The sequence below is a fragment of the Nicotiana tomentosiformis genome, chromosome 6 (assembly GCF_000390325.3).
Source record: "Nicotiana tomentosiformis chromosome 6, ASM39032v3, whole genome shotgun sequence".
NCBI classification, from domain to species: domain Eukaryota; kingdom Viridiplantae; phylum Streptophyta; class Magnoliopsida; order Solanales; family Solanaceae; genus Nicotiana; species Nicotiana tomentosiformis.
This window is the reverse complement of record NC_090817.1, coordinates 115405488-115477576: the sequence shown is the minus strand read 5'-3', so window position 1 is coordinate 115477576 and position 72089 is coordinate 115405488. Positions and strand designations below refer to the sequence as shown.

The 72089-nt window shown below is 39.1% G+C and overlaps 5 protein-coding genes and 1 non-coding gene across 18 annotated transcripts; 4 read left to right on the top strand and 2 right to left on the bottom strand.

The window, feature by feature from the left end:
- Positions 1 to 12073: 12073 nt before the first annotated feature.
- LOC138894624 (uncharacterized mitochondrial protein AtMg00810-like) lies at positions 12074 to 12485 on the top strand. The gene is made up of 2 exons (XM_070179334.1): positions 12074 to 12194; positions 12286 to 12485. The coding sequence occupies exons 1-2, from the start codon at positions 12074 to 12076 to the stop codon at positions 12483 to 12485; spliced, it is 321 nt and encodes a 106-aa protein (XP_070035435.1).
- Positions 12486 to 26209: 13724 nt separating this feature from the next.
- On the top strand, positions 26210 to 26635 carry LOC138894623 (uncharacterized). Its single transcript, XM_070179333.1, has one exon. The coding sequence runs from the start codon at positions 26210 to 26212 to the stop codon at positions 26633 to 26635; it is 426 nt and encodes a 141-aa protein (XP_070035434.1).
- A 5304-nt stretch (positions 26636 to 31939) lies between these two features.
- LOC138894622 (uncharacterized) lies at positions 31940 to 32774 on the top strand. Its single transcript, XM_070179332.1, has 3 exons — positions 31940 to 32134; positions 32243 to 32418; positions 32495 to 32774. Exons 1-3 carry the CDS (start codon positions 31940 to 31942, stop codon positions 32772 to 32774), a joined length of 651 nt encoding a protein of 216 aa, XP_070035433.1.
- Positions 32775 to 36239: 3465 nt separating this feature from the next.
- On the bottom strand, positions 36240 to 36311 carry TRNAW-CCA (transfer RNA tryptophan (anticodon CCA)). The gene has a single exon. It is a non-coding gene; the product is annotated as a tRNA-Trp (tRNA).
- Positions 36312 to 37697: 1386 nt separating this feature from the next.
- On the bottom strand, positions 37698 to 49626 carry LOC104092426 (pentatricopeptide repeat-containing protein At1g63330-like). 13 transcript variants are annotated; one of them, XM_033655160.2, is made up of 5 exons: positions 49488 to 49626; positions 46630 to 49168; positions 45877 to 46050; positions 38628 to 38780; positions 37698 to 38505 (listed from the first exon to the last, which is right to left on the bottom strand). In XM_033655160.2, exons 1-2 carry the CDS (start codon positions 49553 to 49555, stop codon positions 46741 to 46743), a joined length of 2496 nt encoding a protein of 831 aa, XP_033511051.1. In that variant the 5' UTR covers positions 49556 to 49626; the 3' UTR covers positions 37698 to 38505; positions 38628 to 38780; positions 45877 to 46050; positions 46630 to 46740. The 13 variants fall into 13 exon arrangements, with proteins under 13 accessions (XP_033511051.1, XP_070033810.1, XP_009596322.1 ...); XM_070177709.1 differs by having other exon boundaries at positions 37698 to 37874; positions 37915 to 38505; positions 46630 to 49616; XM_009598027.4 differs by having other exon boundaries at positions 37698 to 38356; positions 38454 to 38505; positions 46630 to 49616.
- A 4946-nt stretch (positions 49627 to 54572) lies between these two features.
- LOC138894621 (uncharacterized) lies at positions 54573 to 58293 on the top strand. The gene is made up of 4 exons (XM_070179331.1): positions 54573 to 54920; positions 55050 to 55205; positions 57676 to 57751; positions 57854 to 58293. The coding sequence occupies exons 1-4, from the start codon at positions 54573 to 54575 to the stop codon at positions 58291 to 58293; spliced, it is 1020 nt and encodes a 339-aa protein (XP_070035432.1).
- Positions 58294 to 72089: the final 13796 nt, after the last annotated feature.

The following is a 72089-nucleotide window of genomic DNA, read 5'->3' as shown; positions in this document are numbered from 1 at the left end:
CCCCAATGTAATTCAATAATTCCAACACAAATGCCACCATGTGTACAGCATGGCGTCCGATCTCGGCCCGATCAGCTAAGCCATCTCACTTGAGACATAACCTCTTTCAACTGTCCACTCAATTCACATTTCTTTCCCATCTCTATTACATGGCACAAACAACCTCATTTATTAAGTAGTTCTTGGTACTTAGGCACATTTTACAATTCAAATCTTTCCCTTTTTTTATTTGTTAGAATAACATCATCATTCATGTCGATAAGTACCATCACATAAGGCATTTCACACATAAGGGAAGGAGCTTGGAAAATCATAATTACATTATTAAATAGCATGATGACATGGTAACCATCTAAAACAATTAGGGAACATGAATCTTTCAATCAAACACACTAAGGCAAACGATTCTAGTATAATCAAGTTGGAACTTACACCAATTATTCGGACACCAGGAGTTTGATTCCAAGAAGAAGAGAGTTAGCCATACATACCTCAATTTCACTTCTTTGGACTCTACAATAATCCGGAACCCTTAGAAACCTCAATCTATTTTAGCAATATACAAATTGAACCCAGAATTAGGAAAACGTTCATAGCTCTAACTCACTTTCTTTCCCCACACTCTTTATCCCACATGCATGCAAGATAAACCACCCTCATACTCATGAAGTATCACCCTAGTACCCCATTATAGCTATGTTTGAAATTTAGAGCTGGGGTGATGAAGCCTTACCTTTTAGGATGAAGAATTTTGGTGCTCTACTTAAATATTTCCAAGGCTTTGAGTGATGATTGAAGATCAATTTGATGAAAACTTAGGCCCTCCCTCTTGAACCCTCTCTCTCTCACTCTAGAAGTATCAGAAAATGAGCTCAAAATAGACATAAGGGGGTGTTTTAACGGAATAGGGGTCGGGTTTTAAATTAAGAAAAATGGTGCCCCGACACAGGTCTACGGTCGCATATGCGACCGCATAATGGTTATGCGGTCCGCAAAGTAATCGTAGAAATAGCCCTCAGGGTCCTAAACTTTCGGCTCAGGTATGCGACTAGTATGCGGTCCGCATACTTATTCTATGGTCGCATAATGCACCGCAGAACTCTCTCTGCAGAAACCCAAGAGGAATTATGTGACCGATATGCGGTCCGCATATCGATTATGCGGTCGGATAATCGACCGCAAAACTGACCTCAATTTGGCCAAACTTACTGCTTCACTCTGTGGCCATTATGCGGTCCGCAGAGTGATTATGAGGCCGCATAATGGGCCGCAGAAATGCGTTCTTCTACGAAATATTTTCCTCTCAGTCCGTAGGGTACTGTTCAATCCAAAAAAAGTCCGAACCAATAGTAACGCAGGAATCTATCTTGGCACCACGAAACAGTTTCAGTTATGCCACATACCATCAGCCCCAAATTTGCCTAACTTCCTAACTTCCTGAAAATTTTGCCATTAGTTTCCTTTGTATTTAGGCCTATCCACCTGCCAGAGAACCCCCGAAGCACACCTTAGCAACATATATAAAATTAAATGACACAACAAAATGCAAAATAACAACATATATAGCTAGAAAGGAGTGTCTTTATATTAGCCGAACAAGCGATACAAACTTTAGGGGAAACAAATTCATAGAACTATTACATGTCTATTCAAACAAATGAGGGTACTTTTCTTTCATTTCATTCTCGGCTTCCCAAGTAGCCTCTTCGACTTGTTGGTTTTGCCATAACACCTTCACGGATGCAATTTCTTTGTTTCTCAACTTTCGGACCTGCCTATCAAGAATAGCAACCGTAATTTCTCCATATGACAATTCTTCACTAACCTCGATGGTCTCAATCGGCACAATAGCGTACGAATCTCCAACTACCTTCTTCAACATGGACACATAGAATACCGGGTGTACTAATGACATCTCAGGAAGTAGTTCAAGCTTGTACGCCACCTGACCTATCATTTGAATGATTCTATATGGCCCGACATACCTCGAACTTAATTTTCCTTTCTTCCCAAACCGCATGATCCCCTTCATGGGAGATACCTTCAAGAACACCCAATCATCTTCTTTGAACTCTAAGTCTTTGTGACGAACATCCGAGTAGGATTTTTGACGACTCTGAGCAGTTTTCAGCCGCTCTTTTATGATCTTAACCTTTTTTTGTAGCCTGATGCACAAGGTCTGGTCCTATTAATTCAGCTTCTCCAACCTCGAACCACCCAATCGGCAATCTACATCTTCTATCATACAAGGCCTCAAACGGCGCCATCTGAATACTGGCATGGAAACCGTTGTTATAAGCAAATTCTATGAGCGGCAAATGATCATCCCAGCTACCCTTGAAGTCAAGCACACACGCACGCAACATGTCCTCAAGCGTCTGAATAGTCTGCTTTGCTTTCCCGTCAGTCTGTGGATGGAAAGTCGTGCTAAGATTTACCTGCGTACCCAAACCTTGCTGAAACTTCTTCCAGAAATTAGCTGTGAATTGGGCCCCTCGATCGGAAATGATGGAAACCGGAGTGCCATGAAGCCTGACTATTTCCTTGATATACAACTGAGCATATTGTTCCGCAGTGTCGGTGGATTTAACTGGCAAAATGTGAGCTGATTTTATGAGTCGATCCACGATCACCCAAATTGAGTCAAACCTACGCGGCGTGCGTGGTAACCCTACCACAAAATCCATGTTGATCATTTCCCATTTCCACATTGGAATTTTTATACTCTAAGCTAACCCACCGAGCCTTTGATGCTCGGCCTTCACTTGTTGACAGTTTGAACATTTTGCCACAAAGTCCTCCACACCTCTCTACATGTCATTCCACCAGTAAACTTCTTTGAGATCATGATATATTTTTGTAGAGCCTGGGTGCATGGAATATCTAGAAGTATGCGCTTCTGCCATGATTCTTTCCCGAAGACCATCTACGTTTGGAACACGTAGTCGTCCTGCGTACCGTAATGTACCGTCATCCATGCCAAGAGAAAAAACTGTAGTCTTATGTTTATGAATCCCTTCCTTCAGTTGCACCAACACTGGATCACTGTATTGCTTCTCCTTGACCTCCGTCACAAGCGATGATTTCGCCCTATTCCGCACAATCACTCCCCCATTACTAGAGTCCGTAAGACGAACTCCCAAACTGGCCAACTGGTGAATCTCCCGGGCCAAGGGCCTTTGACATGCCTCCAAGTGAGCCAAACTACCCATAGATTTCCGACTAAGAGCATCCGCCACCACATTAGCTTTCCCCAGATGATATAAAATGTCGATGTCATAATCTTTGAGTAACTCAAGCCACCTTCTCTGCCTTAAGTTCAATTCCTTCTATTTGAAGATGTATTGAATACTCTTGCGGTCCGTGAATACATCTATATGGACTCCATACAAATAATGACACCAAATTTTTAATGCAAAAACTACCGCCGCAAGCTCTAAGTCATGAGTTGGATAGTTCTTTTCATGATTCTTAAGTTGCCTTGAATCATATGCTATAACCTTACCATATTGCATTAATACACACCCAAGACCGATCCTTGAAGCATCACAATACACCACAAACCCCTCGGTACTCTCTAGCAGGGTCAATACCGGCGCCGAAGTCAATCGGGATTTCAATTCCTGGAAGCTCCTTTCACAAGCATCGGACCACTGGAACTTAACTACCTTCTGCGTCAATTTAGTCAATGGAGAGGCTAGAGTGGATAACCCCTCCACAAACCTCCTATAATACCCTGCCAAACCCAAGAAACTGCGAATCTCTGTTGGAGTAGTAGGTCTAGGCCAATCTTTCACCGCTGCAATCTTTTGAGGATCAACCTTAATTCCTTCTCCGGAGACGACATGACCCATGAATGTAATAGATTCAAGCCAAAATTCACATTTCGGGAACTTTGCATATAATTGGTGTTGATGAAGAGTTTGCATAACTGCCCTGAGGTGATCGGCGTGATCCTCTCGACTTCGTGAATATACAAGGATGTCGTCAATGAATACTGTCACAAAGGAGTCGAGGAACGACTTGAAGACTCGATTCATAAGATCCATGAAAGCTGCAGGGGCATTTGTTAGCCCGAAAGACATTACCAAAAATTTAAAGTGCCCATACCGAGTTCTAAAAGCTGTTTTTGGAATATCCTGCTCCCTTACCTTTAATTGATGGTACCCGGACCGCAAATCAATTTTGGAGAAGAACTTAGCACCTTGTAATTGATCAAACAAATCATCTATTCTAGGCAATGGGTATTTGTTTTTGATTGTGACTTTGTTGAGTTGCTGGTAATCAATACACATCCGCAGCGATCCATCTTTCTTCCTGACAAAGAGAACCGGTGCGCCCCAAAGCGACACACTCGATCGGATGAAACCTTTCTTTAGCAAATCCCTTAGTTGTTCCTTTAGCTCTTTTAATTCTGTCGGCGCTATTCTATAAGGTGGAATGGATATAGGTTGTGTGCCCGGCATCACATCAATCCCAAAATCAATCTCCCTGTCTGGGGGAATTCCAGGGAGCTCATCCGAAAATACATCGGGGAATTCATTCACAATTGGTACAGATTCAAGGGTAGGCACCTCAGCAGTGGTGTCCGTAACTCAGACCAAATGGTAAATATACCCCTTCCTGATCATCTTTGTGGCCTTAAGGTAAGAAATAAACCTACCTTTTGGCATAACAATATTCCTCACCCACTCAACAACTAGCTCGTTAGGAAACTCAAGCCTCATGATTCTGGCTCGGCAATTGAGTTTGGCAAAACATGAATAAAGCCAATCCATTCCCATTATTACATCAAAATCGATCATACCTAGTTCAATAAGATTGGCCATGGTATCCCGACCATGCACTGTGACAACACAATCTCTATAAACCCATGCGGCCGTAATAAACTCGCCAATTGGGGTAGATACAGAGAATGGCTCATGAAGCTGTTTCGGTTCTACCCCGAAGCTCATAGAAACATAAGGAGTAACATAGGACAAAGAAGATCCGGGATCAATAAGGGCATACACATCATGATATTGAACGGTCAATATACTTGTGACGACATCTGGGGAAGCCTCCGCACTCTGTCGACCACTCATAGCATAGAATCGGCTGGGTCCTCCCGAACTCTGTGCACCACCCCTAGTTATACCACGCCTTGCGGGTGCTGAAGAGCCTCGAGTTGGAGGGTGTGCTGAAGATGTGGCAGCTGTAGGACTGGATGACTGAGTTGTGCCCCTGCCTGCACCCTGACGGGATGCACGACACTCCCTCTAAATATGGCCTCTCATTCTGCATCTGTAACATACTGGCATGTCCAGGTAGCAGACTCCCGAATGTATCCTCCCACACTTAGGGCATGGGGCCCTCTGCTGCTACTGGAATCTCCCCCCTGATCGGCCCTGATGGTGGGACCCCCTGCTGCCCTGACCGGGCCTAAAGTGAATCCCCTGCTGTTGACCGTGCCCTGATGGCAGGGCACTAGCTGAAGACTGAGCATAAGACTGGGATGGCCCTGATAATCCTCCCCGAAAAGCTGATCTCCAACCTCCGAATGAATCCCCAAGGTTGCCCGCTGATCGGGCCCTACTACTACTTTCCCGTTCCATCCTGAGCTTTAACTTTCGAGCCTTCGTAGCTTGGGCAAATGCCACCATCCTTCCATAGTTCATGTTAGAATTTAGAGCAGCTGTGGCAGCCTCATTAATAACCAAAGGGCTTAGGCCCTACATAAATTAGCGCACTCTTGTCTCCATAGTCAGCATCATATAAACAGCATACTTCGACAGGCGCACGAACTCCATGTGATACTCCCACACATTCCTACTACCCTGTTTAAGGGTCTCAAACTCCATAGCACAGTCTGCCTTAGTCTCGGCAGGCAAGAAATGGTCTATGAAGGCATCCGCGAACTCACTCCATCTCGCCGGAGGGCTCCCCTCCCCACGGGAATCTTCCCACATTTCAAACCAGGAATATGCCACCCCTTTCAGATGATAAGAGGCCAACTCTACCCCCTCTACTTCAATAGCACGCATAACTCGGAGAGTCTTATGCATCTCATCAATGAAATCCTGAGGGCTTGCCCCGGGATCAGTACTTGTGAACACTGGAGGGTCTAACTGAGGGAACCTATTTACCCTGGAACTAGAAGAATCCTCTTGCAAGCTAAATAGGGTGGGTGCAACATTTGACCTTTGGGCCTGAGAAGCTACTAACTGAGTCATCATCTGAATAGCTCCCCTAAGATCCCCATCAGAAATACCGGGACCTGGAGCTGGGGCTAGAGGTGGAACAGGTATATCGGTGGGCGGGATTATGGCACCCTCTGCGGGTGTAGGAACTGCAGCAGTATGTTCTGGAATAGACGAACCAGGCAGTGTGATAGAAGGGAGATTATCCTCCCTGCATTATCAAGTAAGGGATCAACAACCACTCTTGGGGTGATATTGGCTTCTTGGCCAGTTCTCGCTCTCTTCTTAGGTGCCATTTACTGAAAGTTAGAACAATGCATGAGTTAGGGGAAAACAATCTCGCGTTTCGCTCTATTACACGATATAGAACAACAATGAAGGGTATCATTCTTAAATGTCCAAGTAGCCCCCTAATTATAGATGTGGTCGACAATACACTGATAAGAAGGGCCCTACTAGACACGGCTCCAAGACATCCTAGGACACTTTAAAACCTTAGGCTTTGATACCAAGTTTGTCATACCCCAACCTCGGGGAGCACGACCGGTGCTCAACCGAGTGAACCCGGTCGAGCAAGCCTATTAAACATTTCCTACTCGACTCATTCATAACCCAAAAAGGGATCGCATCACCATTTGTAAAACCGTGGAGAGATCAGTTATATAAATATATAAACGTTGCTATTTCATTTTCCTTATATACATTATGTCATAGTTGAGTTTCCAAAATACAACTCGGTCCAATGACCGCCCCAACATACATACATGACCCACAAAAACGTCTACAGAGCCTCTAAGGATATAAAAGAGCAACATGATAATGCCAGCAATAAGGCCCTGGCTATACCTCAAAATGTGAAAACTTATACAAAAGAAGGACTACATGACCCCTGGGAGAAAGGGGGCTCACCAAGACTGCTGTGAGGAGAGAAAGAGAGCACCACTATCTGCGATCGGCACTGTCTGCGATGGAACCACCTACATCCATCCAAAGATGTAGCGCCATCGGCAAAAGGGACGTTAGTACTGTCGAATAGTACTAGTATGTAAGGCAAACACCAATCTTAGTAGAATGAACAGTGAAACAAAGAGAAGGCAGTCATAATAATCAATAAGTACTTCATAGAAATACAAAAAAAACACCGAGTAAGGATTACATAGTTTCCAATTCAATCTTTCCATCTTCTTAGATTAATAATCTTTAGTGCCAAAGCCACAACTCATAATGCCATCGTGTTTTTACACGGAGTCCAGTCTCGGCCCGACCGGCTAAGCCATCTCAAGTGACACATATCCATATCTCCAATGTAATTCAATAATTCCAATACAAATGCCACTATGTGTACAGCATGGCGTCCGATATCGGCCCGATCGGCTAAGCCATCTCACTTGAGACATAACCTCTTTCAACTGTCCATTCAATTCACATATCTTTCCCATTTCTATTACATGGCACAAACAACCTCATTTATTAAGTAGTTCTTGGTACTTGGGCATATTTTACAATTCAAATCTTTCCTTTTTTTTTTGTTCGAATAACATCATCATTCATGTCGATAAGTACCATCACATAAGGCATTTCACACATAAGGGAAGGAGCTTGGAAAATCATAATTACATTATTAAATAGCATGATGGCATGGTAACCATCTAAAACAATTAGGGAACATGAATCTTTCAATCAAACACACTAAGGCAAATGATTCTAGTATAATCAAGTTGGAACTTACACCAATTATTCGGACACCAGGAGTTTGATTCCAAGAAGAAGAGAGTTAGCCATACATACCTCAATTTCGCTTCTTTGGACTCTACAATAATCTGGAACCCTTAGCAACCTCAATCTATTTTAGCAATATACAAATTGAACCCAGAATTAGGAAAACGTTCATGGCTCTAACTCACTTTCTTTCCCCCACACTCTTTATCCCACATGCATGCAAGATAAACCACCCTCATACTCATGAAGTATCACCCTAGTACCCCCATTATAGCTATGTTTGAAATTTAGAGCTGGGGTGATGAAGCCTTACCTTTTCGGGTGAAGAATTTTGGTGCTCTACTTGAATATTTCCAAGGCTTTGAGTGATGATTGAAGATAAATTTGATGAAAACTTAGGCCCTCCCTCTTGAACCCTCTCTCTCTCTCTCACTCTAGAAGTATCAGAAAATGAGCTCAAAATAGACCTAAGGGGGTGTTTTAATAGAATAGGGGTCGGGTTTTAAATTTAAAAAAATGGTGGCCCGACACAGGTCTGCGGTCGCATATGCGACCGCATAATGGTTATGCGGTCCGCAAAGTGACCGCAGAAATGGCCCTCAGGGGCCTAAACGTTCGGCTCAGGTATGCGGCCAGTATGCGGTCCGCATACTTGTTCTGCGGTCGCATAATGCACCGCAGAACTCCCTCCGCAGAAACCCAAGAGGAATTATACGACCAATATGCGGTCCGCATATCGATTATGCAGTCGCATAATCGATCGCAAAACTGACCTCAATTTGTCCAAACTTACTGCTTCACTCTGCGGCCATTATGCGGTCCGCAGAGTGATTATGCGGCCGCATAATGGGCCGCAGAAACGCATTCTTCTGCGAAACATTTTCCTCTCAGTCCGTAAGGTACTGTTCAATCCAAAAACAAGTCTGAACCGAGTAACGCAGGAATCTATCTTGGCACCACAAAACCCCGAGTATTTTGGTTAAAATTTTTATGGGTCCGTACATAAGTATAATCCATCTAAAAGAAAAGATTATTTTTTTGTCTAAAGAAAGGCTATCTAAGTTACTTCTAGATTTCATTGATGAATCTGAGGATATAAACAATGAAAAGAAATAGTTGTCTAAGGAATGTGTGATTTTAAAAGCGCAGTGTAAGAACCTGGAACTTAGCGTTAGTGAGACTGTAAGTGAAAATACTGCATTAAAGAACCAGGTTCATGCATTTGAATCAAATGTCCTAGAACTTAGATCTGAAAACCTAAAACTAAAATTAGGAACAAGTAAGAAGATAGTTGATTGCACACAACTCACTCTAGAAGAAAATGTAGGTAAACTAAAAGATGAGTTGTATAAGAAGGATGAGCAGGTAAGAATTTTGACAGAGGATCTAGGCAAGGTCAAGCATGAACTAGACAGAACTTGTAAATGGAACAGGTCCTCCGATGCACTGTCATGGCTACAGGAACATCACAATAGCAATAGAAAAGGAATTGGCTTTGGGAATCTATCACCTAAATGGGATCCCAAAAGAAAGTATCTCACACTTCCTGAGAACAAAATTTGCACACACTGTGGTAAGACTGGTCACTATAAAAGTGAATGCACTACAAAAGAAAAGGCTAGTCAAACGAATAAAAAGTTTGTTCAAGGGAAAAATAGGCTGCCAGGTTGGGCTAAAAAGAATTTGATTCATCCTTTTGCCTATAGAAAGGGACCCAAACTAGTTTGGGTTCCTAAGACTAACCCTTGATTTCCTTTTGCAGGTCCAAGTGAAGGGGAGCAGCCAAATATGGTATATGGATAGTGGCTGCTCAAAGCACATGACAGGATTGAGAATGTCTATTTGATAGACGGCCTAAAATATAGTCTAATTAGTGTATTACAATTGTGTGATAGAGGTAACTTGGTAGCATTCACCTCTACTAAATGCTTTGTGATTAATCCTACCACTGACAAGATTGTTTTACAGGGAAAAAGAGTGAACAATATATATATATATATATATATATATATATATATATATATATTATAGATCTGTCCACACTGTCAAAAAATGAACTCGCTTGCTTAAGTGTATTGGACAATGATCCCCTCCTTTGGCACAAGAGACTTAGACATGCAAGTCTGAGTCAACTCAACAAATTAGTCTCCAAGAAATTGGTGATAGGACTGCCTAATATCAAGTTCAAGGAAGACAAAGTTTGTGAGGCTTGTGCAAGGGGGAAGCAGGTAAGATCTTCCTTTAAATGCAAGAAAGTGGTAAGTACCACCAGAACGATGGAACTGGTCCATATGGATCTCTGTGGTCCAATGAGAATATTAAGCAGATGTGGTAAAAGATACGTGATGGTGCTTATTGATGATCACTCTAGGTTTACTTGGACATTGTTTTTAACATCTAAAGATGAAGCATTTGACATGTTCACTTCTTTTGTTAGAAAAACTCAGAAACAATTAGTTAATCAACTTGCATCAATAAGGTCTGATCATGGCACTGAATTTGAAAATGCTAAATTTACTGAATTTTGTGATGAGCATGGCATAGATCATAATTTTTCTGCTCCTAGGACTCCACAATAAAATGTAGTAGTTGAAAGAAAGAATAGGATACTTGAAGATATGGCTAGGACTATGCTTATTTCTAGTAACCTGCCCCATAGCTTCTGGGCAGAAGCTGTAAATACTGCATGCTACATCATAAATAGATGCATGACTAAACCTTTTGTTGAGAAAACTCCCTATGAGTTACTTAAAGGGAGAAACCCAAATATATCCCATCTTAGGGCATTCGGATGCAAGTGCTTTGTGCACAACAATGGTAAAGACTCCCTAGGCAAGTTTGATCCCAGAAGTGATGAGGGAGTATTCTGGGATATTCTTCACATAGTAAAGCCTATAAAGTCTATAACAAAAGAACTATGTGTGTTGAAGAAAGTGTTCATGTGATTTTTTATGAAAATAACATTCTTTCTGAGAGACGGAAACATGATGATGAAGCAATTGGGCCGGTAAGAAACTTAAATAAAACCACAACCCAGACTGAAGCTGCACTGGAAGAAGGAACAGGTGATGGAACACGTTCTTCCACCCAGAGCAACATGACAGGGGGAACAGAACAAAGAGGAAATGATCCTCAAACCTCAATGGAACATGTCCATAAACTTGTTCCACAGTAGCAAAACACTGAAGGAATATCAAGGGGAAACCAGTTAGTTGTGAAACCTTACAAGTATCAAAGTTCTCATCCCATTGAGAACATAATTACTGATCCAACCTCTGGAATCAAAACCAGATCTTCATTAAAGAATCTTTGTGGTTTTGATGCTTTCTTATCTCTTATTGAACCTAAAAATATTGTTGAGGATGTGCAGGATGCACACTGGGTAAATGCAATACAGGATGAACTCAACCAATTTGAAAGGAGTCAAGTTTGGCATCTGGTACCAAGACCCTTTGACAGATCAATAATTGGCACAAAATGGGTCTTAAGAAACAAACTTGATGAAGATGGAACTGTTACAAGGAACAATGCAAGATTGGTGGTTAAAGGATATAGCCAGTAGAAGGGCATAGACTATGATGAAACCTTTGCTCGAGTTGCAAGGTTGGAAGCAATAAGACTCCTTATAACCTTTGCTGCTTACATGGAATTCACCCTCCACCATATGGATGTCAAGAGTGCCTTCCTCAATGGCTATCTAAAGGAAGAAGTGTTTGTCAAGCAACCTCCAGGGTTTGAAAGCAAGGAGAGTCCTGATCATATGTACAAACTTGACAAAGCACTTTATGGGCTCAAGCAGGCGCTAAGAGCATGGTATGAAAGATTATCAAAATTTTTTCTTGAGCATGACTACAAGAGAGGTAAAATTGACAATACTTTATTCTTGAAAGAAAAAGGTAAAGATCTCTTGGTAGTTCAGATATATGTTGATGATATAATCTTTGGAGCAACTACTGATAAGTTAAGTAAAGAATTTGCTAAACTAATGGGGAGTGAATTTGAAATGAGCATGATGGGTGAGCTTAATTTCTTTTTAGGCTTACAAATTAAATAAAATCCAAATGGAACTATGATCCATCAGCAGAAGTATGTAAAAGAGTTGCTTAAAAGGTTTTAAATGGAAGATTCCAAAGAAATTGACACTCCTATTGCAACAGCTACAAAGTTGGATATAGATGAACCTGGTTCATCTGTCGATCAGAAGTTGTATATGGGGAATGATTAGCTCATTGTTGTATCTCACTGCTAGTAGACCTGACATTGTTTTTCAGTGTAGGCCTTTGTACAAGATTTCAGGCAAATCCAAAGGAGTCTCACTTGACTGCTGTCAAGAGAATTTTGAGATATCTAAAAGGTACCACTGATCTTTGTCTTTGGTATCCAAAAGGTAGTAATTTCAATCTTGTGAGATATGTTGATGTTGATTATGCAGGGTTTTTTGTGGATAGAAAGAGCACCACAGGTATGGCACACTTTCTTGGCTCATGTCTTGTGTCTTGGGCCACCAAAAAGCAAAATCCAGTGGCCTTATCTACTGCTGAAGCTGAGTATATTGCCTCTGCTTCATGTTGTGCTCAATTGTTGTAGATCAAACAGCAATTAATGTGACTTTGGAATTTATGCTGGTTGTATCCCTATTTTTGTGATAAAACTAGTGCTATTAGTATGACTAAGAACTCGGTTCACCACAAGAGAACTAAGCACATAGATGTTAGGCATCACTTTTTGAGGGATAACTATGAAAAGGGGTTGATCACTGTGGAATTTTGTGCTACTGACAAGCAAATAGCTGACATCTTCACAAAAGCCCTAAGTAGAGATCACTTTGAAAGGAACAGATTCGAATTAGGGATGATTAAGATCACCTAAAAATACCAGTTCAGAATTCACAACGAGAAAAAAAATTGAAAAAAAAATATTTTTGGTTAGAAAATCTGAAAATGTGTATATAATTAGGTTAATTTTTGCTCAGACTCATACTTTTAATAGTATACTCTTGTGCCACGTGTTAAAATGACTCATTAATCTCTAATAATATTTTCTCTATTTTGGCAAATTTAGACTTACACAAGAGAATTATCAGTAAAGAACCTGGTTCATCAAGATAACACGGTATATTTTCTACACTCTGCATAATTTAAAATAATAATATTTGGATCATGAACAGAGTCCTACTTAATTCCAAACTCCTTTTGGACTTATCCGTTACAAGTGGACCAGTTCTGTTCAAAAGAGTCCCAACCGAATTGAAGTACCTAGATTCTAAGGATACACTCCAAAGTCTTTTCAAAACTGAAATTTAGTTTGATTAGACTTCCACACCCAGTATCATCCCTTCCACCACCCCAACTTCTAAGAAAAGAGTAAAGATACTTGCTCACAAGGTTGTTGTGGGGAGAGAACAAATTTGGAGAATAGGTTTGTACTAGTATGGTCTAAAGCAGGTGTTGAAACTACAGAGTCTGGAGGAATTGGTGGTAAAAATAAAAAAGAAAAAGAGAGCAAGGGTGTTCGAAGTGCTGTGAGGGGAAAGGGTAAAAGAGTGGTTGATTCTTCACCCACTCCTGTGAGTTTAACCAAAGACACAGGTGTAATGGTTGTTTGGGGAGAAATATCTACTGGAGTAGAGGAGAGTGTAAAGACAACAAGGGGAAGTGGGTCTGGCGAAGCTGCTGAAGGGCTGGTTCAACTTGGGAAAAAATATAGATGAACCCGTTTCATCTTAATAGAAAACCCTCGCAGACCTACTGAAGAGAATGACTGAAAGTTATAATCTAAAGAAGAAAGGGAGGTTGGTACAAGCAAGGATCATTTTGGGGCAAATACGATGCCTGCTTGTGACTATGAAGTTCATGTCACTCCTAAAGAACCTGGTTCATCTAATAAGGTACCAGTGAATAGCAAGGTGCGAGCCTTGGTGCAAGAAAGTAGGGCTAATGATGCTGAGATTGAGAGGCTGAAGAAAAGGTTGGCTGAGGTAGAGTCTGAGAGATATGCTCTCAGAACTGAACTACCAAGGGAAAAGGAGAAGAATGATGGAATTTTTCAAGACATTCTGAAACTTGTCCAAGCCAAAAACCAAGCCCCCAGTTCTTCCAAGCCTCAAACTTCTAGCCCAGTGTAGACCTTTCAGTGACCCAGTTTGGGATGTTTTTTGTTTGCTCATGTTTTCAGTATTTTTATTTCTTTTTATGCTTTGTGAAAGAATCGCATCAATCATCAATGAAATTCATTGTTTTTGCTCTAACGATTTGTTTATATTTCTTTGATGGTTAAAATTCTTAGCTTGATCTATGATGATTAATCCATGATTGCATTTGAAGTTGCCCCAGTGGCCATGAGTAAGTTTTAAAATCTGGTTATCTCACTTTTTTTATGCAACTTTTCGATGATGCCAAAAGGGGGGAAAAGGTTGTGCTTTACACTTTGAACAGTGATGTTTATAACCTAATGAACCTTGTCCTTGATGCTAAGTAATAAAAAGGAAAATTGTTTCTAACATTATGTTGATGTTGAGCTAAGTTGAAACAAGGCCTAAGCTTATGAAAGCACAAAGTTTGTCGTCATCAAAAAGGGGGAATTTATTGGCCCAAGTAAAGAATAGTTTTGCAGATTGACAAAGGAACTCAGGGATGAACCAGGTCCATCACTGGTAGGCATAGACACTAGCAGATTCAAAGCATGTGAGATGCACATGCAGGAGATAAACGAAATATGGCATAATAACTGATATCTTCTGATCGAAAAGGGTTGCATAATTGATAAGGAGAAGGACTCCTTAATCAAAGAGAACACTATCCAAGATAAGGGAGGAGTTAGAGGTTGAGATCAACTAGAACTCTTCCACCAAGGAAGAGTAGCATTAGAACTCTAGTTGTTTTCTACTCTACTAACTCTATAATTCGCAGGATGTTCTCATTCTACAGGGGACGCACAAAAGCAGAAGTTAAACGTGAATTGAGAGCAAAATAGCAAGGCATTTTGCAAGCAGTTCGTGTGTGATTCAAGTGTGCGAACCTGAAGCTACATGAACCAGATAGAAGAATCAGCTCCAAGTGTTTGTCTGTTATTCTAGTTCAATTGTAGTAAGTGTTTTCATATTGTACCTTTCAGCTTTATCTAGAGGCAATTGTAATAGGTACTTAGAGTATTCAAGTTAGAGTTAACTTGAAGTTGTCGCAGCAGTTAGAGGCTGGTTGCCACAATGGGATTAGAGTTAATCCTAGGTTTACAAAAGTATTTTGTAAATGCAGTTTTTGGCTCAGTGATTTAGTTGAGAGTTTGGGAAAATCCTACTGGGAAGTAGGTCGTGGTTTTTTTCACCTTTTGAGTCAAGTATTTTTCACGTAAAATACTTGTGTTCTTTAATTTCTGCATTTATTATTCCGCAATAGTAATATAAAGAACACATAGAAGAACCAGGTCTTTCCATAATTTGTGCACGAGAAAAATTAGACACCACACAAATCACTCCCCTCTTGTGTGGTATTGAAGTTAAATCATCACGTGTGTTAATTGATCCAAGTAGCCCGGCCAACATCATCAGATCGAGGATCATGGAACAGCTCGGCCTACAAGTTCATATCGTTCCTGCGGTCCGAGTCCTGAACAAGTTCAACATGGCATGTGAGACCACTAAAGGAAAGATAACATTACCGGTGAATACTGCCGGGACCGTTCAAGAAACAAAGTTCTATGTGATCAAAGGGGACATGAAGTATAATGCTTTGTTCAGAAGACCATGGATTCACAACATGAGGGCGGTACCCTCGACGCTGCACCAAGTGTTGAAGTTCATGATGCCAAAAGGAATAGAAACAGTTTGCGGGGAACAACTGGCCCACAAAAGAAATATTTGTAGTCGAGCAGGTGGTCCCGATATCAACACTTTCGACACCGAAGGAGCTAGATCCTGTCACCAAGGGAGAAACTAAATAGAAATTACTGACACCGACTCCATCCCAACCGGAGAAGCAGGATATGGATGAGGACGACGACTATGGGGTTCCCCTTTCATAACTCCCGACAATTCTGACGCTACCAAATCAACGATCGAGGAACTGGAGCAAGTCATACTGATCGAACACTTGCCCGATCGAAAGGTATACCTGGGCATGGGGTTGAATCCCGAGCTCAGGAAAAAACTCATTCAATTTCTTGTAGCTAACAAAGATCATTTTGCTTGGTCCCACCTTGCTATGACAGGGATCCCGCCGGAAATAACCACTCACAAGCTAAGCCTGGACCCGAAGTTTCACCCAGTCAAGCAGAAGAGGAGACCCCGTTCAAGGTCAAACATGCTTTCATCAAGGACGAGGTATCTAAACTCCTTAAAATAGGGTCCATCCGGGAGGTTAAATACCCGGATTGATTAGCAAACATAGTAGTAGTCCCCAAAAAGGGGAACAAATTAAGAATGTGTGGGGACTATAAAGACTTGAATAAAGCGTATACCAAGGACTCTTTCCCTTTGCCTAATATCGATCGCATGATCGATGCAACGGACGTCCACGAGATCCTTAGTTTTCTCTATGCTTATTTCGGGTACAACCAAATTCGGATGAACCCGGGTTATCAGGAAAAAACTTCCTTCATCACCAAGTACGGCACCTACTGCTATAACGTGATGTCATTCGGACTACAAAATGCCAATGCCACTTACCAACGCCTAGTAAATCGGATGTTCGAAGAACAAATAGGAAAATCAATGGAGGTATACATTGACAATATGTTGGTTAAGTCCCTGCGAGCAGAGGACCATTTGAAACATTTGTAGGAAACCTTCAGCATATTGAAGAAATACAATATGAAGCTGAACCCAGAGAAATGTGCAATCAGAGTCGGGTCTGGTAAATTCCTCGGATTCATGGTATCCAACGGGGAAATCGAGATCAACCCCGATAAGATCAAGGCCATCAAAAATATCACTGTTGTGAACAATGTGAAGGTCGTACAAAGGTTAACCGGACGCATAGTCAGCTTGGGACGATTTATTTCGAGGTCATCCGATAAGAGCCACCGGTTCTTCTCACTGTTGAAGAAAAAGAACAACTTCTCAAGGACCCCGGAGTGCCAACGAGCCTTGGAGGAGCTCAATAGATATCTATCGAGCCCACCGCTGCTTCACACACCGTAGACAGATGAACAGATGTACCTATACTTGGTAGTATTAGAGATAGCGGTAAGTGGGGTCCTGGTCCGAGAAGAGAAAGGTACGCAATTTCCAATTTACTATGTTAGCAAGACTTTAGGTGAGGCCAAAACTAGATACCCTCACCTAGAAATATTGTCTCTCGCTTTGCTAAACGTCTCTAGGAAGCTGAAACCGTACTTTCAATGTCACCCCATATGTGTCGTAAGAACTTATCCATTAAGGAATGTAATGCATAAACCCGAACTCTCGGGACGGTTGGCCAAATGGGCCGTAGAGATCAGCGGGCACGATATCGAATATAGGCCTCGGACCGCCATTAAATCTCATATTTTGGCAGACTTTGTAGTTGACTTTACGCTGGACCTAATACCTGAGGTCGAGAAAGAGTTGTTGTTAAGCTCGGGGACTTCTACGGGAATTTGGACCCTTTATACGGATGGTGCCTGGAACGCAAAGGGGTTCGGACTTGGAATTGTATTGAAACCACCCGCAGGTAATGTAGTTATACAATCTATTAGGACTGTAAAATTAACTAACAATGAGGCCGAGTATGAGGCCATGATTGCAGGTCTCGAACTGGCCAAAAGCTTAGGGGCAGAGGTGATCGAAGCTAAGTGCGACTCCCTCCTTGTGGTGAACCAAGTTAATGGGGCACTCGAAGTCATAGAGGAACGAATGCAAAAATACCTGGATAAACTGCAGGTAACGCTACATCGGTTCAAGGAGTGGACTCTACAACATGTGCCTCAGGATCAAAACAGCGAGGTTAATGCCCTTGCTATCTTAGAATCGCCGGTCGATGATAATGAGTTCAACTCGGGGACGGTCGTACAACTCATGATATCGGTAGTGGAAGAAGGTCACGCCGAAATAAACTCAACAAGCCTAACTTGGGACTGGAGAAACAAATATATAGAATATCTAAAGACAGAAAATCTGCCTTCGGACCCTAAGGAATCGAGGACTCTGTGTACGAAGGCGGCCCAGTTCAGCCTGTCTGAAGATGGTACATTGTTTCGGAGAACATTCGATGGCCCACTCTCAATATGTTTAGGACCCGGATACACCAAGTATGTTCTGAGCGAAATCCACGAAGGCACCTGTGGGAATCATTTGGGCGGCGAATCATTAGTTCAGAAAATAATCAGAGCCGGCTACTATTGGATCGACATGGAAAAAGACGCGAAGGAGTTCGTACGAAAATGTGACGGATGTCCAAGGCATTCTCCGATGATTCATTAGCCCGGGAGCTGCTATATTCGGTCTTGTCTCCCTGGCCGTTCATGAAATGGGGGATGGACATCATTGGCCCCCTTCCCTGGGCATCCGGTAAGGCTCAATTTATATTGTTTATGACTGACTATTTTTCTAAGTGGGTGGAAGCCCTGGCATTTGAGAAAGTCAGGGAGAAGGAAGTCATTTATTTTATTTAGGACCACATAATATGTCGATTCGGAATGTCGGCCGAGATCGTGTGTGACAATGGGAAGCAGTTCATCAGTAGCAAAGTAAGCAAGTTTCTAGAAGATCATAAGATCAAAAGAATCCTATCAACACCCTATCACCCCAGTGGGAACGGGCAAGCGAAGTCCATGAACAAAACCATACTCCAAAACCTCAGAAAAATATTGATCGACGCCAAGGAAAAATGGAAAGAAATCTTGCCCGAGGTCCTATGGGCTTACCGGATGACCTCGAAGTCCAGTACTGGGGCTACCCCATTCTCATTGGTTTATGGCACCGAAGCTCTAATACCGGTAGAAGTCGGAGAATCGAGTCTCAGGTTCCGGCATGCAACCGAAGAATCAAACAACGAGACCATGAATACGATCCTGGAACTGTTAGATGAAAGGCGCGAAGCCTCCCTCGTCCGAATGGCCGCCCAAAAATAACGGATCGAGAGGTATTACAATCGAAGAGCCAACCTTAAACACTTCAATGTAGGGGACTTAGTGTTGAGAAAGGTCACATTAAATACCCGAAACCCGAACGAAGGAAAGCTGGGGCCGAACTGGGAAGGTCCGTATCAAATAATAAAGATCACCGAAAAGGGGTCGTACAAACTCGGAGCAATGAACGGTGAGCGACTACCGAACAACTGGAACATAACTCACTTGAAACGATATTAGTGTTGAGGTACGACCCCGTTTACTTCTTTTATTTATTTGCATTTTGGACTAACACCTGCAGGTAACCATCAAAGAACGATACAATGTTTTAGGCCTGAAAGCACACGTTGCACTATTTTTTCCTTGAACTGGCTTTACCCCAAATGGTCTTTCCGGCAAGGTTTTTAACGAGGAAACAGCAGATCGTGCTAACTTAGAATCAATGATCGATTGTCAACAGTATCTGAGGCTTCTCTATGATCGACCTCGAACACTAGGGGCATCACCCTCAAATAATGATTATGGCAAGGAAAGAAACTTTGTGCTCGAATAGTATAGACTTGATCGATAGGATTTACTGTAAGGGCCAAACGGTCGAATGAACCGTACCCACAAAGACCGCCCGAGCCCGGACACAAAGCTTGAACCTCATGTGTAACTTTGTATATTACGCACAAAATTGAAATGAAATTTCTACCTTGCGGATAAATATTTTGCCCCTTGAAAATATTTTCTTTCTTACATTTGATCCCCTAAAGATATCGACCCCAAGGGCTACCTCACTCGGGGACTGTCGCCTAAGGCAGATTCAGATAGCCCGGTATAATGAAGCCCGGGTGCACAAAGTTTATTTGGCAGTTCCCGAACTTTAAAGGCTACGGTCATCCCCATTCGGGAACGGTTATCTCGATTAAGACCGGATGACTCGGGGTAATGAGCCCACTGAGCAACACCCGAACTAGAATGGCTACGACCATTTTAAAATGGCTTAGAGACGTATGAGACCTATAAACAAAAAAAAGGGCCTCCAAAATTTCTAAACCGGTTCAAAAGGCTACCCTCGACGAATTGTAATCTAAAAATAATTCTAAGTACTTTTGGGAAAGCTTCCAATCATACCGAGCCCCCACAAGTTTTAAATAAAATAATATTGAAAGCAAGGCATGTTCGAACCTCCGAACAAAAGCTAATTACTATGTGCTAAGGCACTCGATATCTTTACAATCACAAGGAAAAAAGCGAAACGAGCTTAAAAATTGTCAAAGGAAAAAAGAGCCTATATATATATATATATATATATATATATATATATATATATATATATATATATATATATATGAAACAATATTTACAAAGGCCAAATGGCCTTGACAAAAAAAGTACAAAAGTACAAGAATACATAAACAAAAAAAATATACAAGGCACTTAAACGGCCTGGTCTCCACCGGAACCCGCCTCGTCACCGGCACCATTAGAGTCTTCTCCGCCCCCGGATCCGTTCGAACCCTCAGAGTCTTCTTCATCCTCGGGATACGCCAGTTTCTTAGCCTCGGCTTCGAACCACTCTCGACCTCGGTCGATAAATCAAAACCCCGAGCATAAATTTCTTTGAGGGCCTCCCTTTGGGACTGCCACTTCATGTATTCGACGATATCTTTCAGACGGTCCTGGGCTGCCTCGGCATCGGCCTTATACTGGGCCATCATCTGGTCGGCATCAACTTTGGTCACTTCAACCACCGACTTGGCCGCATTAAGCTCCTTGGCAAGAGTCTCTCGATCAGAAATGACCAAGCTTAGCTGAGACTCAAGCTCCTCAACTTTTTGGGACCGAGCCTTAGCCTTCTCCTTCGCCGCCCGAAGCTAGGCCTCCTCCGAGGCCAACCGCGCACGGGCAATCTCCTTTTCTGAGGCCAGGTGCTCCATCCTGCCTCTCTACTCTTCAGCCTCGACCTTGACTGCATCCATCTCGGCTCGGAGTTGGTCGATACGATCAATCTTCTGCTGGACCAGAGGGTTCTGACCATTAGTCACCGTGTCTAGCTCATCATCAGTAACTTACCTGTTAAACCAGGTCGACGTGTTCTTTCCGAGCCACTTCCAATTCTTCTCAAAGGCTCTTAGCCTCTCCTTCACGCTGCTCGCTGAGAAGTTTGTAGGTATCTCTCTTCTCAGTAAGCCCTCTGACTTCGGCTTCGAGCTGGTTCAACTCATCCCGATACCGGAGAAAAGTTTCATGATGAAGCACCGAGGCCTACAAATACGAAGAAGAATATTAGGATTATCAATGAATTAGTTCAAGGATAAGAGGAGGAATTGAAATCATCGAGAGTTGTCTAAAGTTACCCGGTTCAGCACATGTTGTGCTTTGTTTAACTGGCAGGGCGCGTCTACCTCGTTCATTTTGGCTTGGTCTTCCTCGGTCACCAGGCAAGGTAACTGGCCACCCTTACGAGGACGGAAAGAACCCGGGCTTCCTCCAGAATGGAGATGATGATGGATGGCTTCCGATCAGGATCCACGCTCGGGGCAGGGAACCGGTTGATCAGTTTCGGGCTCGAGGTAGGCCCACTTGCTCCCGAAGATGGACTCTTCTTCGGTACCTTTAAGTCACCCAATCCGGTGACGTCCTCCATGGCAGTGGAATCCACACTATCAAAAAAGCAACGGAAAGGGTCGTCCGCCCCATGGGCCCCTTTGCTAGGGCATTCTTTCGCCGTTTGGGCCTCGTTGTACATAGTAAATGAGGGTGACTCGGTGATGTCTATCACACCAAATGCCTCCTTCGGGGCACTGTGCGCATCCTGGGAAGCCTCAGCCCTGGCCTCCTCATCGACCTCTTTAGCTTGAGACAGATCGGCCTCGCGGTTCTCTAGTTCTGAGGCCCCCAACCCTTCAAGCTACGACGGCACGCGGGCCACCAGAACAAAGGGTTCTTCTTCTTCTTCGGATTCGTCTCTTAGCCAATAGAGCGAATCCGAAGGTGGTGCTCGGGCACTAGTGCTTTCTTTTAACTTGCGCACTAGCCTTCTTCTTGTTTTCTTTTTTTCCGAGCTCGGGGAACTCGGAGCCCTTTTTATTTTCTTCTCTTCGGCATGTCTCAGAGCAGGGGACTCGGTAGGTAAGTCCTCACCACCAGTTGGAGGCCTCAATTCGACGTCCTTAGATAAGACTGCAGAAAGAAGTAAAGGGAGTAAGGGCTTAATATTAAAAGAGGAATCCTAATACTACCTACTCGGGAAAGAAGTCTCACCATAGGAACGGGCCTCCCAACGGCCCTTCGAGGGCTTGCTCCACGAGCGCTCGAAATATGGCATCTTTGATACGATACCCTCAACCCACTCCTTGAGTCGAGGGACAGCGTTCGGGACCCGAGCAACGGCTGCACCACCATAAAATATCGGTAAGAAAAAGAGATGTAAGTGTAAAATCGACATTCGAAAGTGAGTCATACTTACGTGAGGTATTCCACTTCTCGGGGAATGGCCTGTACTTGGCTGGGATTAAGTACGAAGTCCTCACTCGGACAAAATGGCCTTGCCAACCCCAATCCCGGTCCTCATCAATACTTGAGAATGGGGCTTTACTGGCCCGACGCATAATCTTTATCACCCTCCCCCCCCCCCCGGAGGATTCGGGGACTATATAAGAGAAGAAGATGGTCGATGGTGAATGAGTACCCATCACTTTTGTTCACAAAGAACCAGAGGAGGATCAAGATCCTCCAAAGTAAAGGATGAATCTGACCGAGGCATACGTCGTACCTCTTACAGAAATCTATGATGATCGGGTCCATCATGCCCAATGTAAAGGGATAAGTGTAAACATTTAGGTATCCCTTCTACATGGGTGGTAATGGCTTCGTCGGGGTCGGGGATCACTATGTCCTTATCGGCCCAGTTATAGTCTTTACGGACCGTAGGTAGGACTTCTTTAGTGATCGAACAGATGTATCTCGAGACCTGCTCACACCGGCCTTGTACGGAGGAATTTTTTCAACCTTGAAATCGACGTTGACTGACCATCCCCCGGGGATGAACATTTTCAAAGGGGGTTCAGGTACTGGTTCATCGACGGCGGCGCGCGAAACGTTCTCCTCAACCTCAGTAGCCGGCCGCGAAGTAGAAGGGGTTTCTTTCTGGGGAACGGTTTTTGAAGTCTTTGCCATTTCTTTAAAAGATGGAGGAAAATCTGAGTAAGGTAGAGAAAGAAAGAAAGTTGAAAGATTGGACTTGATGGCTTAAGATGAAGACGGGTAACAATTCTTGCGAAGGATCTCGAAAAACCGGAGTAAAAGTACTAGAAAGTATTGAAATCTTAAAGGTACGAGGGTAGAAAGTTTGGATATAAAGTTAAAATGAACAAAGATGGGGTATTTATAGTATTTCAGCAGCGTTTCGCATCCAGGGACGTCCGACCGGTAACTGACATGCATTTAATACCTTTAAGACTTGACTGACGAGACGTTTCAGTTGTTTTGTCGTTTCTGTCACGGTGCATCGAAGCAAGAATCGGAAGCTCGTGTCGTTTCTCGTCGTTTACTCTTCAAAAAACGAGGGGACTATTTGTATATCGGTGAAACCGAGCTCATGATGCATCCTAACCTCTGACAAGATAAGCCAAGCTCGAGACATGGCAATAAGGGATCGAAATCGAGCCAAAGTCCCACCGGACTATAACGGGGGTGCATGACGCCTGCCTTCGAGAATATCGAGGCAATGATCCCGGAATCAATCCTAGCCTCGAGCGACTTCGAAGAACATTGTCAGACAATCCAGCACGGCCAACAGAAGGCCAAAATATCCGGAACCGGCTGAATATTACGGCGGGGATCTCGGCGCGTATCGATAAGGAGCCGGCAATCAGTGAATTAGAAGAATTTTTACCTTTTATAGAGTTGTACCTAAAATAGGACTCCCCTACTATATAAAGGGGGTCTAATAATTTATTTTGACACATTGTAACACGCACTCAAAAGTAATACATTATTATTTTCTGTCTTTAAGCTCTTTTTCTTTTGTTCATCGACATCGGTCGTGATAAGCCCAGCTCGAGGGCGATTATTCCATCAAGGCTGAAATTGTCCAACTCATGTGGTTTGAATTTATCTTATCTTTGTTTACTCAATAGCAACTTAATTTCTCGTTTGTGTTAATTTAATCCGCGTATCCTTAAAACCACTTACAAATTTAATTATTATCCGATTTTAAGGGTAAACAATACTCTTGTTTAATATTGTAAATACTTTGTTTTCTACTCATCATTTGTGATGTATAAATAAGAAATAAGTTTTTTATTTTTATTTTTATATTTGAAAGCTCATTAACTATCCTCTTAAATTTTACTTGAAATATATAGAATTGTAATGCATAAATCATCAATAACAACAATTTATTTTAAACCACAAGTATGAAGCATACTTTAGCAGATTTGAAAATTTTATTTAGCAATTGCTAATATATCTTAATTTTTTATTTTTTTAGGTATTTCTTTCAAGTAACAAATTTTTAGTAATCTACCAAAAGAAAAAAACAATTTTGCACTAATCAATTACCTATTGTCTAAAATCCATCTCCGATTCTTCTTGCGTAATCAATTGAAATGTGAATAGGCTTTCTCAATTGAGATAAACACCAATTGTGCATAAGTAAAAAAAAAAAACTGTGATCATACAAGCATAATACCTTATCTACATACGTAATTCTGCATAAGAAAATAAAATTAGACATGACAAAGTGCAATATCTTTAACTTGAGAGAGCAGTTTAACAATTGTAGGCTTTAGCTTTGAAATGGGAAGCAAAAGCCCTATTACCATATCTCAGACTCTCGCATCGATGAACATATTAAAAAAAAGCCATACTTGACGGGAATTGTAGAATCTGTAACCTATCGAGTCTTTGAATGCAAGTTACACGATATTATTAGATATACAATACATATGTCTGGGTGTCACACATCATGTCGTCCGAAAAAATGATTATTCTCAATAAACTATTATGTCTAAGTAACTTTCATGATACTTAGGTAAAACTAAGTAAGTTTTCCGTTAAAAAAATATTTTAGTTACTTTGGTGGAATAAAGTGATAAAGCTATTATAAATAGTAACATTTTCAGCTACAGCAATATTTTATATGGTTGCCTCTTTAAATCCCAGTTCCAAAGTCAAAAAATAAGTGAATAAAGGCATTTTAAATAGTAAATCTTCCAACTCTAGCAATATTTTTTTTACTTTGGCCCTTTAAATCCCATTATTACCAATTCAATTGAAATTCCTAAATTAGTGTTGGCCCAAGTGAAGTTTTGTTTTGATGATTGACAAAGGAACTTGTGTATGAACCAGGTCTATATACAGTGTACACAGACACGGGCAGATTCGAGCATACGGGATGCACGTGAAGGAGATAAGCTTAAGTTGTCATATCTGATATCTCCTGATCAAAAAGGTTGCATAAATGATAAGGAGAAAGACTTCTTACTCGAAGAGAACTTTATCCAAGATAAGAGAGGAGTTAGAAGTTGAAGATAACTAGAACTCTTCCACCAAGGAAGAGTAGCATAAGAACTCTAGTTATTTCCCATTCTACTAACTTTATATATTGCAGGATATTCTCATTTTACAGAAACGCACAAACGCTAAAGTTAAACGTGAGTTGAGAGCAAAATAGCAAGGCATTTTGCAAATAATTCTTGTATGATTCAAGCGTGCGAACCTAAAGCTACATGAACCAGAGAGAAGAACCAGTTCCAAGTGTTTGTCTTTTACTCTAGTTCAATTATAGTAGGTGTTTTCAATTTGTACCTTTTAGCTTTATCTAGAAGCAATTGTATTAGGTACTCTAAGTATTCAAGTTAGAGTTAACTTGAAGTTGTCGCAACAGTTAGAGGTTGATTGCCACAACGGGATTAGAGTTAATCCTTAGGTTTAAAGAGTTTTGTAAATGCTGTTTTGGCTCAGTGACTTAGTAAAGTGTTGGGGGAAATCTTACTGAGTAGTAGGTCGTGGTTTTTTTACCTTTTGAGCTGGGTATTTTCCACATAAAAATACTTGTGTTCTTTACTTTCTGCATTTACTATTTCCGCAATACTAGTATAAGGAACACTTAGAAGAATCAGGTCCTTCTAGAATAAGTGCACGTGAAAATTAGATACCACACAAATCACTCCCCCCCCTCCCTCCCCCTCTTGTGTGGCATTGAAGTATAAAACATCAATTGGTATCAGAGCGGGTTCTCCTTGAAGAGGCTTACACCTTAGGAGAAGATCAACATGAGTGCACTACCTGGAAACTGGGAAGGGCAATCCACTGCTAGACCATCACTCTTTAACGGCCAGTACTACTCTTGGTGGAAAAATAGGATGAGAGATCACATTATAGGAGAGAATTATGAGCTATGGGACATTGTCACTGATGGTCCACTGGTTACCTTAAAGATAAATGCTAAAGGAGTAGAGGTGCCAAAGACAAGATTGAATTGCACTGCTAAAGACTTGAAGAAATGGGAAAAGAATGCTAAAGCCAAGAAATGGCTTTTTTGTGGACTTAGTCCAGATGAGTACAGCAGAATCCAAAGTTGTACCACTGCTAACCAAATTTGGGACACATTGCAAGTGGCTCATGAAGGAACACCTCAGGTGAAGAGATCCAGAGGAACTCTACTATATTCTCAATATGAGAACTTTGCTATGAAGTAAGGAGAAACCATTCAAGAGATGTACATAAGGTTCACTACACTGACAAATGAACTAAAGTCTCTTGGATGAAGTATTCTTGAAGAAGGTAGAGTCGAGAAGATACTGACAAGGATTTTGCCTATCACTTGGGAAAGCAAAATCACTGCCATTCAGGAATTAAAGAATATTGCCACTCTCCCACTGAATGAATTAATTAGAAATATTACTGCATATGAACTTAGGAGACAAACCATGAAGATGGATGTACCCAAGAAGGAAAGGAGCTTGGCACTCAGAATCACTGAAGGTTCTGATCTAGAAGATGATGAAATGGCTATGATCACTAAGGTCTTCAAGAAGTACCTGAGGAGAGGAAAGGGTTCTTCAAGAAGTGAAAGCTATAGCAAGTCAAAAGCTCCTGAGAAGCAAAAAATTATGGCTACTACAAGTGTGGAAAGATTGATCACCACATCAAGAATTGTCCTTTACGGGAGATTGAATGGAAGAAGGAAAGAGCTTAATGAAGGAACAGGAAGAAGGAGCAGGTTCAACCCAAGAAAAGCAACAACAAAGGATCAACCAAGGCTATGGTTGCTGCTTGGGGAGAAAGCTCAGATGAGAGCTCAGATGATGATGATGATGATGAACAAGCACTTATGGCCATTGGAGAATCTGATGAAGAAACTGGGGTAAGTGTAATTCATCTCAAAGACAAAATTAAATTGTTATCTAAAGAAAGGTTGTTTGAGTTACTTCTAGAACTAATTGATGAATCTGAGGATGTAAACAATGAAAAGGAACAGTTGTCTAAAGAATGTGTGATTTTGAAGGCTAAGTGCAAAAACCTGGAACTTAGGGCTAGTGAAACTATAAGTGAAAACTTTGTGTTGAAGAACCAGGTTCATGCACTTGACTCAACTGTCCTAGAGCTTAGATCTGAAAATCTAAAACTAAAATTAGGAACAGGTAAAAAAATAGGTGATCACACACAACTCACTCTAGAAGAAAAAGGAGGAAAAATGAAAGATGAGTTGTATAAAAGGGATGAGCAGGTAAGAATCCTAAAGGAGGATCTAAGCAAGGTCAAGCATGAGCTAGACAAAAATTGTAAATGGAACAGGTCCTCCAATGCACTTTCATGGCTACAAGAACACCATAGTAGTAACAGAAGAGGACTTGACTTTGGGAACCTGGCTCCTAAGTGGGATCCCAAAAGCAAGTACCTCACACTTCCTGAGAACAAGATTTGCACACACTGCGGTAAAACATGTCACTATAAAAGTGAATGCACTGCAAAAGAAAAGGCAAGTCAAAAAAATAAAGAATTTGTTCAGGGGAAGAATAGGCTACCAAATTGGGCTAAAAAGAATTTGATTCGTCCTTTTGCTTATAGAAAGGGACCCAAACTCGGTTGGGTTCCTAAGACTAACCCCTAATTTCCTTTTGCAGGTCCAATTGAAGGGGAGCAACCAAATATGGTACATGGATAGTGGCTGCTCAAAGAACATGACAGGAAGCAAGAACCAGTTCCTTTCACTTGAGGACCTTAAATGAGGTAATGTCTCCTTTGGAAATGGGAAGAAAGGTGAGATCATTAGGGTTGGAAAGGTAGGTAAGACTGATTCTCACTCTATTGAGAATGTCTACTTTATAGATGGACTAAAGTACAGTCTAATAAGTGTATCACAATTGTGTGATAGAAGTATAGTAGCATCCACCTCTATAAAATGCTTTGTGATAAATCTTACCACTGACAAGATAGTTTTACAGGAAAAAAGAGTGAACAGCATATATGTTGTATATCTTTCCACACTTTCAGAAAATGAACTCACTTGTTTAAGTGTGTTGGATAATGATACCCTCCTTTGACACAAAAGACTTGGACATGCCAGTCTAAGTCAACTCAACAAACTAGTCTCCAAGGACTTAGTGATAGGGCTGCCTAACATTAAGTTCAAGGAAGATAAAGTTTGTGAGGCTTGTGCAATGGGAAAGCAGGTAAGATCCTCTTTCAAAAGCAAGAAAGTGGTAAGTACCACCAGAACGATGGAACTGGTCCATATAGATCTTTGTGGACCAATGAGAACATTGAGCAAAGGTGGTAAGAGATATGTGATGGTGCTTGTTGATGATTACTCTAGGTTTACTTGGAATTGTTTTTAACATCTAAAGATGAAGCATTTGACATGTTCACTACTTTTGTTAGAAAAACTCAGAAATAACTAGGTAATCAACTTGCATCAATTAGGTCTGATCATGGTACTGAATTTGAGAATGTTAAATTTACTGAATTTTGTGATGAGCATGGCATAAATCATAATTTTTTTGCTCCTAGGACTCCACGATAAAATAGAGTAGTTGAAAGAAAGAATATGGCATTGGAAGAAATGGCTAGGACTATGCTTCTTTCTAGTAAACTGCCCCATAGTTTCTGGACAGAAGCTATGAATATTGCATGTTATATCATAAATAGGTGCATGACTAGACCTCTTATTGAGAAGACTCCCTATGAGTTACTTAAAGGGAGAAAGCCAAACATATCCCATTTTAGGGCATTTGGATGCAAGTGCTTTGTGCATAATAATGGTAAATACTCCCTAGGTAAGTTTGATCCCAGAAGTGATGAAGGAGTATTCTTGGGATATTCTTCACATAGTAAAGCTTATAAGATTTATAACAAAAGAACTACGTATATAGAAGAAAGTGTACGTGTGATTTTTGATGAAAGCAACATTCTTTCTGAGAGGCAGGAACATGATGATGAAGCAGTTGGGATGTAAGAAAATCAAATAAAACAACAGCCCAGATTGAAGCTGCACCAGAGGAAGGAACATGGGATGGAACAGGTCCTTCCACCCAGGGCAACCTGACAGGGGGAACTGAGCAAAGAGAAACTGATCCTCAAACCTCGAGGGAACCTGCCCATGAACCTGTTCCTCAACAACAAAATATTGAAGGAATGTCTAAGAGAAATTAAATGGTTGAAAAAACTTACAAGTATCAAAGTTCTCATCCCATTAAGAAATAATTACTGATCAAACCTCTGGAATCAAAATCAGATCCTCTTTGAAGAATCTTTGTGCTTTTGATGCTTTTTTATCTCTTATTGAACCTAAAAATATTGTTGAGGCTTTGCAAGATGCAGACTGGGTGAATGCAATGCAAGATGAACTCAACCAATTTTAGAGAAGTCAAGTTTGGCATATGGTACCAAGACCCAGGGACATATCAGTAATTGGCATAAAATCGGTTTTTAGAAACAAACTTGACGAAGATGGAACAGTTACAAAGAATAAGGCAAGATTGATGGTTCAAGGATATAGTCAAGAGGAGGGTATAGATTATGATGAGACTTTTGCTCCAGTTGCAAGATTGGAGGAAACTAGACTCCTTATAGCCTTTGCAGCTTATATGGAATTCACTCTCCATCATATGGATGTCAAGAGTGCCTTTCTCAATGGCTATCTAAAGGAAGAAAGTATTTGTCAAGCAACCTCCGAGCTTTGAAAGCAAGGAATGTCCTGATCATGTATACAAGCTTGACAAGGCACTTTATGGGCCTAAGCAGGCTCCAAGAACATGGTATGAAATATTATCAAAATTCTTGCTTGAGCATGGCTATAAGAGAGGTAAAATTAATAATACTTTATTCTTGAAAGAAAAAGGTAAAGATCTCTTGGTAGTTCAGATATATGTTGATGATATAATCTTTGGAGCAACTACTGATAAGTTAAATAAAGAGTTTGCTAAAATAATGGGGAGTGAATTTGAAATGAGTATGATGGGTGAGCTTAATTTATTTTTAGGCTTACGAATTAAACAAAATTCAAATGAAACTATGATCCATCAACAGAAGTATGTGAAGGAGTTGCTTAAAAGGTTTTAAATAGAAGATTCCAAAGAAATTGACACTCCTATAGCAACAACCACAAAATTGGATGTAGATAAACCTAGTTCATCTGTTGATCAGAAGCTGTATAGGGGAATGATTGGCTCCTTATTGTATCTCACTGCTAGCAGACCTGACATTATTTTCAGTGTAGGCCTTTGTGCTAGATTTAGCCAAGTCCAAAGGAGTCTCACTTGATTGTTGTCAAGAGGATCTTGACATACCTAAAAGGCACCACTGACCTTTGTCTATGGTATCCAAAAGGTAGTAATTTCAACTTAGTGGGATATGCTAATGCTGATTATACAGGTTTTATTATGGATAGAACGAGCACCTCAAGTATGACACACTTTCTTGGCTAATGTCTTGTGTCTTGGGCCACCAAAAAGCAAAATTTTATGGCCTTATCTACTGCTCAAGCAGAGTATGTTGTTGTTGTCTCATGTTGTGCTCAATTATTGTGGATCAAACAGCAATTAATAGACTTTGGAATTTATGTAGGTTGTATACCCATCTTTTGTGATAACACTAGTGCAATTAGTATGACCAAGAACCCGGTTCATCATAAGAAAACTAAGCACATAGATATTAGGCATCATATTTTTAGGGACAACTATGAGAAGGGGTTGATCACTGTAGAATTTTATGCTACTGACAAGCAAAATAGCTGGCATCTTCAAAAAAGCTTTAAGTAGAGATCACTTTGAAAGGAACAGGTTAGAATTAGGGATGATTAAGATCACCTAAAAGGAACCAGTTCTAACTCAATAATTTGTTAGAAAAATTGTGAATTTTGTACATAATTAGATTAGATTTTGCTCAGTCCCATACTTTCATCAATATACTCTTGTTCCATGTGCTAAAATGTCTTATTAATATCTCTTTATTTTCTTTGAAAATTCAGACTTACACAAGAGATTTTTCAGTGAAGAACTCGGTTCATCAAGATTACTTGGTACGTATTCTCCACTCTACATATTCTGAAATAATTATATTTGAATTACGATCAAGAGGCGATACAAATTTAATCCTAACCTCCTTGAGCTTATCCATTACGAAATGAACCAGTTTTATTCAAAAGAGTCCAAAAACACAATAAGTGCCTAGATTCTAGGGAAAGCCACAAACGTCTCATCAAACTAACTCCCAGGTTGATTAGACCTCTGAACTTTTGTAAAGATAGATGTTACATAATTAAACTCCACCTCTTTAAATTGATTAGGCCTTTATTGTTTCTTCAATTCTTAATTACCAAGCCATCAAAATTCTCTATATTTTCTCTCATCTTCCAAACGCACAAATACTCATCTTCTCTTATACCCAAACACACCAATGGCAAACCCTTTTGAGAATCCTTCATCACCACCCAAGGAAAAAATACCACACCATCCATCACACCCTCAATCATACCCACATTTAAGAAAGGAAGGGTAAAGATGTTAGCTCACACAGTTGTTGCTGGAAAAGAACAAATCAAGAAAATCAATAAGCAGTTGAGGGCAAGTCAGGAAGTTGAACCCCAAAAATCTGAAGACTCATTCAAATCTGCAACTGAGGGGGAAGAAACTGTTTCATCTGAAATAGAGCAGGTAAAATCTGGTCCTAAAGTTACATCTGAAGTAACTTCTGAGGTTACTTAAAATCTGGAAACTAGATTTGTTTTGGTAGGTAATATGGCTTGGGTAGAGACTGCTGAGTTTCAGAAAATGGGTTGTAAAAATAAAAGGAGAAAATAAAAGGAGAGTGAGGGAGCTCAAGGTGATATGAGAGGAATGGGACAAGGAGTGGCTGAATCTTCACCCACCCATGTTGGTCAGATTGAAGAAATTGGAGCTATGGAAGGACGGACTGAGGAATTGGCTGAAAAAGAAGAAAGTGTGAAAGAAAGAAGTGGGTCTAGAGAAGATGTTGAGGGGTTAATTAGATTGGGGAAGAAGGTTCAAGAACCAGCAGGAACCTTTTGAAGACTTACTGAAAAAGGTGTCTGACAGTTACAAACCTAAAAAGAAAAGGAGTTTAGGAGTTAGAGTCCCTGGTACTTCTAGGCAAATTAAGAAAAGAAAAGTTGCCTCGTCTATCCCTGTAGAGACTCCTCCTACAAGAAGAAGAGTTACAAGAAGTCAGAAGAAGCAGAGTGAGGCTGAACTGGAAAAGGCCTTAGGAGAAAGTAAGAGAAAAGCTACTGCTAAGGGAAAGAAAAATGTGGTTGAGACTGTTGAGGCAGTTGAAATTGATGAGATGGACCTGGGTCTTCAGGATGAAGAGAGGTAGAAGAGATGGAGGTTGTAACTCCAAAGGCAAAGAAGAGCAAGACTTCTACAAAGAAGTCTGTCTCAAAGACAAAGTCTGCATGGCCATCTTCCTTGATCAAAAGAACAAGGTCTGCCTTGAAGTCCAGAAAAGTGAAAATAGTAGAAGAAGAAGAAGAAGAATGGAGTGGAGAAAGAGAAGAAGAAGAAGAATATGATGCTGAGCAGGACAAGATGGTTAAGTTTGGGAAGAGAACTATCTTGAAAGGTAGACTCCTAAGGGACTTGGAGAAGGAATGTATGTTGATGTTGCTGGAGAAGTTACAAGTGCAGGGTTGGAAGGACATGGTCCTTCACATGGAATGAAAGCTTGCCAGAACTGAGATTGTGGAGTTTATGGCAAATTGTGAGATCAAAGATGGTAGGGTCACCAGTGTGGTAAAGGGGTGACTAGGGGTGCTTATCGGGCGAATCGGGCGGATAATTACACTTAACGGTTCGGCTTAACAGTTATCGAATTATAAATGTAGTAATCCACTAGCCATCCAATAAGACAACGGACAGATTGGTATCGGATTAATAATTATCGAACGGTTATCGGACGACTTATCGGCTAAACCAAATTAAAATTTTTTGAACAATTGTTCAATATATACCAAAACTACACATATTGTACAAAGAGGTATATGATTGGATCAACGCTGCAGAATGAGTGGTACTTTTTCAGCCACAAGGATAGGAAGTATCTCACAGGTTCAAGAACAAACCGAGCAACAAATGCTGGATTTTGGAAGGCAACAGGCAGGGAAAAATGCATGAGTTGGAAGGCAACAGACAGTCTATCATAGACATATTAACCAAATTTGTAAAACCAGAAAAGCACATTAGTTCAGTAATCAATCAAACTTTCAAAAGGACATCCGTTCATAATCAATCAAACATTCACATTCGTTCAATAGTACTTTATATACATAGGGGTAAATTTGTAAATATATAAAATTCTTAACGGGTTAACAGTTTACCCGATAAGAAAATTGAGTAATTCGCTCCCAAACCGTTAAGCCATTAATTATAAAATCTTAATCTGTTCCTCATCTATTACCCCGATAATTCGATACCAATAAGCCAATAAGCCATCGGTTCGGTTTTGAAAAGCCCTAAGGGTGACAGTGAGTTTTGATGATAAAGAACTAGGAGAGATTTTGGGTGTACTTGCTCCAGGGTACAATGACTACAAGAAACTCAAATGGCCAAGCCTAAAAAATCTCCCTACTGCCCTTGCCATTACAAAAAAGTTTGGTGACAATGATGAAGAGCTTGAGCCCAAGGCTGTATACAAAAGTGAGATGAAGCCACCCCATAAAGTGTTGTTTGAATTTGTTAATAAAATTGTGCTGCCTAGGCAGGAAAAGAGGCACATTTCCACATTCATGGATCTGGTCCTTATGGAATGTCTGGACAATGTGAGGCAAATCAATTGGCATGGATTTATCATCTAGCTTCTCGATAGGGTTCTGACTGGCACCAATACTCATGTCATACCCTATGGTTTCCTTCTCACGGCTGTACTCGCACACTTTAAGGTACCCATCAAGAAATGGGAGATTGGTACAAGTAAGGATCATGTTGGGGCAAACACTTTGACTGCTTGTGACTATGAAGTTCACACCACTCCCAAAAAGATACCTGTGAACAGCAAAGTGCGAGCCTTGGTACAAGAGAGTGGGGCTAAGGATGTTGAAATTGAAAGGCTGAAGAAGAGGTTGGCAGAAGTAGAATCTGAGAGAGATGCTCTTAGAGGTGAGCTTGCAAAAGAGAAGGAGAAGAATGATGGCATTCTTCGGGAGATGTTGAAACTGCTTCAAGCCAAGAACCAAGAACCTGGTCCTTCCCACCTTTAAGACATTCCTAGCCTACTTAGACCAACCAGTGACCCGGATGGGATTTTTTTTTCTTTTGCACATGAACCAGTGTTTTTATTTCTATTTATGCTTGTGGATGACTGAGTATCAATGATAATTAACTATTTTTGTGCTCTAACTATTTGTTGATGCTTCTTAAATGTCTAATATCATTAGATTAATAAATGATGCTTGACTCCATGATTACATTTGAAGTAGCCCAGTGGCCATGAGTAATTTCTGTTAAAATCTGGTTATTTAATATAATTATACAACTTTTCGATGATGCCAAAAGGGGGAAGATAGGTTGTGCTTTTTACATTGAGGTTGTGGTTTTTACATTGGACTGTGATGTTTATAACCTAATAAACCTGGTCCTTGATGATTAGTGACTTTAAAATGAATATGATCTAACCTTGTGTTGGTGTTGAGCTGAGTTGATACAGGGCCTATGCTTATGAAAAGCACAGAGTTTGTCATCATTAAAAAGGGAAAATTTGTTGGCCCAAGTGAAGTTTTGTTTCGATGATTGACAAAGAAACTTGTGCATGAACCAAGTCCATACACAATGTATACAGACACGGGCAGATTCCAGCATAAGGGATGCACGTGAAGGAGATAAGCTTAAGTTGTCATATCTGATATCTCCTGATCGAAAAGGTTGCATAAATGATAAGGAGAAGAACTCCTTACTCGAAGAGAACTTTATCCAAGATAAGAGAGGAGTTAGAAGTTGAAGATAACTAGAACTCTTCCACCAAGGAAGAGTAGCATTAGAACTCTAGTTATTTCCCATTCTACTAACTCTATATATTGCAGGATGTTCTCATTTTACAAAAACGCACAAACGCTGAAGTTAAACGTGAGTTGGGAGCAAAATAGCAAGGCATTTTGCAAACAATTCTTGTGTGATTCAAGTGTGCGAACCTAAAGCTACATGAACCAGATAGAAGAACTAGTTCCAAGCGTCTATCTTTTATTCTAGTTCAATTGTAGTAAGTGTTTTCAATTTGTACCTTTCAGCTTTATCTAGAAGCAATTGTATTAGGTACTCTAAGTATTCAAGTTAGAGTTAACTTGAAGTTGTCACAACAGTTAGAGACTGGTTGCCACAACGGGATTAGAGTTAATCCTTAGGTTTACAAAGAGTTTTGTAAATGCAGTTTTGGCTCAGTGATTTAGTGAAGTGTTGAGGAAAATCCTACTGGGTAGTAGGTCGTGAGTAGTAGGTCGTGGGTTTTTACCTTTTGAACCGGATATTTTTCACGTAAAAATACTTGTGTTCTTTACTTTCCGCATTTACTATTTCCGTAACAGTAGTATAAAGAACACTTAGAAGAACCAGGTTCTTCTAGAATAAGTGCACGCAAAAATTGGACACCACACAAATCAACATACAGTTGCTTTCCTTAAGGTTTCTGCTAACCATTCTTACACCTCTATACTTTTTGAATATAACATACTGTATATAGTTGCTCATGTCTATATTGTGGCTCACTTTGATGTTCCCCGTAAATCTTGTAGGGAAAAATATAGACAAAAAAAATAAGAAAAAAATGGATTGGGTACCTAAGAATCGGGGGTATTGAACCCGACGTGAATCGAACACGCAACCTTCTGATCTGGAGTCAGACGCGCTACCATTGCGCCACGGATCCCATATTATTTTACAGCGCTCATTATTTTTAATATATTTGTAATTTGTGGTCGATGATTAATATCAATCTGGTCGATGATTCAAATTGATCCCACAACAAAAACTTATCTCCGTAAACAAAGCAGCGTTGCATAAGAAAAAAAAAAATCGGCATGTATAATGCATTGTTTGGTTGAAATTACTAAATAATACCCGCAACAAGTTAGATAGAAATTTATATGTTATGTTACGCGAGATAAAATATGAACTAAAAATATTTATATTAGTGTTTACCCTCAAAATTGAGTAACAATTAAACTTATATTGTGGTTTTAAGGATATGTGATTTAAACCAACACCAATTGATAAACAACGAATTAAATAGATAAATTGGACAGTAAAATAAATCAAACTGGTCTTCAAACAATGCCTCGACCTTGATTCGAGATAGTCTCGAGCTTAGTTAATAAGAATAGCAGCGGATGGAACAAGCAGTAATGAACAGAAAGTAAGACAAAGAAAGCAGCGTATATGTATATTTTATCAGTGGATCATGATGCCCTACAAATGATTGGAACTCATCTTTATATAGTAGAGGAAACCTTGTTATGGTATGACTCTCATTACAAAAGGAAATCGTATAAACAGCTAGTTAACCGCTTCTGATTTGGTCCGTTCCGAGATTCACGTCATGATCTTCGACCAATCACGGATATCCGTCCGAGATTCACGATGTGATCTTCGACCGGTTACTGATTTCTCGTCATTCCGTTATTATGCTCCTTCGAAGTCAGTCATACTTGATCTCGATTGTTGCTAGCCTCGGTCTCAACGTACGCTTCGATCTCTAGGCTTGATGTCTCGTCTTCGAGCTTGGGTCTGATTTATTTCGAGGCTACTCCCGATGCAACTCCCTTGTCTCGATCAAACAGCAAAATCAGGTAGGCCCGATTTTGACCGTATACAATTAGAAATACTATGATTAACTTTAAAGTCAAAAATCCCCTAAAATAAGTAATACGTGTATAACAATTCCTTCATTATCAATCATTGCATGACATTCATTTCATTATTAATCATTCCATCAATAATTCTGTCAAGAAATCTGGAGAAGACCAAGGTAACCGAGTAATACTCGGTGTAATAATCTTATTGTGGTGGGATAATAGCAAGCACTTGTCCGTTGAAAGAATGGTGTTCAAGGGGACTAAGAATGAACTCGAAATAAATTTGTGGAAAGTTACTGACATTTTTATTATCTTTGGATTTGGATGAAGAATAGTCACTTCTGGGAAAAAACTAAGAACAGTTTTTATCATAACCGAGAATCCGATTGAATAGAAAATATATCTGAAACCGTAAAGCCAAAATGAAAGTACGATTGTGAACACAAATTATGCAACTCGTATGGTGGTTATAAAACCAATACCTAGTTTTATTCTATTAATATTTTCATTGAAAAAATTGATGCATCAACGTAATTCTCAAGTTAAAATTGATGCATGCATGCAGGAGACAACTCTGTTCTCTCTCACCCTCTTAAATTTCTTCAAGAAAATAGTGATGAACCAAAGTAACTTCATCACTAAAGGGAACTTCAGAGTGTAACCTTAAATCATAGTTACATCCAAGATAATAGTAGGTGTTTCTCAAATCCCAAATCTTGATGCCCCCATTTGCTTCACTACTGCAATCTGCATGACAGCCTCGTTGATATACTCATTCGAACAAAAACAGATCTAACCACCTGTTTCCAAGCTTCCAGATATTCGGGCTTGAGCCACCCTCTGTCATGTATTCCAAAAGATCCCCGATCAACTAAGTGATTATTACCGCAGCAGAAGTAACTGTCAAACCGATCATTAGACGGAAGATCTCATCTCCATTAACCTGAAAGGTTTCTTGATTGTTTGCCCCCATCTAGATGCTGCTGAACTGCAAAAATGCTAATCTAGGTAATTCCCTCTTTGCTTTAGGGCGTCAACTGATTCAGACTGAACCGAAAGACATTAGCTGCGTAATGCCACATATGGCCACAAACATGACAAAACCAAAGCTTTTCTTCCTCTGCAGCAACAACACAATGCAGAACCAATCAGAGATTTAATTGATTCCCCAATTAAAAAGTGTTTTTTAGGTGTTCATAAGTTATGATTGATGCCACCTGTAGTATGAGTCCGAAGAATTCATCTTGGAGTTCTGCACTAGAAATGTAGCTAATATTTGAGTATAATGTCAGTACCAAGTCCAGAAACAATTCTTTAAATCAAAGTTCCATTACAGCATTTTCAGTCCAGCGTAACAAATACACTACAGTAGCTCAACCATATATACTCACCAGTGGAAGATAACTCCGGTTGAAATTCTGTTGATTGAGAAGATCTCCATTTACAACCCTTCATATCAATCCTCAGCAGTAACAGGCCAGGACAACAGGACCCACACCTCTTTTCCAAGTCGGTATAAGCTATGACCTTCTAAATCATCAAGCCTACCATCACGAAAGTATTAGTCAAGTAAAATTGAGGCAGCAACTGCGCAATGCAAAGCAAAAATAATGAACCAAAGTCCATTAATAATTCACTAGATTTCCTCACCACTTTCATTAACTTTCAGATCTTGAGAAATAGATAGGTTTCAACTTTCAAGTTTCAATATCAAGCTTCGGGGTTGGTGAGGAAATCTAGTGAACTATTAATCTGCACAAATGTTAATACTGATTGGGATCATAAAGATGTCTCGAATATAGACTATAATTCTATAGCTTTATCTATGTTCACCTCGATGCTAATAGAAAGACTTCAGAAGAGTAAATCACTGCATAAATTAAAAAACACCTAAGTTGCTCCGACACGGCAGTTTAGGTGCCGCACCTGTGTCGACACGACACTAGTATGGGTGTGGATATGGGATCCGTACCGGATCTGGTCAAACAATTTTGAGTACTTTGACCGCGACGGACGGAAAAATTCGAGACGAGATACAATTTAATTCCCGAAATCAGAACCAAAACTAGGGTAAATTTGAAGAAAATAGCATGCCTTATCTAGGAAATCAATCCTTTACTTATCTACAACTTGAGAATAAAAAAGAAATCCACACTTTACAAGCTATATGATAGCTCAATTGCAGGAACTCAGTGAAGAGTTCGAGGATTGAGCAGCCAAGTCAGGAGCTTATGGAGAAGCTCGAGATTATCAGCAATGGAGATCAAAGAAGAAGAAGAAAGTAGAGTAGAATAGGAATTGTATATCTTTTCACATATGTAACTTGTTGATTACAAATGTATTTATATCTATTACATTGTATGAAATGATCGAGCTTCTAATAGATTTCTAACAGATTCTTCCAACTAACAACTCCAACTAACTCTTGTAACAAACTCTAACTAACACTAACTACTTTTTGAATTCCCACTAACTGCCTTAACTACCTTTTGAATTTCCCAACTAACTGCTCTTCTAATAATCGTGTATCATTACTCCCTTCCAATAGAAGATCCTTGCCCACAAGGATCAAAGAATGGAAATCTAGTCTGTAAAATAGTAGCAATTTCCCACGTAGCAACATCAGCAGGCAATCCTTGCCATTTGACTAGAACCTGTGCAACAGCCTTATTACCTCTTTTGATCATCCTCCTTTGCAAAATCAACTCAGGATCAGGGCAGTAAGGGCTTGCCAAATCAACAACTGGGGGATAAGAGATTTGTGAGGGCACTTCATGGCACTTTTTCAGCAAAGACACATGAACTGTAGGATGATTTTTCACCCCAGCAGGTAGCAATAGAGTATAGGCCACTGGACCAATTCTTCTAATAATCTGAAATGGACCATAAAATTTTGCAGCTAATTTGTGTGAGGAATGATTTGAAATAGTTACTTGTTTGTATGGTTGGACCTTCAAATAAACCCAGTCTCCAACTTCAAATTGTCTATCACTTCTATGAGAATCTGCCTGTTGTTTCATCCTAAGTTGTGCTCTTCTCAGATGATGTTTAAGCAGTTATAGCTTGAGTTCTCTATTGATCAATACTTCAGCAGAGGCTGATTCTCCTGGTATATATGGTAAATGCAAGGGGGGTGGTCTGCCATATAATGCTTCATAAGGGGTAGTCTGAATGGCAGAATGGAAGCAAGTGTTATACCAATATTCAGCCATTGGTAAATAGGAAAACCAGTTGTTAGCATCCTCACTGCAGTAGCAACTCAAGTAAGTTTCAAGACTTCTATTCAGGACCTCAGTCTGCCCATCAGATTGAGGGTAATAGGCTGATGAGGTGTGCAACTGTATTCCTTGGAGTGTGAATAGCTCCTGCCAGAATGAACTCAAGAAAACAGCATCTCTATCAGTTGTAATAGCATCAGGCATCCCATGTAGCTTAACTATTGTATCAAGAAAAAACTTAGCAACTAACTGAGCAGTGTAAGGATGTTTGAGTGGAATGAAATGACCATATTTGCTTAGCATGTCTACCACTACTAAGATTACTTCACATCCATTTGACTTGGGCAACCCATCAATGAAATCCATGTTGATCTGTGACCAAATTACATCTGGTATAGGTAGTGGTTGCAATAGGCCTGGATAAGCAACCAAGTCTGATTTGTTCCTTTGACATACATCACATTTCTGGACGAATTCCTTTATGTCCTTCCTTATATCTTCCGGTAAAACAATGTCACCAACCTCCTTAATGTAGCTTCAACCCCTGAGTGACCACCTTGAGGTCTAGCATGCCAAGCTGTCATGATTTCCCTTCTTAGTTCTGGAACTTCCAATCACCAGTTTGCCCTTCCTCCTTAGTTGGCCTTGTGTCCAGGTGTACTGTTTGTGAGTATCAGGATTATGTTGAAGTTCTGCAATAAGTTGCTAAAACTCAGAATCTGAATTCCAACTGGATACTATGTTTTGGAACAGATCAGTGTCATGAGGTGATAGCATTAGTGCTAATAGTTCAGCACCAGTGACCCTCGAAAGGGCATCAGCTACTTTATTCTCCACTCCTTTCTTGTATTCTATAGAGTAGTCAAAAGGCATCAATTTTGTTAACCATAACAGTTGAGAATTAGTGTGCAGTTTCTGCTCCATAAGGGAACTTCAGAGCCTTCTGATCAGTCCTTATAATAAACTTCTATCCCAGCAGATATTGTGACCATTTAGAAACTGCATGAACAACAGCTAATAGCTCCCTATCATAGACAGATAAAGCAGCATGTCTAGGTGATAGAGCTTTGATAATAAAAGCTATTGGATGCCCTTCTTGCATGAGCATTGCTCCTATCCCAGAGCCACTTGCATCAGTCTCCACAATGAATGCCTTGCTGGCATCAGGAAAAGCTAAGACAGGTGCCTGAGTAAGGGCCTCCTTCAGTTCAACAAAGGTTGCATCAGCAATTGTTGACCATTTGAAATTGTTCTTCTTGGTTAATTCAGTTAATGGTTTGCAAATCACACCAAAACCTTTGATAAATCTCCTGTAGTATCCAGCTAGGCCTAGAAATCCTTTCAACTGTTTGAGAGTGGTTGGTGTAGGCCAATTCCTCACAGCTTCTATTTTGTGGGGATCAGTAGAGACTCTTCAGCTGTAATAAAGTGGCCTAGGTATTCAATTTTGTGGACTCCAAAGAAGCACTTGCTCCTTTTAGCAAATAATTGATGCTTCATCATCTCCACAAAGACAGATCTTAGGTGAATCAAATGATCTTCCATAGTGTTGCTGTAGATTATGATATCATCAAAGAAAACCAATACATGTTTCCTAAGAAACTTGTGAAAGACAGAGTTCATTAATCCTTGGAAAGTTGCAGGAGCATTTGAGAGGCCAAAAGGCATAACCAGGTATTCAAAATGACCCGAGTGAGTTCTGAAAGCAGTCTTGGGCACATCCCCCCTTGCCATTCTAAGTTGATGGTAGCCTGACCTTAAGTCTATCTTAGAAAAGATTCTGGACCCCCCTAATTCATCTAACAAGTCTTCCACAATTGGAATGGGAAACTTGTTCTTCACAGTGTTTTGTTCAGATCTCTATAGTCCACACAGTCTCCATGTACCATCCTTTTTCCCTACCAAGACCACTGGTGATGCAAAGGGACTACAGCTAGGTTGTATGATGCCTTGATCAAGCATCTTTTGTACTAGTCCCTCAATGATATCCTTTTTCACAGAAGGATACCTATAGGGTCTTTTATTCACAGGTTCAGTGCCACTTTGCAACACAATTCTATAGTCAAATACACCTCTAGAAGGAGGTAGTTCAGTAGGTTCCTCAAACAATTTAGAATACTCAGATAACAATTGAGTTAGTCTAACATCTGTTTTAGGTTCCTCTTTAGCCTTATGTGAATGCCACTGTTCTCCAACACTCTCCATAGGCACTACTTGAATCATACATAACTGAGAAGTGTTACCTGTATGTTTGGCTATCCTTCCAGCTTCTTGAACCTTGACTTGATTGCCAGCTCCTCTCAGAAGATGCTTTTTTCCTCTGTACCAAAACTCCATGGTTAGCTTCTTGAAATTCATTTTTATATCTCCCAGAGTCAGCAACCATTGCACTGCTAATACTACCCCACAAGAGCCTAGTGGTAGTAGTAGGAATTCTGCTGAAAACTCAGCACCTTGCAACAACCATGTGATGGTACACATTCTGTCCACCATCATATTTCCATTAGCAGCAGCCACCATTTGAGGAGTAGTTGATCTGATCTTACATTCCAAGTGATGAACCAAATCAGGATCTATAAAATTATGTGAACTCCCCGTATCAATCAGTATATTCAAGGCCTTTTTAGCATGATACCCGGTCACCTTCAGAGTTCTGTAGCCTAAAGAACCATTTAGAGCATGGATGAAAATCTCCATTTGCTCTATGGGTTGAGCTGGTTCTAGTTGATTGAACTCTTCTTCTTGCAGTATCAGTTCACCCTCCACCTCTGTGTCATGATTCTCCTCCATTCCCTCTAACTCCAATACATATATCTGCTTGGCATTCTTACACTTATGCCCAAGTACATACTTCTCATTGCAGAAGTAGCACAACCCCTTTGCCCTTTTCTCATTCATTTCTTCTATACTTAGTGTTCTTCTACTGAATCCTTTAGAAGTCACAACATTGCCTTGGCTAGGAGTTGGTAACAGTGATCTGTTATTATTTCTCTGATCCATGATCTTTCTGGGAGCATTGCTTGGTGTATAGCTGACTAATGAAGGTTGTCTAATAGCAGCTAAATAAGCCTCTTGAATCCTAGCAGTTTTGTACACCTGAGATAAGATAGTGGGATTGGTGAGTTTTACTGCAATATTCAACTCATGTTTCAGTCCACCAAGAAAACAATTGATGGCATTCTCTTGTGACAGATTAACTCTTGAGAGTTTTTTTCAAAAACAGCTTGGTACTCTTTGACAGTACCAGTTTGCCTAATCTTCTTAATTTCTTCCATAGGATCATCAAAGTCGACTCCAAATCTTTCCATCATTGCCATCACATACTCAGTCCATGTAGCTGGTTTGAGATATTGTCTATACCTCATAAGTACTAGATGCCATTGTATAGCTTCACCTTCTAACTGCATTGCAGCCACCTCCACTCTTTCTTCAGCAGGCACCTTCTCCATGGAAAAGAATTGCTCAATTTTGAATAGCCATGACTTCAGATCTTCACCATTGAACCTCAAGAATTCCATCCTCGACCACCTCGAGAAATTGCAATTGTGATGGTTATAACTGGCAGGGCTCTTCTCTCTTGGTGACCTTTCATCAGATGGTTCACCTTCATGTTGCGTAGGAGTCTTATCCCTTCGATTTTCTCCGGAATGAGTCAATTGTTCTTTGAGTTCTAGAACAGTTTGGTCCAGATTAGAGACCTCTCCAGCTAAAGCCCCAACATCTGCGACTAATTTCTTCATCAATTCACGCAAATCAGATTCTTCAGTTGCGTTTTCAGTCGATCGAGTACCTTTTGCCATGACTCCAAGGGTCGAAAGCTCTGATACCAATGATAGCTCAATTGCAGGAACTCAGTGAAGAGTTCGAGGATTGAGCAGCTAAGTCAGGAGCTTATGGAGAAGCTCGAGATTATCAGCAATGGAGATCAAAGAAGAAGAAGAAAGCAGAGTAGAATAGGAACTGTATATCTTTTCACATATGTAATTTGTTGATTACAAATGTATTTATATCTATTACATTGTATGAAATGATCGAGCTTCTAATAGATTTCTAACAGATTCTTCCAACTAACAACTCCAACTAATTCTTGTAACTAACACTAACTACTTTTTGAATTCCCACTAACTGCCTTAACTACCTTTTGAATTTCCCAACTAACTGCTCTTCTAATAATCGTGTATCACTATACGTAAGTATTCCACAAAATTTCTCGTAATTTAGAGATATTTTTATTTTTTTGTATTATTTTTAGTCAGATCTCCGCACATGTATCCGTACTAGGATCTGTATCCCCGAGTCTTAGAATTTACATCTCGAAGGATCCGACCTCTAGATCCGTACCCGTATCGGACATCCGCACCCGTGTCCGAGCAACTTAGAGAAACACAAGTTCTTGCTTCCTAAGACATTAATTCAATTTATGAAAAAGACTAGCTGGACCAAAAGCAACTTCTATTGCGTATAGGCATTCAATTTAAAGCTACAAGTGGAGCAATGAAGCAATCAGAAAGAGTCTTTCTGCTCACTTATAAGACCTAAACTATAGATATTTAAGTTTCAAATAGTTCTTGTTTTGTAAAGGTTTTCCAAATTTTATAACTAGAACATGCTATTGGGTTTGTTGTTGTTGTTGTTGTTATAACTAGAACATGCTGGTTTTCTTTAGTTTTCTCTTTCTTATGTTTTTAAAGTTATAAAATATAACACAGAGAAGGGTTATTTTTTCAAAATAGAATGATCTAATAATCAAGAAATTTCCCTTATCGAAAGAAATAATATTAATAAAGCCCAGAAACTTCCAACTTATAACCATATCCAGGAATATATGGCTATCTAAACCCCAAAAAATAAATGTGCTAATGAGTTCATCGAAGTAACACATGTAGCTCTGAATTATGCATCTCAGCAAGATAAACCAATATACTCACAGTAAGTAATCTTCTCTATCCTTTTTACTCAGGAATGTAAATTGAAATCACGTTAACCGATATCCTAAACCGGTGTTCTTTGGAATGAAAAATGACCACTCTTTGCTTACACATTTATAAGTTTCGAGAGCCAATGACCAAATATTTCAGGACAGTACCTAAAACACACTAATGTTTTATTTTATTTTTTATAAGTAATTAAAGATATTATAAATTTATGCACTACGCCAGTGCATCAGGCATAATTACAGGTTGTGCAAACCCTCTATTGTATCTAGCATTCCATCTACATCATGTTCAGAGATTGCACCAAAAAGCTAACAAAAAAATACATCTTTGTTTAAGGCTGTGAATATTGCTCGATGTGCCTTCAAAAATTCTATTGTTTCTTTCAAGCCAGACAGTCCACCAAATAGCTTGAAGTATGGTATTCCAAGTTCGTAGAGATAAAACACACTAATTTTATATAGCAAACTACTCATTCTAGAACTTACCATGTCCAATCGGACAGCTGATTGGGCTTCCAAAGCCAAACTCAGCTTAGCAAAGCTTGAACCCAGCTCTTCCCCATCTGGGATTCCGTAAACGTTCTGTAAAGTTGTAGCATAATGACCTTCTAACTTTTTCAGCAACTTACAGCATTAAAGCTCTCACATCAGGTTTTATGTCTGCAACCAACTTGGAGTTGGAATTCAATGAGAAAGCTGATCATCAACTCTCCCTATAGTATTAAGAAATCCATGAAACAACAGAAGAAATTTAACAAGGTTATTTAAGATATATCCTAGCAGCCTACAGCTCTTGATAGCTGACTGAAACTTTCAAGGTGTAGTTTGAACTGACAAAGAGAATGGGAGATATCTTATGTTCTCTACATGAGAATAATCTAGCAAACATTCACGATAACCAAAAGCACTTCGTTTTAACAAACTACACATGTTGCACCATCAATTTTTGTACATTTCCTTATCCGAATATCTGAAACACTATGAGATCCCTTTACATTATGGTCCCAAAAAGTAAACGTAGCCTATTAGTTACATTCTTGAAACTTACCAAAACATAACCCAGCCCCCCCCCCCCCCCAAACCCAAACCAAAAGGGAAAGAATAAACTGCAGAACCAAAATGAGAGGAGCAAAATCCTTTCCTCGGTCAGCAAAGCAATTCTATATTTAACAATTAGGAGATAAATATACAGAAATGCAAAATGCAAAACAGAATAGTGAGTTGGTGAGGAGTGCCTACCAGTTAGCACTTCCAAAGAAAAACTGATGAGATGCGTGAACCAGGTAAAACTTTCACCGATATCATGCAAAAGCCACCTCATGTTATGGACTGAGCTTAGCAAATTCCGTCTTATTTTGGCATCATGGTATCTGTTTCAGCCCTAAGGGTTTTGAAGATAACATCATCGGGCAAGATACCTTCGTCTATCATCTCCCAAAACATATCATAAGCTAGATCCAATTGTCCACGTCTTTTGTATCCATAAATCATTATGTTATAAGTTTTGACATCAGGAGAGACATTCTGTCTTCGCATTTCATCTAGCAACATTTTGGCCTTGTCCATTCGGCCTTCCTTGCAAAATCCATCAATCAGGCAAGTATATGTAATAACAGAAGGCATCTTCGCCGGCATTTCCATGAACAATTCGAAAGCCTCACTCACATATCTCATTTTACATAAGCCATCGATCATGGAGGTGTAAGCGACCTTATCAGGATTCAGTCTCATTTCCCTGAAAAGTTTATAGGCTTTTTCCACTTTGCTCCTCTTGCATAATCCTTTAATAAGAATTGTGCACGTGATGATGTCTGGAGTAACCCCAAGTTTTTGCATTCTCCGATACAGCATTAAAGCCTTATCCACTCTATTTACCTTGCAACATCCATCAATGAGGCAATTATAAGTAACAACAGAAGGCATATGTGGCATTTTCTTGAACAATTTGAAGGCCTCATTCACATATCCATTTTTACAAAAGCCAGCTATCATGGAGGTGTAAGAGATAGTATCAGGATTCAATCCCATCATAATCATATCCCTAAGAAGTTCATTGGCTTTTCCCACTTGTCCTGTCATGCATAATATGTTCACAAGAATTGTCCACGTGATGATGTTAGGATTAATCCCAAGTTTTTGCATTTTCTCATGCAACATATAAGCCTTTTTTAAATTGGACTGTTTAGCAAAACCATCAATAAGAGTGTTACAGCTTGCAACATGCAATGCGTTCCTCTTAAGCATTATTGGAATTACTTCCAAAGCCTTTTCTGGTTTTCCATCTTTGCACAGCCTGTTAATGACTGCATTATAGCAATACTTATTTGATGTGATGCCTTGATTCACTATTCTATCAATCAGTTGCAAAGCTTCTGTCACACTCCCTTCAGTACAGTACCAATTGACAATGAAATTGCAGGTAATGGTATCAGGCAAGTTACCTTCTTGTACCGTCATACTTAAATACTCCATTTTATTAGAGGAGTCCATCTGGCAGAAACCACGAATTAATCGCTTATAATGTGAATCATCCGGAGCCAAATTATTGTTGATCATCTCCACCAGTAGCTTATAGGCTGAAGTGACATTTCCTTGAGCACAAAATCCATTTATTAAGATACTGTAAGCAGTCTGATCATATTTGTATCCAGAATTCTCAAGCTCATAAAACATTTTAATAGCTATTTCCATCGCTCCAATTTTGCAGAATCCATTAAGAAGTGAGCTATAAGTGACTACGGTAGGCTTTATGTTATTAGCTTTCATCTCCTCAATTAACTTTATAGCTTTCTCGACGTTCTGGCTTTTGCAGAATCCATCGATCAGAATGCTATAGCTATGAATATCTGGTATAATTCCAAAACTCTTCATTTCGTCAAAAATGCTTAAAGCTTTATTTACTTCACCTGTAGCACAAAATCTGCAAATAATAGCATTGTAGCAGTAACAATTCAGTGACTTGTTATTATCTCTCAGATCCCGAATGAAGTCCAGAGCAAAATCAGCCTCTCCAACTCTACAAAGTCCATCAATGTATGTACTATATGTAACAGCAGAAGGACTGATCTGTCTTTTCTGCATTTCTTCAAAAATCTTTTCGGCTTCTTCTATCCCTTGATAGATTTTGCAGTAAAAGTTAATCAGGATTGTGTAGGTCCTTACATTAGGCAATGGCCCAAAGCTTTTCATTTCTTCAAATAGATTTAGAAGATGCTCCTTCATATTTGCTTCTACCAAGCATTTCAGTAGAAAGTTACATGAATAAATACTTGGTTGATGCCCAAATTTCCTTGCCTGTTTAACAACATCAATTGCACAATCAAGCATTTTATTCGCAGCAAACACCTTGATAAGTACATCAGCCACGAAAACCAAAGTTGTTGCACTATATGGTGTGTGCAGAGTAAAAAGATGGAATATGTTATACAAGTCAAAACCAGCCTTCTGAAAGTAGAAAACAATGTCTTTAAGCAAGGCATGGACTTCCATATGCATCCTTGCGAACGCGAAAATATGTATAATCATATTAAAGGCATTTATGGAACGAGAAAAGCCATATTTCCTCATAGCTTTTCTAAAAGGAATCTCTTTTGCAACTTCCCAACTCAAAGACTTGCATATTCTTGTAACAACTGAAGACAGCTTTCGCCCTCTGCAACTATACATTCTTCTTAGTGGAACAACTACTGCTTCATTTTCCATACTGCTTTCATTTTCACCATTTGAACAAGAATCAGAATCTTCCATCAATACAACTGAAGAAGCACCAATATACTTTCTGCAAAAGATTCTTTCTTTTATATAAAAAATCTGCCTTTGAAAAAAACCCAATTCATCTAAAGCCTTAAATATCAGGTTGAAAGAAGAATTTTTTGGTAATAACCCAAAACCCATGAAGTAAAAACTAAAGCTTGAGCACCCAAATAATCATACAGAGGAAAAGTTGTCCCAACTCTATCGCTACCTAATTTGAAGGGTTTTTCCATAACAGTCTACACTACAGCGTGTACCATTTTCTGATTGAATAAAGTGCAATGAATTGAATAAAGAACACATATCAAGAACAGTAGAGAAGTATTTAGCTTGAAAAATTGGACCTTTTCAGCTCTCTAAGGAAACTCCAGAGGCTACTGAGTTGAACACCCTTCAAATAATAGTTCTCCATTTTCCAGCACTGTGTGATTTTTGTGGAGTTTCTGTTTGCTGTAACTCAGAGGTGGCGCCTCAGTTCGTCTACGGGTTGGGCCGGTTGATTGTGGGCCTGTGTATAAATAAGGGTTATTATCACTTTTATCCCGCGTCAGAAACTATTTATATCTGTTAACAGAAAAAATATATAAAATTTATATATTTTTATATGAATATATATGTATACAAAAAATATTTTATATATTTCTTATACTATTATTTTTACATTGGTTATACATTATCATTTTTCCTATAAATAAGTTAAACTGGGCTTTGACTCTGAAAAAGCCCAAATGTCTTGAAGTTGGTAGTCCATTTAGTCTAATTAAGCCTGTTAATCAGGCCGGGCCAGTCCAATCACAGCCCGATTCGACCCGGGTCAGTCCAGGTTGGGGACGGGTTAGGGAGGGTTGAGCGGGCGGGAACGTACACATTTTGGTAACCGGTGCCCCGGAACCCAGTTAGCCCGGTTACCCATTACCGGGGTTTTTACTGGGCTACAGCCCGGTCCAGCCCGGTTACCGTTGTAAAAATTTTTATTTTATTTTTTAATTTCTGGACTGTTGCCAACGGTCAAATTCAAAAATGATCGTTGGGCAACGGCCTTTTTTGCAAAAATGGCCATTTTGGCCTACCCATTAAGAAAATAACTCTCCCCCTAATAATTGATAAATTACAATTTTAACCATTTAAAAACTATAAATAGCCCCCTTCTTCTTCATTTTTTCTCACAATTTGCTCTCTTACTACTCTAATTCTTTCTCAATTCTCTCTTGATAATATTGCTTATTGCTCTTAAATTCTCAATTACTTATTATTTCAAGTTTCATCAAATATTTACTTTAGTCACTATAAAATTATAATTATCAAATATCAAGTATTCAAGTGAAGTGTTGTATCAATATTCAATATCATCAAGTATCAGTCTATCAACTGAAGTTTGATATCAAATTTAGTGCGACATCCGGATCCCGGTACACTCGTTCCATCTCTTTATCTTCTTTAGTGTATATTTTTATTTTATTATTTAGAATTATTAATTTAATTTACATAATTAATATATTTAGAGCAACCAAAAAAGCGTGTACTAGTAGGGGTGGTAGTAGTTAGAGTAAAACTTCTAAAAAATCAAGAGGTGTGTTGGTTCTTCTAGTAGCTTTACATATATTTCTGAAAATTCACCTGAAAAATTAAATGTAGATTATGAGCGACTTCAAGAAAATTATGGTATAGATGATAATTTAGATGATATTCAATCACCTGATAATCTTAAAACACCACCAACTATACCTGGTAATGCTAGTCAAACTCAAAATACTAGGGGTAGAGGTCATGGTAATACAGGTAGGCCATCCCTCCCTATTAAGAGGAATCGAAGATTAAGAAGTAAGTGTTGGAATTTTTTTGAAAGACTAGAAGAAGATAAAAATTATGTAAGATGTCAAATTTGTAAGGAAGTTTATAAACACGAGATCGGAGGTAAGGCATGGAGAACATGTCAACTTCGTAGGCACATGATAGATAACCACCGTATTGCATGGGGTGCCGATGAGAAAGGTGGACAACAAAAACTTAACCCGGGTACTGACGGTTTAATGGGTAAATACGATATAGCGAAAGATCGGGAAGAATTAGCTAAAATGATTATTTTAGGTTGTTTACCTTTTAGTTTTGCTTCTTCACCATATCTTGTTACTTATATTCAAAGAATTTATAACCTTTTGTTTAAAGGTATTCCTATAAGTACTTGTAGAGCTGATATCTTTAGGTTTTTTGGACAATATCAGACATATATTCGTTATTTGTTCGCTAGTCTTTCTTGTAGAGTTTCTCTTACTTCTGATATTGGTCGTGTTGTAAATAAAAATGATTATTTGACTGTTACATGCCATTGGATAGATGATAATTTTTGTATGCAAAAACGTATTATTGCTTTTAAATATGATGAAGATCAAAGTCATACTGGTGCATTTATAAGTAATACTATATATGAAGTTGCTATATTTTACAATATTGCAGAAAAATTTTTGTGTATGTCATTTGATAGTGCTTCTAACAACAATGCTGCTATTACAATATTAAAATTGCATCTATACCCACCACTTCCTGAAATATTTCATGTTAGGTGTGCATGTCATATTTATAATTTAATTGTGAAGAGTGGCCTCGAATTATTTAGCTATGAGATCACTTTAGTTAGAAGAGTTGTTGGTGTAATTCAAGAAAATAATAGAAGTGCTAGATTAAATGCATTTAAGAAAAAATGTGTACAATATGAACTAAAACCAAGATTCATGCCTGAAGAAATAGTTACTAGATGGAATTATACTTATTTATTCTTAAGATGTTGTTATAAATATAAAATGCATATAACTGAAGTTGTTAATTCTTATTGTACCGATCCTAACAGTTTGTTAACATCTAGAACTTGGGATGTCATTGAAGATATTGTAAAAAAATTTCAAAAATTTTATGTGGCTACACTTGAGTTTTCTGGAGCTTATTATCCTACTATTGCAAATGGTTTAGTTCATATTGCTGAAATTTCTCTTTTACTCTATAATTTGAAGAAAAAAGAAGGATATACTTTTTTTATTGAATCTTTGCTAGATAAATTTAAAAAATATTTCTACCCAATTCCCCCTATTTACCTAATTGGTGCTATTTTAAATCCTTCTATCAAAATGGCCACTTGTCGCCAATTAATCACTGCTTTATATGTTTATATGGATATTGGACTAACTGAACCCCCGATATTGAAGCTTGTATTTCTGATCTACACAAACATTTACAAACTTTATATAATTATTATGCTAACATTGTTGATATTTCTGCTGTTGTAGATGCAAATATTGCTTCAAGTTCAGTTTCAACATCTGCATCTGGTGCTTTGGAGGATAATGATGGTGTTGAAAATTATTTGATTTGGTCTACACTAGGAGAGCATCAATAAACCAGTAGCAGGAACATTGATGAACCAACTCTACTTGCAAAAGTCATCGGAGCCCCGCACAAAGGAATTTCTACCGCTGGGTTGGTGGAGGAGCAACTCAAATCAATTTCATGTTCTTTCGTCCATGGTTCGAGACGTGCTAAATGTGCCGATTTCAACAGTTACATCAGAGAGCGTATTTAGCCAAGCAAGGCAGTAAATAGGAGATACCCGTCATTCATTGGGCAGCAACGCTTTGAAAATTTTAGTGTGCTTCAGAGATTGTATAAGATCATAACGGTGAAATCAAGGGCGTGAAAAGGTAGATGAAGCGGAGGACCAAGAAATTGGAGATATAATGGTTTATGATTCCGATTCAAGTAATGCCGGAAATCAAGAACCTCATGTTGACATGGATGAACTTACAAAAATGGTGCAAAGCATGTGATGTACTCTTTATTTTTTATAATTATTGTAACTTTTTAATTTGCAAATTCAAAAATAAAAAAATCAAAATAGAACTTGCAAATTAATTTGAAGTATTATTTATTATTCAATAAAAATATTAAACGAAAGCCTTTGGTCTTATTAAATAATTTTTTGTAGCCACTTACTTTCAAATTTCAAATTTTAAATTTTAAAATTCAAAATTCAAATTTAAAACTTTAAACTTTAAACTTTAACATTTAAAGTTTAATTCTAAGCCTTAAAAGTTTTCAAATACTTAGGTATCAATAATATTGAATAAGAAAAATAAAATATACTTTTAAAAAAAAGTAACCAGCCTGGTCCGGACCCGTTAAGCCCGAACCCGGACGGGCCCACCAAAATTCGAAAAATCTCAGCCCACTACTAGCCCGGAATAATAAACAGACGGGCTATTTTTTTCGTGTCCAGTCCGGACCGGCCCATCCGGTTAACATCTCTAAGCCTAGTGTAACAACATCACCGCAAATTTTGGAAGTTCCAAAATAACCCTATATTTTCCATAAAAAAAAGTAGCCGACAGATGTATAATATATGTATTTAATATATAACTAATTTTATTGTATGTTCATTGCACGTGTGCTCTACTCAATTAATAAATATACTTATATACAAGAATAATAAAATTTTGGAAACTAACAATTTATATCAAAATAAATGCAACCTCTGCTCAAAGAAATGATTTATATAAGATAACTAAAATCTTAATTGATTTTAAAGTTTTTAATATTTTTTGATATGGTTCAAATAAATATATTCAATAAAAAAAATTAGTTGATTTTAATGTCCTAAATAAATAAATATTAAAAAGAATTAACACATGAAACAATTTAATAAAATATAATTTAACAACCAAGAAAATAGTTTCATATGAAAATGAAAGTAAAGAAAGCAAAATTGATATTGCATGATACACTACAAGGATAAAGAACACACACAAAAAGAGCTACACCAATACCTTAAAGCTAAGAGTATCAAGCTAGCAGGATTGATTGAAACAAGAGTCAAAAAGAATAATTCAAACATAATAAGCAAAGCTATTGCACCTGGATGGGAGGTCAGAACAAACTATCAACATGCCCAAAATGGTAGGATTTGGCTTATATGGGATCCAAGATGGTACAGTATAACTGTAATACAAACATGTGCACAATTCCTACACTGTAACATAACAGATAACACTAGGAAGCTGGACTGCTATTTGATAGTGATCTATAGATACAATACTGTGGAACAAAGGAAAACTCTATAGAATGACATGCAAGGATTAACTACAACCATAACTACAACATGGTTAATTTGTGGAGACTTCAATATTGTTCTATATCCACAAGATAGGCTGGTGGGCAACACAATCACATATGCTGAGACATAAGATTTCACTGACTGGGTTCAAGCCTTACAGGTCAGTGAACTACCATGGAAAGGTGAATATTATACCTAGTCCAATAAACAACATGGATTAGATAGAGTGAGTAGCAGAATTGATAGGGCATTTGGTAATTTTGAGTGGATGATGCAATGGAGACATGTACAAATTTAGTATGACTTGCCACTGATCTTTGATCATACACCTATGTTGATAGATGTAACAGTTGATGCTAAGATTGGCAAGATCCCATTTAGGTTCCTTAATGTATGGGCAGATCATGCCAAATTTCTCCACCTAGTACAGGATGTATGTAGCTTTCCACAAAGAGGGTGGAAAATAAAGAGTACATGGACGAAATTGAAAGATCTGAAGCCTAGGCTCAAAACACTGAACAATGAAGAGTTTAAGTCTATCACTTTAAAGATTGAACAAGCCAGAAGTGAGTTGCACCATATACATGAACAAATGGCTTCCCAATACTCTGATTTCTTATTGGACCAGGAGAAAACTATGCTGACTAAACTAGAAAAATGGTCTCTCATTGATGACAGTGTACTGAACCAAAAGTCCACGGCTAGGTGAATTAAACTTGGTGACTCAAACACCAAGTATTTCAATGTTGTACTCAAAGAAAGAACTCAGAAAAAGCAACTTAGGGAGCTGACTTCTCTTGATGGACAGATACTAAAAGATCTTGAGGAGATAAAGCAGGAGATCATCAATTTCTATAAGTCATTGATGGGTACTGCTGCACAATCCCTTCCTGCCATCAACAGGGAAGTTATGAAGCAAGGGCATATTCTTACACAACAACAAAGGCTCCAACTACGTGCAGAGGTTATAGATCAGGAAATCACTGAGGGACTGCATGCTATAGGTGATGACAAGGCCTAAGGAGTAGATGGATATTGTCACGCCCCGAACTCGGCGAGCGCGACCGGCGCTCAACCGAGTGAACCCGGTCAAGAAAGCATGTTATATACTTTCTACCCAAACTCACTTATAAATAAAGATAATACATAATTTTGTTAATTAGACAATAAAGAGATCATGTATATAATACCAATTCCTTACCATTAGTTACTTCATTTTAAAGTCTCATATTACCCACATTTTCATAGTCTGAAATGGAATAAGTAATTCAAACACAACATAACTAGTTTGACTTCCCTAGCACTAATATACAACTCACACTATGTCTACGGAGCCTCTAATATATATAAAAGAGTACTATGATAATGCCGGCAATAAGGCCCCGGCTATACCTCAAACACAATACACAAGGAACAAAAGATATATAACCTTGAAATGAAGTGGGTCTCACCAAGTCAGTTGAGAAGAGAGTTTACCGCTATCACTGATCAATATCTCCTGTTGTGGAACCACCTGCATCCATTGAAGATGCAGCGCCCACAGCAAAATGGACGTTAGTACATATGAAATAGTACTAGTATGAATGACAAAACACCCTCTCAATAGAATAATAAATAATACAAGCAAGAACAATCATAATATCAGTGGAAGCCACAAACAACATCAAACCTCAAATTAGGATCAAGACAGTGTTCAAATAAATTTCCATATCTTAAGTTGATAGATTTTTATTACCAATATGCCACCATTCACAATACCAATACCACCGTACTTTTAGCACGGAGTCCAATTACGATCCGATCGGCTAGGCCATCTCATCCGAGACATCAACCATAATTATGATTCATTTATAATTTTCAGGATAATCACTACCATGTGTACGATATGACGTCCGATCACGACCCGATCGGCTAGGCCATCTCATTCGAGACATCATCCTTTTATACCAATCATCTCGTTTCATACTTCTTTCACATATTTTCATTTCATTGGCACTAGTAGTCACAATTATAAAATCATTGTTGGTACGTCGGTCGTGTATAGTATTTCATGCTCACCTTTTTCACTTTCAAACATCATCATCATCATCATCAATAACAAGGTATTTCAAATCAAAATTTTTAGTACACATGTAAGCAATTAAGAGTCTTAGGTACATAGAGATATTTCAAAAAAATTGGCATAGTAGCCTTTGTTTGAACTTGACTTGAAGTCGAAACATCTTTAATGCACAACCCATACTTTGAACACATTCTCAAATGATAACATAACATGATAAGAGCATTTGGTATACATATTGAACATATATCTTTCAACACAAACTTATTCGAAATAGCCAATTTTATAATGAACCACTCGGGATTTACATAAATTACATGAATACCGTGGGATTCAATTTTAAGAGAGGAGTTTAGCCAACATACCTCTATTTGAGCTTTCCTTAAATTACTACAACGTTCTCAAAATCCTAGCAATCCCAATCTATTTTGAGACATAATAAAATTGAATGCAAATTAGGAAGATATTCATGGTTTCAGCCCATTTGAGCATTTTATCAAATACTAGGTATGCAAATTTGGCTACAAGGTTCTTCTACAAGATTTTCTTCTTTCCACAATCCAATCTTTACTTATTTGAGCTCAACAATCTTCCCACAAATATTATTGGTACATGCATATATACATAATACTCTCACACCTAAGAATCATACCACCAATCACCAATCTTTTACCCCAAACTCGAAATTGAAGAATTGGGGAAAGCAATTCTTACTTCCCTGAAGCCCTAGCAAGATCCTTGTGAAATCTTCAAGCCTTGAGCAATAATTGATGAACAAATGGCTAGGTCTTCTATTTCTCTCTCTAAGATACTCTCACATCTCTCTAAAAATATCAGATGAAACTCTTAAAAATGACCCCCAATGCCTTTTTATAAAAATGGGATCTGGTAAAACTTTCAAAACTTAAACTTGCCAAAATCGGGTCTGCGGTCGCAGACCATACCGCAAAATCGATATGCGGCCCGTAAAATGGGCCGCAAAAATGATGTCCAAAAATTAGACTTGTTTGATCCAGTATACGACAGTTCTGTGGTCCGCAAACATGTTTTGCGATCGCAGACTGGACCGCAGAATTATCTCCCAGATTTTCTCATGCCAAGTCTGCGACTGAAATGCGGTCCGCAAAGTGCATATGCAATCGCATAATATACCGCAGAAATGACCTTCAAATTCAACAATCTCTATGCTTCAATTCGCAGTAGATCTGCGGAATGAACCGCATAAATGCCCTATGCTTCTAAAGATTTTTTTTCAACTCCCCAATGCACTGTTCAATCCAAAAAGTCTACCTCGCTACCATGAAACCTTAATATTCCTTTGTGAAATTTTATGGGTCCTAATAGATATAATGTCTATTTTTTCAAAAAAGTATAGCACATCTTCAAGGAGGAGATTTGTGAAGCTGTGAAAGATTTGTTTACCAATGGTGGGATGTACAAGGTTGTCAACTGTACTACCATAACTTTAGTTCCTAAGGTTGATTAGCCTACTACAGTAAAAGACTTTAGGCCTATAACTTATTACACATTACTGTATAAACTCATTTCCAAAGTTCTAGCAGCAAGATTACATCAAATCATTGCAACATTGATCAGTGAGAACCAAGTTGGATTCATATCTGGTAGAAGGATAACTGATAATATTATTCTAGCTCATGAGCTAGTCAAGGCATACACAAGGAAGCATATCTCTGATAGATGCATGATAAAGATTGATTTGCACAAGGCTTATGATTCAGTAAAATGGATCTTTCTGGAGCAGGTAATGGGCACTATGTGCTTCCCTACAAAGTTCACAAGTTGGATACTTGAGTGTGTCAAAACTGTCAATTACACAATAGTGGTAAATGGAGAGACTACCATTCCTTTTGATGTTGCTAAGGGACTTAGACAAGAAGATCCATTCTCCTCATTTCTATTTGCATTTGTCATGGAATATTTCAGTAGGAGCCTAAATGGACCGAAAGAAGACAACTTTCAAATATCATCATAAGTGTGCTAAGCTAGGCATTACTCACTTGGGTTTTGCTGATGATTTGATATTGTTCTTCAGAGGTGATCTATCATCAATTATTGCCTTGCATGGATGTTTCAGTCAGTTCTCTCAAACCTCAGACCTACAAGCTAATTTAGGCAAAAGCTCTGTCTACTTTGGTAGAGTTTCTCAGACTGAGAAATCAAGAATACTACAACATTTGGGGTATGGTAAAGGAGAGTTACCTTTCAGGTACCTTGGCATACCACTTTCAACCAAGAAGATTTCACTAATGCAATAGAAACCCCTCATTCAGTAAATAATGGCAAGAGTGTCTTCCTGGACAACAAAGAAGCTATCATATACAGGGAGAGTACAACTGGTGCAAAGTGTTCTATTTGGCATATAGGCTTACTGGGCTCAACTGCTTCCCCTTCCCATTAAGGTTTTGAAGCTCGTTGATGGTTATTGTCGAAGCTATGTATGGTCTGTTGACAATAATAACACCAAGAAATCATTGGTTGCATGGGAGAAACTATGTACTCCTAAGTCTGTAGGAGGTTTGAACTTAATCAATCTCCAATTGTGAAACAAAGCTACCATTGCAAATGTGTGTTGGGACCTTGCAAATAAACAAGACAGACTCTAGATCAAATGGATACATACCTACTACATCAAAGGTCAACAACTTATGCAAATGGCAGTACCTCAGCAAGCATGGTGGGTGATTCGACATATACTTAATGTGTCACGACCCGAAATCTCACCCGTCATGATGGCGCCTATCTCAATACTAGGCAAGCCGACAACACCAATAACCCACAATTTATTTTAAATACTGAAAACATAATAATTAAGTTCAAGGGTAAATCGCACCAACATTGGAAATAAACACACTCCCAAAACCCAGTGTCACTGAGTACATGAGCATCTATACATTACAAGTTTGGGAAACCCGGTCTATAATAATCCAAGACCAAATACAATAAGAAAAAGGATAGGGAAGGAGAGACAAGGTCTGCGAAACATAGCAACTACCTATGAATCTCCAAAAACTCAATTTTGTGAAATAATCAACACCCACTGTATCCGGGATCACTTGGATCTGCACACGAAGTGCAGGGTATAGTATGAGTACAACCAACTCAGTAAGTAATAATAATAAATAAAAAACTGAAAGTAGTGACGAGCTTTCTCAACTATGTCCAAATACAGTATTTTCCAACATAAAAGGGTAGGCATGCTCTCAAATTCAACATTTAAGATTTCACTGAAATTTCATATCAAGTTTGACCGAAATAGAAAATAATATTTTTCTGAAATTTTCAAAATAGTGATATATGACAGCTTAAATGCAGCAAATAATGAAATCAATGCATCCTCTCAGAGTAACAGTCACTCAGTCCTCCCATTCACTCTTTCCTCACAGTCACTCTTTACTCACAGTCACTCATTCCTCACAGTCACTCGTCACTCGGCACTCACACCCAGTAGGTACCTACGTTCACTGGGAGTGTGTACAGACTTCGGAGGGGCTCCTTCAACCCAAGTGCTATATCAAGCCAATCATGGCATAAATCAATAAAACATGCTGCGACGTGCAGCCCGATCCATAAATATCCTCACAATTAGGCACTCGGACTCACTCAGTCATCAACCTCTCCAGTCTCTCGGGCTCTCAGAAATCATGATAAGCAGCACAACAATAATGATATGATGCACCAATAATGAATAAGAGAGACTGAGGTAAAAATGTATAAATAGAACTGTGACTGAGTGCAAAACAGCAATTTAGCAAATAATTTCACAAGTACACGACCTTTGTAGGTCCCAAGGATTCAGGTAATTTAACCAATATTGAGTTAGAAATACTTACCCCGTTGTTTTCCTTGAAAATCTCCCGAAAATTCTCTCTCTCCGAGCTCCAAATCGGTAAAAATAAAAAATGGGACGAACAGAACTTAAACTTGCTGCCCAATCATTTGCTCTACGCGATCGCGGAATACCACACGCGATCGCGAAACACAAATTTCCACTGCCCATATTTAACCCTACGTGATCGCGTACTTTCCCATGTGATCGCGAAGCTCACTCTCACAAGCCTATGCGATCGTGGACTCGTCCACACGATCGCGAAGCACAAAATACTTGACCTCTACTTCTGCTCCACTTACTCTATGCGAACACGACCTTCTTCATGCGTTCGCAAATAACGAACTCGTACAGCTACGCGATCGCGAAGAACAAAATCATCACTGCCTTAAACAAGCCTATGCGATCGCGGAAATTTTCATGCGATCGCGTAGAAGGAAATCAGTGACAGAAAACCAGCATTCTTCAGCTCGAATGCCAAGTCCAAAATTGATTTGTTAACCATCTGAGACTCACCCGAGGCCCTCGAGACCTCAACCAATTATACCAACAAGTCCTAAAATATTATACGAACTTAGTCGAAACCTCAAATTACATCTAACAACATTAAAACCACGAATCATACCCCAATTCAAGCCTTATGAACTTTGAAATTTCCAATTTCTACAAATAACGCCGAAACCTATCAAATCACGTCCGATTGATCTCAAATTTTGCACACAAGTCATAATGACATAATGGAGGTATTCAAATTTTCAGAATCGGATTCTGACCTTGATACCAAAAAGTCAACCCCCCGATCAAACTTCCCAAAAATTTGACTTTTGCCATTTCAAGCCTAAGTCCACTATGGACCTCCAAATAATTTTACGGACACACTCCCAAGTCCAAAATCACGATACGGAGCTATTGGAATCATCAGAATTAAATTCCGAGGTCGTTTACACATAAGTCAATATTCGATCAACTTTTTCAACTCAAGTTTTCAATTAAGAGATTAAGTGTCTCATTTCACTCCGAAATCCTTCCGGACCCGAACCAACTAACTCGGTAAGTCATAAAATAACTGTAAAGTATAAATTGAGCAGTAAATGAGGGAACGGGGTTATAATACTCAAAACGACCGACCGAGTCGTTACGTTCTCCCCCTCTCAAACAAACGTTCGTCCTTGAACGGGTTTAGAATCATACCTGGGGCCTCAAATAGGTGTGGATATTTGCTCTGCATATCCTGCTCAATCTCCCGAGTAGCTTCTTCGCCTGGCTGTCCTCTCCACTGTACCTTCACTGATGCTATGTTCTTTGACCTCAGCTTTTGAATTTGCCGGTCTAAAATAGCCACCGACTCCACATCATAAATCAAATTACAATCCAACTGCACTGTACTGAAATCCAGAATATGAGACGGATCTCCGACATACTTTTGGAGCATGGACACATGGAACACTGGATGAACACCTGATAGACTCAGTGGCAAAGCAAGTTCATAAGCCACCTCTCCAATCTTCTTAAGTATCTCAAAAGGTCCAATATATCGAGGGTTTAACTTGCCCTTCTTCCCGAACCTCAACACACCCTTCCTGGGTGAAATCGTGAGCAGAACCATTTCCCCAACCATGTAAGCAGCATCACGGACCTTCCGGTCGGCATAACTCTTCTGTCTAGACTCCGTCGTATGAAGCCGCTTCTGAATCAATTTAACCTTCTCCAAAGCATCTTGAACCAAATCAGTACCCAATAGCTTAGCGTCACCTGGCTCAAACCACCCCACTGGAGACCGACACCGTCTCCCATATAAAGCCTCATACGGAGCCCTCTGAATGCTTGATTGGTAGTTGTTATTGTAAGCAAACTCTCCCATTAGCAGAAATTGATCCCAAGAACCTCCAAAATTAATGACACAAGTGCGTAGCATATTCTCCAATAACTGAATAGTGCACTCGGACTGTCCGTCCGTCTGAGGGTAAAATGTTGTACTCAACTGAACCTGTATGCCTAATTCTCACAGCACTGCTCTCCAAAATTGTGATGTTAATTGCGTGCCCCGGTCCGAAATGATGGACATTGGTACACCGTCTAGGTGAACAATCTCGCGGATATAAATTTTAGCCAACCATTCCGAAGAATAAGTAGTACTAACTAGAATAAAATGCGTGGATTTGGTCAACCGATCCACAATCACCCAAACAACATCAAACTTCCTCAAAATCTGTGGAAGCCCAACTACGAAATCCATGGAAATACTCTCCCATTTCCACTACGAAATTTCAAGTCTTTGAAGCAATCCGTCTGGTCTCTGATGCTCATACTTCACATGTTGATAATTTAAACACCGAGCTACAAACCCAACTATATCTTTCTTCATTCGCCTTCATCAATAGTGCTGCCTCAAATTCTAATACATCTTCGCGGCACCTGGATGAATGGAGTACCGCGAACTGTGAGCTTCCTAGAGAATCAACTTACGCAAACCATCTACATTAGGCACACATAGCCTACCCTACATCCGTAATACACTGTTATCTCCAATAGTGATTTTCTTGGCATCACCGTGCTGAACCGTGTCCTTAAGGACAAGCAGATAGGGATCATCATACTGGCACTCTCTGATGCGATCATATAAAGAAGACCAAAAAATCACACAAGCCAAAACTCGACTAGGCTCGAAAATATCCAATCTAACAAACTGGTTGGCCAAGGCCTGAACATCCAAGGCTAAAGGCCTCTCTGCTACAGGTAAGTATGCTAAGTTGCCCAAACTCTTTGCCTTATGACTCAAGGCATCGGCCACCATATTGGCCTTTCCGGGATGATAGATAATGGCGATGCCATAATCCTTAAGTAACTCTAACCACCTTCACTGCCGCAAATTAAGATCCTTATGTTTAAACAGATGTTGTAGACTTCGGTGATCGGTATAAACCTCACAATGGATACCGTACAAGTAATGCCGCCAAACTTTCAAGGCGTGAACAATAGCTGCTAACTCAAGGTCATAGACCGGATAATTCTTCTCATGTACTTTTAACTGTTTGGACACATAGGCAATCACCCTACCGTCTTGTATAAGCACTGCGCCGAGACCAATACATGATGCGTCATAATACATAATATAAGACCCTGAACCTGTAGGCAACACCAATACTGGAGCTGTAGTCAAAGCTGTCTTGAGCTTCTGAAAGCTCTCTTCACATTCATCCGACCACCTAAACGGAGCACCTTTCTGGGTCAATTTAGTCATAGGCGATGCAATAGACAAGAAACCCTCCATGAAGCGACGATAATAACCGGCCAAGCCGAGAAAACTACGAATCTCAATAACTGAAGATGGCCTGGGCCAACTCTAAACTGTCTCTATTTTCTTCGGATCCACCTTAATCCCTTAACTGGACACTATGTGTCCCAAGAATGCCACCGAGCTAAGCCATAACTCACACTTAGAGCATTTGGCATAAACTTTCTCCTCTCTCAGCCTCTGCCATATAATACCCAAGTGTTGTGCATGCTCCTCATGGCTACGTGAGTATACCGGGATATCATCAATAAATACCACAACAAATGATTCAAGATACGGCTGGAATATACTATTCATCAAGTGCATAAATGATGTTGGGGCGTTGGTCAGCCCAAAAGAGATCACAAGAAATTCGTAGTGACCATAACGAGTCTTGAATGTCGTCTTTAGAATATCCGAATCCCGAATTTTCAACTGGTGATACCCCGATCTCAAATCAATTTTGGAGAACACCCTCGCTCCCTGAATATGGTCAAATAAGTCATCAATACGCGACAATGGATATTTATTCTTAATTGTAACTTTGTTCAACTGTCTATAATCAATGCACATCTGTATAGTACCATCTTTATTTTTCACAAATAGTACTGGTGCACCCAAGGTGACACACTAGGCATAATAAACCCCTTATCAAGAAGTTCCTGAAGTTGCTCTTTCAATTCTCTTAACTCAGCTGGTGCCATACGGTACAGAGGAATAAAAATGGGCCGAGTGCCCTGCACCAAGTCAATATCGAAATCAATATCCCTGTCAGGTGGCATACCTAGCAGGTCTGCAAGAAATACATCTGGAATGTCTCGCACGACCGGTACTGAATCAATTGTAGGAGTATCTGCATCAACATCTCTCACAAAGGCCAAATATGACAAACACCCCTTCTCAACCATACTTTGGGCTTTCAAATAAGAAATTACCATGATGGGAACATAATCTAAAGAACCTCTCCATTAGACCTTTGGCAACCCCAGTATCGCCAACATCACAGTTTTTGCATTACAGTCCAGAATAACATGACATGGAGACAACCAATCCATACTCAGGATGTTACACCATGTGCGTCCCAAGGTGACGTAATGAATATGAGACTTGTTAATCATAATTTAAATGATTTTAAAGTTATAATATGGCTATATATGATGTTTGGATAGAAAATATGATGTTTGGGAAAAATCGGATTAAATTTGCGGAAAATCCGACTAAGGATTTGCCTTCTACCAGAGCTTTTTAAAAGATACATTTTATGTGCTATATGAGGTCTTTTTGGGACATATTATATACTAAATTGAAGGTCTTGGAATTTAGTTTCCAACACTCTTAACAGTTTATACATACGATACCAGGATAAAAGGTAATAAGCATTGGAAGAAGGACCAATGGTAGGGTACCAAGTAGCACCTTTTGACTTTTCAAACAAAATGGATGTTTATATTCTCGTTTCTTTCTTCAATTTTCTAGAACACACAAACAAATAAGACAACTAACTTTACTCTTAAGATCTCTGCAAGAGCTTCAAATAAGATTATCATCCCGGGCACGAAATCAAAAAGCGATAATATTAAAACAATCCCCACGACGTAAGTATCGCTATATCGCCTCTCTTTTTCTTTGTAGTTTGAATTTGGGAAGGTACTTCATAGTTAATAAAACGTGTACTTTCTATATTTAAGTGTTTAAATATCAAGGAATATTGATAAATTTATTTCCTAATAGTTAGAACTCACGGGACGGTGATCGGAAGCCGTGAGTTCGAGTTATTCACTTGTAGCGGACTGTTTTGTAGATTGTTTTGTGTTGCTGTTGGGCTGCGTGTTTTACTTATATTTTGTGGAGTTTTGGAGGATTAAGGTTGTGTAGAAACACCTCATAAATGCAGGGTGGTGGGCTGGTCGTTCGTCGTAATATCTTTGGGCCGTTTGACACTACTACAGTGGTCGTTTTGTGTATGAAGAGATTGGGGTGTGTTGGGCTGTTTTATAGTATTTTGTGGTGTATATAAGGTTGGAAAATAATGTATACATGTTGATATTATTCGGTTTGGTGTTATTTTGAATTTGAATGAAGTAAGGATTATAAGGGAGATGTTGCCCGTTTTAATACAAAATAAGATTGTCGTTCGTTGTGCGATAGTTGTACCTTTCGTGACTTAATGATATTATTATTATTATTGTTGTTGTTGTAGATTAAGGTACGAATAGACGAGTTCAACTTGGTGATTGGAAATATTGTGATAAGGTATATTAAGGCAATCCCTTCTTTTCTTTTGGCATGATCCGTACGATACAAACGAAATGAGCAAATGCACAACTTTCATAAATGACTCTATTCATAGAAGTATTAGAGATGCCTACGTTCTTGATTCCCCATGTGAATTATTATTATATCTTCTGTTCATGGGTCTCAGAAAAATACGTAGTTGATAAAATTTATCCGAAAGGTATATTGATCTTATTAACCTATTTCTTATGCATTTCATTCATTTATAAATGTACATTGACCCATGACTAGATGGAATTATATACGCGTATATTATACGTATATGGGATATGGGAAAAGGTTATAGCATTATATACGCTTTACAACCTGATCAGCTGGTATACGTTGATGATTTGTCCACAATGGCCGAGATGATATAATGGGATGCCCTTAGAGGCTTGAGGATGGTATGAACGTATATACCTATGCATGGTATGACATTTATATGCATATGAATGACATTATAAATATTTTCATGATTCACGGGGCTATTGTGACTTACAGGTTGAGTTCTTTACTCCATGTTTCTTTCATGCCTTATATACTCGGTACTTTATTTGTACTGATGTCCCTTTTTACCCGGGGATGCTGCGTTTCATGCCCGCATGTCCCGATAGACAGGTTGAGAGTTCTCCTAGTAGGCTATCAGCTCAGCAGAAGGTGTTTGTGCACTCCACTTGCTCCGGAGTTACCTATTTGGTCATTATGATTTAAATATATATTGATTGGTATGACGGGGCTTTGTCCCGACCTTTATGCCATTTATGTACTCTTAGATGCGTGTAGACATATGATATGTATATGGAAACTTGTATGGCCTTATCGGCCTATGTCTTGAGTATACAAATAATTATGTCGGCCTTATAGGCTCGTATGTTATATGTATAAGTTTCTATATCATGTTGGGTCGTCCTATGTCTAGTATTCCCTTATGTTTTATTCTAGTTATCTCATGACGGCCTTTCCGGTTCATTTACCCATGATAGTATGATAAAAATGATACGTTATGTTGGTACTCGATTGAGTTAGGTATCAGGTGCCCGTCGCGGCCCTACGGTTTTGGTCATGACAAAAGTGGTATCAGAGCAGTTATGTCCTGGGGAGTCTACAAGACATGTCTAGTAGAGTCTTCTTTATGGGTGTGTTGTACACCACACTTATAAGCATGAGGTTACAAGGAATTTAGGATTGTCAGTCTTTCTTCTTACTCTAGATCGTGTGGTAGAGCTCAGTTGTAAAAAATTTAAACTCCTAAATTCTATTTTATTCTTTATACAATGACATATACATCCAGAAAGACAATTGGTAAGAGATTGAATGTAGCTGTGGAAGAGTTGAGTCAGAGAAACTCGATTTTGCGTCATGCTTATGAAGAGTAAATGTAATGCCTTCAGTAGATTATATGTGTAATACGACGTGTGAGCTTATTGATAAGGAGCCCTAAGGCATGAATATCTATCTACCCATATGGTAAAAAGTAACGAGAGAATCAGAAGGTAGATACAAGTTTCAACAAGTAAAAGCAGCTAGGTGAAGAAGGATACAAGGTACCCAGTTAGTGAAGATTATCTGTATTTACAATTCAAGCAGATAAATATAAGCCTTCTGAGTTACTTTCAACAGTAACGAAGATATATATATAATTGTCCACACCCATCTCAATTATGCCCTATGGGTGCTGACATATATAGTTTAAGAGAAAGATGGGATATTAGGATCAAGTTGGGGTTAGAGTATTCCAAATATTGTGGATGGATTATTATCATTAGATATTATTTCTGAAGGATAGTGTAAATGTGGTAATAGATCTCCTTGAGAGATACCTCGATGGTGCACTCTAGAATAGTACATTTAGATATGAAATACTAGAATGCCCAGATAAAAATTAGACGATTGGCACTGGAATCCTAGAGGGAATAAATATTTACCTTTGTATAGATCCCACCACTAGTAAAGAGAGAATGCTAGGCGACCCGAAGAGCCAGCAGATAGATCAAGGGGAGCTAAAAGCGAAAGAATATTTTGTTGAAGTTTTCAGAATAAAGTGATAGACAAAAATATTAGCGGGAGAATAAGAAGAGAGTAAATGAAGCATTATGAGTAAGATGTGATAAATGGATGATAACGGTAAATCAAAATATGACAGGACTACAAATTCTATAGTCAAGTGAAGGAAAAGACAAGAAGTTATAGGCCTTGAGACAATAAAAGAGTATAAGCCATAAAGTCATGTCCCCATTTCGAGAAATGAGTTGGTGACTCATATGTGATTACCAGAAGAAAAAGTTAGACCCTCGGAGTAATAGAAATTAGTATGGGCTAGTGAATAAGATAAACCGAACATGAATTCGGGACCGAAGGATTTGATAATAGTTGACATTGTGAGAATTTCAGAGATCGCGTTCCGGCGATAATTGAATGGACAACAGAAGAATAACTTTTAAAGGTCATTCATGAAGATGCTTCCCTAAAACAAGCGTTGCGAGCAGAGTTAAGCTTAAGGGACTAAGTGTGCCAATTACACTAGGTGTCACCTTCGTGCGTAAGAAATTCAGTTATCCCTAATACAGAAGGGTTACCGCAAGGCAAGTAAGAGTCTGTGAAGATGTAAAAAGACGCCAAATATGAAGAAGTGAAACATTTATAGGTAAATCTTCATAGCAATAAATGTTAGTACTCCCCTAAAGGGGGAAGATGGTGTGATATGGTATTAAGTCGGAGTTATGTGGTGCAGGTAACTATGGAATAGTAAATGAAGAATGTGGTAGAAAGGCAAAAAGAATGAGATTGCATTTATTCAGATCCTACGGATATGATACAACTCCAGAACATTATGTAAGCATGACGACGGGGAGAGGCAGTAAGGGTTCCATCAATAGATGTTATTGATAAATAAGTGCAAATAAACACTAGATACATAAGGAGCCAGTGTGCGGGGTAAGTTAAGACAAAGGATATAACCCAAGAGAGATTATACATAATATTTATATGAGAATGGACTAACGTGTAGTTAGTAGTTGATTCAGGAAGAGCCTAGCCATGGCTAAACAAGAGAATACAGACAAATCAGCAGGTTGTGCAAGATAAACATAGTGAAACCCAGCATAGGGAATTCAGTCTCGCAAATATGATGGCATCGTAATCCTTGAGAAATAGTTAGATAGGAATTGGGGTTGTTAAAGGTACCGTATAAGTGTTACGAAAATAAAAAAATGGTGTCACTGAGAAGAAAGTCAAAAATTTCAGTTCAAAATCAACCTTACGAGCACAAGGGCACGAAGGTAAGTAATTAAGGATAATTATAGGTGAGTAAGAACATCAAAAAATCCTTTCGGGTATGCGATGTAATAAGCTCACAGCTTTACATGAGTCAAAGAGTCTCTCTTAAGTACTACAAAGAAAGACTAGCTGTGGAAATAAAGAAGAAGGCTTCAACTTAAGCATACTGACATAAAGAAGAAATGGTCTTGTAACAACAGTCTCACAACAACATTGTATGCACTCCATAAGAAAGTGGCACCTATCGTGGCTAATGAACGGGAAAATAAATAAATCAAAAGACGATATTTGAGATCATATGAGTTACAGAAAATTTCAATATTTGTGGGCAATGAGATAACCATGTATTCATGCAACAAGTGACAGAACGACCATGAAAATTAATTGCTTATGTTTAAAGACAACTAAGAAAGCACGAGAAGAATTATCCGACCCACGATTTAGAGTTAGCCGCGGTGATTCATGTACTAAAGATGTGGAGGCACTATTTGTATGGCATTCATGTTGATATATATACGAATCATAAGAGCCTTCAATATATCTTCAATCAAAAGGAATTTAAATTACACCAAAGGAGATGGTTGGAGCTACTGAAAGACTATGGCGTTGATATTTTATACCATCTGGGGAAGGCGAATGCAGTAGCCAATGCCCTCAGCCGTAGATCTATGGGTAGCCTGTCATATTTACAGCCAGAAAAGTGTGGGATAGCCCATGAGATTCATTAGCTAGCTAGTCTTGGAGTTTGATTACTGGACTCAGGTGATACCAGAGTTACTATTCAGGACACAACAACATCCTCTTTAATAACTAAAGTGAAGGAATGCCAGTATGAGGATCCTGTACTAGCTCATTATAGAGATACATCCCCTCAAAAAGAGAATACACCATTTGAGATTACTGGAGATGGAGTCCTCAGATATCGAGGTCGATTATGTGTTCTAATGTAGCAGGGTTGCGCCAGCAGGTTATGGGAGAAACTCACTATTCTCGTTATTCTATTTATCCAGGAGCGACGAAGATGTATCATGATATCAGGGGAATATACCGGTGGGATGAAATGAAGAAGGATATAGCAGAGTTTGTTGCCAGTGCCCTAATTGTCAGCAGGTTAAGATTGAGCATCAGAAAACCTGTGGATTATTACAGGCTATAGAGATTCCAACTTGAAAATGGGAAGTGATTAATATGGATTTCATCATAGGCTTACCTCGTACCCAACATAAGTTCGATGCTATATGGGTTATTGTCGATAGACTTACAAAAGCAACCCATTTATTGTTCTTCAGGACTACTTATTCAGCAGAAGATTATGCAAGGCTTTACATTAGGGAGATAATATGACTTCATGGTGTCCTTATATCTATTATCTCACATAGAGGTGCTCAGTTTACAACTAATTTCTAGAGGTCCTTCCAAAAATGATTGGGGACTCAGGTAAGTCTTAGTACAACATTTCATCCCCAGACAGGCGGTCAGGCTGAATGTACTATTCAGACACTGGAGGATATGCTACAGGTTTGTGTGATGGACTTCAAGGGTAGCTGGGATGATCATCTTCCACTTATTGAGTTTGCATATAATAATAGTTATCATTCCAGCATTCAGATGGCTTCATACGAAGATCTTTACAGATGAAAATGTAGGTCTCCTATATGATGGTTCGATATTGGGGAAACTAAGTTAGTAGGACCAAAGTTGGTACAACAGGCAGTTGAGAAGATTAAGCTTATAAGGGAAAGGCTATTAGCAGCACAGAGTCGTCAGAAGTCCTATGCAGATAATCGACGACGACACTTGGAGTTTCAGGTAGATGATTGGGTATTCCTAAAGGTATCATCGATGAAAGGCGTTATGAGATTTGGTAAGAAATGAAAGCTTAGCCCTCGGTATATTGGACCTTATAAGATCATACGCAGAGTAGGCCAGATAGCATATGAGTTAGACTTGCCTTCCAACTTGGAGTCAGTACGTCCAATTTTTCACATGTCTATGCTCCGCAAGTGTATTAGAGATCCTTCTAGAGTCATTCCAGTTGATGATGTTCAGGTCACGGAGCAGCTATCATATGAGGAAGCTCCCATTGTTATACTAGATAAACAAGTTCGGAGATTGAGAACTAAGGACGTAGTTCAGTTAAAGTACTTTAGAGGAACAAGAATGTGGAGGAGATGACTTGGGAAGATGAATAAGACATGAAGTCTAGGTATCTTCACTTTTTTCCTCTTCGGGAGGAGGATCAAACTGAGACATCACAGCCTTTAGGTACGTATATGGTACTTGATTCTTATGTTAGTTATTGTCATTGGTCGTGTGAGGCCATTAGTGTTATTGATGATTGTGGCCCTGTGTGGCTTTGTATTGTTGGGTTTTCTGTGTGACAGGTTGGTAGTAGTACCATTACAGAGGAGACTGCCAAAATTTTTATAGATTTCTGGGAGTTTAATATTCGAGGACGAATGTTTCTAAGGGGGGAAGATTGTTACACCCTTTGCGTCCCAAGGTGATGTAATGAATATGAGACTTGTTAATCATGATTTAAATGATTTTAAAGTCATAATATAGTTATATATGATGTTTGGATAGAAAATATGAAGTTTGGGAAAAATCGGATTAAAGATGCGGAAAAATCGACTAAGGATTTTTCTTGTAATAGAGTTTTTTGAGAAATACATTTCGTATGCTATATAAGGTCTTTTTGGGATATATTATATACTAAATTGAAGGTCTTGAAATGTAGTTTCCAACTATTAACCATACGTACATACGACACCCATATAAAACGTTATAAGTATTGGAAGAAGAACCAATGGTAGGGTGCCAAGTAGCACCTTTTGACTTTTCAAACAAAATGGATGTTTATATCCTTATCTCGTTTCCTTATTCAATTTTACAGAACACACAACCAAATAAGACCCCTAACTTTACTCTTAAGCTCTGTGCAAGAGCTTCAAATAAGATTATCATCCCGGGCACGAAATCAAGAAGCGATAATATTAAAACGATCCCTACTACGTAAATATCGCTATATCGCCTCTCGTTTTCTTTGTAGTTTGAATTTTGGAAGGCACTTCATAGTTAAGAAAACGTTTACTTTCTGTAAGTATTTAAATAT

What these genes read in the sequence shown, in the direction of transcription:
- LOC138894622 (XM_070179332.1), top strand. Translation starts at nt 31,940, where the DNA reads ATGTTAGCTCACACAGTTGTTGCTGGAAAAGAACAAATCAAGAAAATC. An exon ending in CATCTGAAGTAACTTCTGAG is followed by an intron (nt 32,135 to 32,242) that starts GTTACTTAAAAT and finishes AGAAAATAAAAG; the next exon opens with GAGAGTGAGGGAGCTCAAGG. An exon ending in TCTAGAGAAGATGTTGAGGG is followed by an intron (nt 32,419 to 32,494) that starts GTTAATTAGATT and finishes GGTGTCTGACAG; the next exon opens with TTACAAACCTAAAAAGAAAA.
- LOC138894624 (XM_070179334.1), top strand. Translation starts at nt 12,074, where the DNA reads ATGAACCTGGTTCATCTGTCGATCAGAAGTTGTATATGGGGAATGATT. An exon ending in GCCTTTGTACAAGATTTCAG is followed by an intron (nt 12,195 to 12,285) that starts GCAAATCCAAAG and finishes GGTATCCAAAAG; the next exon opens with GTAGTAATTTCAATCTTGTG.
- LOC138894621 (XM_070179331.1), top strand. Translation starts at nt 54,573, where the DNA reads ATGTTGATAGATGTAACAGTTGATGCTAAGATTGGCAAGATCCCATTT. An exon ending in GGTCTCTCATTGATGACAGT is followed by an intron (nt 54,921 to 55,049) that starts GTACTGAACCAA and finishes CTTGATGGACAG; the next exon opens with ATACTAAAAGATCTTGAGGA. An exon ending in GATGTACAAGGTTGTCAACT is followed by an intron (nt 57,752 to 57,853) that starts GTACTACCATAA and finishes TCATTTCCAAAG; the next exon opens with TTCTAGCAGCAAGATTACAT.
- LOC104092426 (XM_033655157.2), bottom strand. Translation starts at nt 49,284, where the DNA reads ATGGGTTTTGGGTTATTACCAAAAAATTCTTCTTTCAACCTGATATTT.
- LOC138894623 (XM_070179333.1), top strand. Translation starts at nt 26,210, where the DNA reads ATGAGTGCACTACCTGGAAACTGGGAAGGGCAATCCACTGCTAGACCA.